Source organism: Enhydra lutris, unplaced genomic scaffold, assembly GCF_002288905.1.
Source record: "Enhydra lutris kenyoni isolate GAN:26980312 unplaced genomic scaffold, ASM228890v2 scaffoldscaffold7, whole genome shotgun sequence".
Taxonomy (NCBI): Eukaryota; Metazoa; Chordata; class Mammalia; order Carnivora; family Mustelidae; genus Enhydra; species Enhydra lutris.
In genome coordinates this window covers 1,640,316-1,712,404 of record NW_019154091.1, presented here as the reverse complement: position 1 = coordinate 1,712,404, position 72,089 = coordinate 1,640,316, and the positions used below count along the sequence as shown (strand labels likewise).

The 72,089-nt window shown below is 38.0% G+C and overlaps 1 pseudogene; it reads right to left on the bottom strand.

Moving 5' to 3' along the window:
* Positions 1-38,292: 38,292 nt before the first annotated feature.
* On the bottom strand, positions 38,293-64,813 carry LOC111142307 (annotated as a pseudogene).
* Positions 64,814-72,089: the final 7,276 nt, after the last annotated feature.

Genomic DNA, 72,089 nt, shown 5'->3' with positions numbered 1-72,089 from the left:
CTTTCTATGCTTTAAGTCTTACTCAGGTTTCTCTTCCCTAATTCTAATGTGGGGAGTATTGCTTATATCTGGTGGATAAATCTGTCCACTCCTGGGGTTCAGTCAGCAGGCTTATTTATCTCAAACTAAACTATCTCCTTCAACTTAGCCTTCATTTTTAATAAAGTACTAAACAATTTGGTTATAGGATAGCTAATTAGGAGACTGATAGATTAATTGATGAGATTGAGTAGCTAACTGGCCAACAGTTCTGGCACTCCAATTTGGGACCAAAATCTTTCCTAACAATACCTCACTGAAAAGGGTCAATTCAAAATTTTGTGGCCAGCTGGACTGGATGGTGGCAGCAGCTCCAGACTCTCTCAGCTACTTCATACCTGATGTTTCATACTGATTCAGGTATATCAGACCAGGAGAATCCTGAAGATCTGAAGACCAACCCCTCACTTCTCCATTTTTTATAGATGGGGTTACCTGAAGTTACCTTGCTTGGATTTGACCTCCCTTCCACATTCCCCTTTCCCTTGAAACTTGAGAAAGGGCAGAATAGAGAGCTGACCCCAATTTCTAATCCTGCAGGATCACGAGGCTTGCTATAACAAGATTTTTTTTTTTATTATAGTTCCCTTAGTTCTCAACTTTGTTACTTTCTCAATGTGCTTTAGAACCTAGGTGGTGAAAAGAATATTTATCGGGCCTATGAAAAGGCTACTAAGAAGATGTTGATTTTTAGTTGTGATTAAAGCCAAGCAGGTTAATCTTAACCAAAACTTGTGGTAATGTGGGCAGTTAAAGCTCATAACTACCTTAGGAAGAACATCTTGCCCAGGTTGATTAGTTGAAAGTCATGGTTTGCTCACATCTTTTCTTGAAACTGAAATGGAAGTTTATCTCTTCAGGTGGAACCCCTTCCTTGGACAAGGATATATAAGTAAGAAATCACCAATGGCAACACTGCAGTACAATGACAGGTTGAGTTTCCCAAACATAATGGCATAGAAATTCCCATGTTGAAGAGTATGAGGTAGTTACAAGAGGAGGGGCACAGTTGCTTGATGTCAGTGATTCTCAACCTTGGTGATATCGCACAGGTAAGTGTAAGCAATGTCTACAGAAAATTGAGATATAGCTCTAGGAAAGATGAGCATCCAAACTTTTAGTCCAGAGAAGGGGAAAGAGGTACAGGGGAAGAGCAGGAACTTGTTTTTGGTAAGAAATGCGTAACTGGAGGAAAGCCCCCTCACAGGATCGGCTCACCTTCCCCCCATAAACTACAACAGTAATGACAACGAAGTCACTCCTTCACCTGGTAAAACCAACCAGATGTGCAAGTTGAGCTCCAGCTTGAAGGCACAGCTTTAGCCTCTGCCATCTTAAATCCATGCCTACATTCTTGGCCCTAAGAGATGCATAAGGGAAAGGGGTATTAGCACTTTGGAATATGTTAGGGTCAATGGTCTTGCTAATGTTCAATGAGATGGCTCTAGGGCACTGCTGGGAGTCACTGCCCTGAGTGACATAGCTCTTAAAAGGTTATGGATAGACCCTAAAACTCTCAACTTCCTTAAATAATCCCATTATAAAACCATCAGTTCATGAACTTATCTAAGCCCTTTTGGGTCTGTTCATTTTTCCAGACTACATCTGACAGATTTTCTTTGCCACCTCCTGCTAAGAGTTAATTTTTTTTTTCATTTTAACTATTCTAGTAATCATGCCTCCTGAAAAGAGATTTCAACTTTAAAAACTCATCTGAATTGGAATGGAGTTTGTATGTTTTTGCAAGGTGATTTCCTTTTTTCTGTTTAAACAACTAGCACCATTTCCTTATGGATTCAATGACCATACTTAAAAGAACTTGAAGTTAAAATGAAAGCAAATTGATCTCTTTGCAAAGAAAATGGTTTTTTCTTTCCAGGTACTCGAATGCTTTTTTAAAAGAAAAGAATAGTACAGGATACCTTCTCATCTCAGAACTAAATGAGACAGCATAATTCACAAGGTATCTGCATCTAAAATACTTTTGCAAGCATAAGATAAATATATTTCACAAGACACATAAAAAAAAAAACAAAAGGAAAAGAATTTAATAAATTTTGATTATTTTAAAATTAAGAACTTTAGAGACATCATTAAGAAAGACAACCATAGAGAATGACAAAACATTTGCAATATATATAACTTATAATATCTTACACATCTAAAATATATAAAGATCTTTTTTAATTTACTAAGAAAAAGAGACCTCAAAAGAAAAATGGACAAAACCAGGTTGCCCTCACAAAAGGAGAAAATCTAAACATAAAAAAAAGTGGATAAAAAGGTGCTCAAATGGATTAGTCATCAACAAAACGGAAAATAAAACAATGATGACACATGGCTATATATCCACCTGGTGGCTGCATTCAAAACAAACAACAACAATGATAAAAATAAAAAGACCAACTTCTGAAAAGAGTGGGAACTATGTAAGTGTGAATGCAGTTGATGGGAAGGGAAGCTGGTTGGCATTCTCTAGAAAGTTGAAAGTCTGTATAGACTACATCCAAGCAGAGCAGCTCCTCATTGTTTAGTCTAGACAGACACATACAAATATGCACCAGGAACCATTTATATGGTGATATTCATATGGTATAATGTATATATAACCAAAGGTGGGAGACAGCCCAATGTCCCTCTTCAGGGGAATGGATGAATAAATTGGGGTATAATAAAATAGAATACAACACAATCACAGACAACGATGGTGAATCTTAAAAATGTAGTGTGGGTAAAACAAACTATATTCCTAAAAAATGCATGTGGGATACATAAATGTTAAAAAGTATATGAAGGAAGTGGTTACCATAAGAGCTAGAGTTACAGATGTTGTATTGTTCCATGGGATCCCTTCTTCAAGAGCCCTGTACCTTTCTTATCTGTTGAGAATAATTCTCTTTTGATGGCTTACAGCTGGGTGCCTCTCACTGGGCATTACCCTGGGCCACAGGAAACTGTAGACCGAGGGCCACATCCCAGCCTCCCTTGGGGTTGACTTAGGTCTAATGACTGGCTTGTGTGGGAATAAGAAAGTCCAGCCCACTTGTCTCAATTTAGGACAACACTGAAGGGCTAACCCATTTCAGAGACACCTGCAGGATTGGTTATGAGCTCTAGGGCAACCACACTGTGAACCAGCTTCTCCCTCTGCTCATCTTGCCTTCCTGATTTTCTTACAGGTGCATATCCTAAGAATATCCTCAGCAAACATTCTGCCTGTAACATTCCATTTTTGAGCTTTTTTCAGGAAACTCTAAAAGAGCCTTTACCAGTTATCTTTGAGAAAAAGTAAATGAGGGGAGCCATTATTGGAAAGGGACACTTTGGGACTTCCAGAATGTTCTATTTTAGAACTGGGTTGTAGTTGCACCTATGTTCTCTCTATAATAAGTCATTAAACAACAATTTAATCTTTTTGGATTTTTTTATAGTTGTCATATCTCACACTCACAAAACTAGACTAAAAGTGACTTATTTTTCATGGATGGAGGAAAAAAATTATTTCTAATATAAATAGAGTGTAATGTTTGAAAATAGTTTCTCTTTTGCTATTTCCTCCTTTTCCACAACTATTATGTGGCTGTGATACATATACCTTTCAGCCAACCACCTTGGAACTTCACATTCATCAACCACGGTATGATTGTTCTGGAGCTTTCTCTGCACCAGAGCATCTCCAACAGGTTTCTGTAGCCAGAAGTGCTGCCTCAACAGTGCCACTAAATGGAGTCAAAGACATCCAATTCCCATACATTACACATGGGGAAACTGAGGCCTACTAAAGATTGTATTACTGTGGCTCCAAGCAGGTCTGTCCCCTTCCTGTGCAATGCTTCCCTTTCCCACCCCATGGATGACAAGCTTAGCTCTGGGCCATGCTTTGCCAAAGAAATATGAAAGCATGTGACACATGTCTCCTGTGGGCAGAGGTTTTTAAGAGTCACCACGTGATTCATCATTTTTCCTCTTCCCTCTACTATGACAGAAGCAATGTCCCAGATAGATGTTGCTTATCCACCTGGGTCCTAGCACAAAGCACAGTTGAACCACAATGGACACTGCCTTCATCAGCTTAAGCTGCCACAAGAGGTACCGTAGGCTGCTGTGGCTTCAACAAGCATTTATTTCTTACGGTTCTGGAGACTAGGAAGCCCAAGTTCAAGGTCCTGGCACATTCAGTGTCTTGTGAGAGCTCTCTCCCTCAAGACAGATGGCTGTCTTCTGATTGTATCCTCACACAACAGAGAGAGAGAGAGAGAGAGACTAAGCTCTGGTCCCTTGTAAGGTCACCAAGGTTCATGGTTCAAGGTTCATGGTTCAACCCTCATGATCTCAACTAAACTTAATATTACCTCTCCAAGACCCACTTCCAAATACCATCCCACTGGAGATTAGGGCTTCAACATATGGATTTTGGGGGGGGGGCAAACATTCAGTCCATAGCAGACGCATAGCATGGACAACAACTCATTCTTGCAAACGACTGAAATTTTAGAGGTAATTGTCATCAAGGCATTAACTTAGACTGACTGATACAGAACCAGCAAGGGACCCTGAAATCCCAAACACCACATGAAAAGATCTCAGCAACAGTGCAGATTCTCATGCAATATGCTTTCCAGAAGCTGCAGTCCCTCCCTTCATTTACATGTTGAAATGCATGCACATACAAACATATAATGTGCCATCCCTGATAAAGAGACACCACTTCTAAGTTAAGCTTTCCTGGCTAATAATAATACCCAAGAAGAGAAAAATTGATATAAAATGAGAGCCACAATTTGATCTTGCTTTGAAGAGTTTGTCATAGCCCCTCTGCAAGCAAGCTGCGAAATCTCTGTTAAACCACTTTTCTTGATCCCACACCTGATAATGGTCTGTGACTGCCACATAAAGCCACAGCCTGCCTTTTTATCTGGGTCTGTCACTTAAAACAGTTGCTGGGCACAGCTGACACATCTTCCTGAATATCCAATGTTCACCACCATCACCACAACATAAAACAGCTAAGAAAAGAGAGATTTTCATCACTAGTCTTCTCAGGCAAGCTTAATAGAGTTTGAAAGAAATGTTCACGGGCTCCATTTTTAACTTGCTGAACTCTGCAAGACAGCTGGCAAAAACTTGATCAAATTGAGCCTTCCGAGGCTGCAGCTCGGTCACATCAGGCCAGCATGGGAAGGCTTTTGTTTCAGCCCCATCCAGGCCTTATCACCTCATTCTGTCACTCATACTTCTCAGTCCACCCACAAATCCTCCAGGATTTATTGCAGATGTAGCAAGCTTGCTGGAAATAATGGTACAAGCAAAGAGGCTAGTTGGCTATCGACTCCAAGCTCTGGGTAATACCAATGGGAAATTATGTGCACAAAAGGTGCGCTGGGGTGACAAATGAGGAAAGGGCTGGCCCATTGAAGATGCTGGGATTTAGGCAAAGCTGACACACTAATACCACGCCACTAGCTTTATCTGATTACATTCTGGGGCTGGGGGCTCCCCACATCCAACCTCGGGACCTCCCCCACCCACCCGCACATTTTCAAGAAAGACACAGGTTGCTTTCTTTGGTGCGCGGTGTACCATGAAATGGTAATCTCGAGAATTATTACATTTATATAAACCATGAAGCGTTTTTATGCCCCACGAGAAAACAACCTTCGGATCCACAATACATTTGTCTTTACACTGTTGACTAGAAAAAAATGTAAAAGTTTGAAGAAGGCGTTAAATTACGACTAAGGGAATTAATGCGATTTTTACCAAGAAAGAGTAACTTCCTGACCTTACCTTAGACATGTTTCCCTTAGACTCTGGTCAGACTCAATTTATGGAAACATTCAGAACAACAGCAATTCTGTTCTTCACCCACATTTTTGCCACAGAAAATGCGTGCACATTTTCTCACTTGAAGTTTTGAGCAGGACCATTTTGAGGTAGCTTCTTGCATTCATGTGTGCTATTTTTACTCAGTGTGCTCTTACCCGAAGCAGGTGGACATGCTGGGTTCCGGGCGATATAAAACGGCCTTAATGTTTGCTCCTCATTAGAAAAGTCCTCAGTCCTGGGACGCCTGGGTGGCTCAGTTGGTTAAGCAGCTGCCTTCAGCTCAGGTCATGATCCCAGGATTCTGGGATCGAGTCCCACATCGGGCTCCTTGCTCGGCAGGGAGCCTGCTTCTCCCTCTGCCTCTGCCTGTGCTCCCACGTGCTTGCTCTCTCTCTCTCTCTCTCTCTCTCTAAAACAAAAAAAAAAAAAAAGAAAAAGAAAAGTCCTCAGTCCTTTAAGTGAGGAAGAATTATCCTCATGGACAGAGTTTGTCCCTTCTTTTAATCTCCTCATTTTCATAGAAACAAAGTGAAATTCTTTTTATCTGAGTCCCTGTGGACTGTTAATGGTTCCAAGTGGTTTAGTCAAGAGGGGCGTCTGTTCCTTCCCATTTCCTTTCCACAGTGCTTTTCCTCAAATTTGGTAAAAATCAGAGTAAAATGGATAAATGACGACATTTGAGGATCATTAATGCAACTCCCTAATGTGGTTTTGGGGTGAGAGGTTACGGACAGAATGTGAAATGTTGAAATATTAAAAAATGAACTTTCTTCAGAATGTACTCAATACATCTATTTTATGGAATAACACATCTTCTATTATTTGTCATAAGATCTATTTGCCTGGGCAGCCTATTTACCTCACTAAGAAATACAAAAAGTCCTTAAAATTTCAATGGTTGGCAGTTTATTCATTCCACTCAGTGGAATAATACCCATTGTATGTCCATATAGCCATTATATGTCTTCATTGTAACATGGTCTGAGAAACATAGCAGAGAATAGAACAGACTCCTGCTTCAGTATTTAGACTATATATAATTCATTAGAAGGCCACGTATGTAAGCACCTCTCAGCAAAGTTTCTTTCTCTGGTCTCCATTCGTTAGCTTACGTCACACAGTCCTTAGGACACAGGATTAATAAAAGATGATTTGCAAGCCAGTAAAATTCTACCAGTGTCATCCATTCTTAAAATGCCCTGAACCTGACTCGTACCCACAGAGCAGCCAGAAGTGAGTCACAGAATTGGGACTGTTTTTCAAAGGAGAGGTCTCAGAGGGTAATCTTTGGAGAAACTCTCATTCCTGAAATTACCTCCCAGCAGATTGGAGGGGCTCAAACTTTCCTTGGTCCCTGATGATCCCTTTGTGTGGCTCTGCCTTGTCCTGTATGACCAGGCAACCCCACAGGGCTGGCTCAGTCCCTTCAGGCACCACATGCCCAGAGGCAGATGGATAGAAGTGTATTTTCTGTTTTTGATTTTTAGTGTTCATCCTCCAAACAGTTTCTTTCCCAATGAGATGAAATTTTGCTTTTATCAAAAAACAGCCTCCATACACATGTTTAAGGAGAAAAATTGAACAAGTGTGTTTACAGAATCCTGCCCCACTCTGTAAAAGCCACCCATTCCTGGTATCTCAGCTCTCTCTTCTGGATTTCTAAACGACATCTATTTGAAAATACCTACCAAAGGAATGTACCCTCCACCTAAAGGCTATGCTTCCCAGGCTTTCTTGCAAGTGGAATGTGGGTAATATGAATGTGCAAAAAGAATACTTTTTACTTTTCACTCTTTCTTCTTTTTTACACTTGTTAATAGCTCTATTGAGGTATAATTTCCATAGAATAAAATGATCCACTTTTGGTATTCAGTTTTTGAATTTTGATAGTTATATACACTTGTATAAACTCTACCACAATTATGATAGAGAACATTTCCATCACGCCCAAAATATCCTTCATATTTTTATGGACAACCCATTCCTTCAATCTTTGGCCCAAGAACTCTGCTTTCTATAACTATAGTTTCTCCTTTTCTAGAATTGCGTGTCAATGGGGTCATACAATATATAGTCTTTATTTATTTTTTTATTTCACATGCTGTTTTGAGATCCATCCCTGTAGTTGTGTGCATTAACAAGGTGGTGTTTTCTATTGGAAAGTGCTTCGTAGTACGGATACACCAGACTATGGACATTTGGTTGTTTCCAGGCTTTTGCTTCTATAAATAATGCTATGAAAATTTGTATACAGTCTTTGTATGGACATTTAGATAATACTTCTCTTAGATAATATTTAAGAATAAGAGTGCTGGTAAGAGCACTCTTATATCTCTGTGGAAAGAACATGTTTAACTTTATAAGAAAATTGGTAAACTCTTTCAAAAATGACTAGCATTATGTATTCTTACCAGTAATATATGTTAGTTGTGGGTGTTCACCAACACTTGGTAATATCTATCTTCTTACTCTAAACATTCTAGTGAGTACAGAATGTCCTTTATTGTAGTTTTAATTTAGCATTTTCCTGAAAACTGAGCAACTTTTCATGGGCCTATTGGTCACCCATATATCTTCTGGGGAATGTCTGTTTAATTTTTTTGCCCTTTTTTTAATTGGGACATTTGTCTTATTTGTTTTAAACAATTATTTTTATATTTTGGAGATAAGCTATGGCAGCCAGCCTCCAAGATGGCCTCCAATGTTCCTGCTTCCTTGTGTAATCCTTTCCTATGTTGTATCAGGGTTGGTCTATGAGAAGGCAGAAGTGATGGTGTGTGTTGAATTCATCTGTAGCCATCATAACAAAATACTATAGACTGAGTGACTTAAACAATAGAAATTTGTTCTCCCAAAGTTCTACAGGCTAGAAGCTTGAGATTAAGATGTCAGCATGGTCAGATTTGGGCAAGTGTTTTTATCCTGACATGTAGATGCCTGCTTTGTGGCTGTGTGTAAATAAGACCCTTTATTGGTGCATAAGTGCGAAGAGAGAGAGAGATCTTTCCTTTTGCAATAGTTTATAGCTTTAAGTGTTTAAGTAAAAGAAAAGAGTATTTGACCTGAGCTTTTTTTAAAACATAATTTCAATATCATTATTACTCACCAAATTTAAAAATTATTCCTTAATAACATCAAATAACTGGTGAGTGTTCATATTTATTGGATTGCTTTATAAGTGTGCTTTTTTTTAATAGTATATCCCTTTGCAACCATCAGTTTATTCTCTGTGTTTGTAGGTCTGATTCTACTTTTTGTTTATTTATTCATTTGTTTTGCTTTTTTTCTTAGATTCCATATGAGTGAAATCATATTGTATTTGTCTCTGTCTCTCTGATTTATTTCATTTAACATGATACCCTCTAGGGCCATCGTATTGTAGCAAATGGCAAGTGCTCACCCTTTTTAATGGCTGAGTAATATTCCATTGTGTGTATATGTGTGTGTGTACATATATGTGTATTTGTATATGTAAATATATTACACCTTCTTTATCCATTCATCTATTGATGGACACTTGGGTTGCTTCCATATCCAGGCTATTGTTAATAACACTGCAAGAAACACAGGAATGCATATGTCTTTTCAAATCAATGTTTTCATTTTCTTTGGGGAAATTGGTAGACTAAGAGTAGACTAAAGTTACACAACTAGTAAATTATAATACTTGAAGTTGGACCCATGCAGTTTGAACTAGGAGCCTACACAGTAGTCCCCCCGATCCATGGCTTTGTTTTCCACAGTATCAGTTACCTGTAGGCAGCTATGGTCTGGAAGCAAAAGATCTCCCTCTCACATATTGCCAGGTCAATAATAGCCTAATGTTATGTTATAACAACTGCAGCGTTCACCTTGATTCATCTCCTTCCATAGATATTTTATCATCTCACACCATCACAAGAATGATGAATACAGTACAATAAGATATTTTGAGACAGAGAGAGAACACATTCACATAACTTTCATTACAATATATTGTTATAATTGATCTATTTTATTATTATTATTACTGTTAATCAATTATTATTATTTAATTATTAATTATTGTTAATCTCATTATGTCTAATTTATAAATTAAACTTTATTATAGGTATGTATGTATAGTTTTTACATACATATATTAGTATTATATATATATTAGTATCTATACTAGTGCTGATGTCAACATTATATATATATTTGTCAAAATTTTATATATACATATATGTGTGTATATGTATATATATACATACTGTAGATAGCACAAAACATATATATACACACATATACATATATGTATATATACATAAGATAATGTGTGTGTGTGTGTGTATGTTTTGCACTATATACAGTTTCAGGCATCTAACATCCATCATCCCTTTGGGTTCTTGGAACGTGTACCCCACCGATGAGGGAGGCACTACTGTACTCTGAACAATTGTACCTGAGCTGCCATGACTGAATTCTTAGACTTTAGAATATTAGTTCTCCTTAAGCTCACAGAATACAAATGTAAGAATCATGTTGTATAGTCTATTGGTATATTGTTCTCTCTCTCTCTCTCTCTTTTTGCCTCTCTCTTTTCTTTTTGTCTTGTAGTGATGACTTAGGGGATATCTTTGGCACTTCATGAAGACTTGTTGAATGATATCTAACTTTGCAGGGGAGAAAAAATGGCATGTAACAATGATCTAAATATCTCCTTCCCCCTCAAGGAAACTTCCTTCTACTAATGTCTTCCATGCTATTCCTTATGTTCCACAAATAAATGAAACTACATGATAATTGTCTTTCTCTACTTGACTTATTGCACTTAGCATAATCTCCCCCAGTTCCATTCATGTTGATGCAAATGTTGGGTATTCATCCTTTCTGATGGTTGAGTAATATTCTGTTGTATATATGGACCACATCTTCTTTATTCATTCATCTGTTGAAGGACATCTCAGCTCCTTCCATGGTTTGGCTATTGTGGACATTGCTGCTATGAACATTGGGGTGCACGTGCCCTTCTTTTCAATACATCTGTATCTTTGGGGCAAATACCCAGTAGTGCAATTGCTGGGTCATAAGGTAGCTCTATTTTTAACTTTTTGAGGAATCTCCACACTGTTTTCCAATTTTAGTATATGTGCTGCCGAAGCGAGCACTGCACACTGTTTTCCAAAGAGGCTATACCAAATTGCATTCCCACCAACAGTGTAGGAGGGGATGGGTGGGCCTGGTAATGGGTATTAAGGATGGCATGTATTGCATGGAGCACTGGGTATTATATGCAAACAATGAATAATGGAACACTACATTAAAAACTAGTGATGTACTGTATGGTACCTAACATAACATAATAGATAAAATTTTAAAAACTAGAGCTACAATTTGATCCAGGAATCTCCCTTCTGGGTATGTATCTGAAGGAATCAAAATCACTGTGTTGACAAGATATCTACATCCCCATGTTCATAGCAGCATTATTCAAATTAAACAAGACATGGAAATAAGCTTACCGTCTATCAATGGATAAATGGATAAAGAAAATGTGTTATATATATATAACAGAATGTCATTCATCCATATGAAAGAAATACTGTCTTTTTGACAATATGACTGGACCTCAAAGACATTATGCCAAGTAAAATAATTTGGACAGAGCAAGACAAATATTGTGTATTTTTATTTATATGTGGAATCTAAAAAAGCTGAGTTTTGGAAATAAATATTAATTATTTCCAAATGTTAATTTGTAAATAAATATATTAATAATATACTGATTGCCAGGGGCTGGGGAGAATGGGGGAAATGTGGAGATGTTGGGTACAAACTTCCAGCTATAAGATGAATAATTTCTGGAAATCTAACATATAATAAGGTGATTAGTTAACAATACAGTATTACATACTTAAAAGTTAAGAAAGTAAATTGTAAAACTCACCACACACATAAAACAATGGTAAGCATGTGAGCTAGTGGATCTATTAGATAACCTTATTATGTGGTGAATATTTCAGAGGATAATATGTGCACTTTAAACTTATGTTATATGACAATAATGTCTCAATAAATCTGGAAAAAGAGAAAAATAAATAAAAAAATCTTCCTTTCTAAAAACTGACAAATGCAGTTTCCACTGACATCCTGCTTCATTTCAGCACTAACAGCTCAATTATCCCCCACACACAAATGTCCAGTTTATCTAGCATGTGGTGTTCTATATTTAACAAAGTAGGCCAACAAGATGTTACTCAAAAAATATATCCCGAGTAATAAGATTGCTGATGTAAAAACATACCAAAATCAAACCTGCAGGAGAGCTGATCGTCCTCAGGCAAGACATCTTATGATAGAATGTCCCCACCAACTTTGTTTGTTGTATGGAAACAAATGTCATCATCAAGGGACACCCCTGAAAACCCCAAGACCCTTGCTCTCACTGACTCTCCTGAAATGTCTGTTTACGCTTCCTGTTGTGTCTCTGTAAGGCTGGAGACTGGGGAGTTCTGTTCATGCCACCCTTCCCACCCCCCACCTCTATCACTGCCATAATCGCTTTACTCATCTCTCCAAGACAACAACTCACTGAAACTGCCAAAAAAGTTTCCCTTCTCTGTTGGTTGGGGTGGGGGAGAGTCCCTCATGTTCCCCAAGAATAACTCCACCATTCAAAGTCCTTTTCAACCAAGAATTTTTCTATACCACAAAATCAATGGCAGTTCATTTGATTCAGTAAAATGATTCTCAATAAATATTTATTGGAAGGAAGAGAATCAGTCTTTTCCTAGAACAAAAGAAGAATTTTCAGTGAAGGGAAGTTTGAAGTGGGAAAAAAATTAACATTTCCTGAGACCCTATTTGTGCCAAAACATTGTTATAAATGTTTTATTATATTAATTTTAATGCCAACACCAATTTTAATGCTAACAAATACTGACACTGATACTGATAATAATGTTGGTATCAATACTAGTACAAATACTAATACAAATACTGATATTATCTATCAGTACCAATAATAATGCAAAGACTGATAATGATACTGGTACTAATCAGGTTTTTTTCCCACATGGATGGATCTCCTCCTCCATGGATATAACACTCCTGGCCTCTTAGCCCCTTTCTTACCTATTTCTCTCCATAGAGAATAAATTTCTCGGGTTTTTTTCCCACATGGATGGATCTCCTCCTCCATGGATATAACACTCCTGGCCTCTTAGCCCCTTTCTTACCTATTTCTCTCCATAGAGAATAAATGAGTAGCTTAATGAGTGAGTAACAGCTACTGATCATTTAAAAGGCTGTAATCTCTGAAGATTTATTCTTTTCATCATTGCATCTCTCTCTATCCAAGCACTGCCCACCAAAAGCAATAATCCTGGATAAGTGTGTCTGTAGGACCCAGTATCCTTGAGGTCCTTCCTAAAGGCTTGGATTTCGAGGGCTGGTGGCACAGAAGGCAAGCCAGCCCATTTGCCTATCCTTCTCAGAGAGGAGGTAACAAAGATTATTTGTTTTTCCATGCCACATGTTATGGAATGAATTGTGTCCCACTCCAAAATCATGTTGAAGTAACCTCCAGGACCTCAGAATGTAACTATATTTGGAGACAAGGTCTTTAAAGAGGTGATTAAGTTAAATGAAGTTATTAGGGAGGCCCCTAATTCAATATGATTAGTGTCCTTATATAAGAAGAAGAAATTTGGACACAAACATGCATCCACTCAGAGGGAAGGTCATGTGAAACACAGAAAAAAGACAGCCAACTTCAAGCCAAGGAGAGAGACCTCAGGAGACACCAACTCTGCCAACATCTTTATCTTGGACTTCTAGCCTCTGGAACTGAAATACATTTCTGTTGTTGAATTAAGCCACTTAGTCTGGTACTTTGTTATGGCAGCCCTAGAAAACAAATACACCACCCACCATACCAAAGTGGTAAAAAACATGTTGAATTGCTCTCTTGATGGGCGACTTCTCCCAGTTGTGTTTAAGTTCACAGATCATGGGCTCTTGGTAATGAGCACAGACGCATTGGCATCCTGACAAAGAAACCAAGACAATTTTCTCCGTCTTGTCACCTTCCTTCTGATCTGAGCATCTGCTACATAGGCTTTGGTGACACTAGTATTTGATTCTAGAAACATGATCCTTTCTGTGGTAATAGATGCTCTTGCATTTATACTAAACAACAACAACAAACTATTCACTGTTACTTCTATTTCCCTTGGATTGAACTTATCCCCATGGCTGCAACAAAAACCCCTTAGTGGCTCTTCTGTCTAGATCACTCTTCTCCAGAACCCAGTTGTCTCGGGTTAACTATCACTTCCTCTAAGATGCCTGCTCCAACCTCCAAGATGAGATGAGGCACTTCTGTTAAACATTCTCATTGCGCCTTTCATTTTCCTTCGTGAGCATTATGACAATTGGAATTAAGTCCTTATTAAATGTGATTAGTTTTAAAATGTCTGTTTCCCTCCTGGGAAACCATAACCTTCATAACACCGTGGGCTATGCTTTCTTCTTCCACTTGTATCCCCAAGACCTACCCTAGCTCTCAGCCCATGGTAGGTCCTCAACACGTATTTGTGTAATGCATGAATAAACCAATCCTACCAGGTGAAAGATATATATCTCTAATTTCCTCTCAGATTCAAAAATTCTGGTAGGAGCAAAATTTCTGACATCTGAGGGAAGAGCTCAGTGGTGACCTCATTCAGGGTAGCCAGGTAATACATACACAGGACGCCCAGTTAAATGTGAACCTCAGATAAGCAACAAATAATGTTTTAGTCTAAGCTTGCCCCAAATATTGCAAATATTGCACAATTATTATTTGTCACTTATCTAAATTTTATATTTAACTGGGCATCTTGTGTTTTTAATGATTAAATTTACTGACCCTATGGTCAGAGGATCTTCTTAACAGGAAATTTAAATAAGCCAACAAATGAGGTGAAAATTGCAGACTCCTAGAGTATAGGAACCAGGAGGCTTACCTTAGTATCTGCCCCACCCATTCTCACATGCACATGTACTCGTGCACACACACACACACACACACACACACACACACACCCCTGTGGTGCCCAGTACAGTGCTTGACCCAGAGGCACCAATAATCGATTGTTGACCTGAACTAAAGTTTTAAAATTACACTAAGTATCTCTATCCGCAAAAGACAGAAAAATGCTACTATAATGAATGAATAACAGAATAAGCCAATAATTACATACCCCTAAATCTGGAAGGAGGTATGGCCCACCAGTAGGAGAAATAAGCCCTCTGTGACTTATCTAAGACCTTAGAACTGACAGTGGCACATCTGGGGCTATAAGGAGTTCCCCCCAACTCCTCAGCGCTCCTTCTATATCCCACACTAAAGATATTTCTAACAAAGGCAAATCTTTCTGGCCATGAAAGTCCACACCTATGTTCTCAACCAGCTGCCTCAGCTGTGTAACCAACCATCATCCACCAAACTATTATACATATGCTTTAAAGAAATCCAAGTAAGAGCTTTTCTCTTTCTCAGGCTAGTAAAGATTACTCGTGAGATTGGATGAAACAAAATAATAAGTCCAAAATATCTAAGAGCTTTTTCATGAAACTGCCTTTCATTTGTAGACATATCAGATTATACCAAAGATCTCTTTATACATTTTTTTAAAGGGTGGTAGTTTCAATTCAATAGTTCTAGGGAGACAATCCCTTAAGCTGTGTCAAAATGCCAGTTATCCTAGATGCCACCCAGATTTGAATAATTTAGAGAGAGACAAAACACATGCAGAAAGAAGGAATCATCTCTTGAGGACGGCTGCTTTTAACGAGGCTGCTACTCCCTCCCCGTTCCTCCCCTCCCCAAACATCTTTCTCTCTCTATCAGTGGTGACAAGTGTCAATCAAACCTTCTGTGGTTGAGGAAGGGAGAGAAATGGGCAGTGAAGCTGAGGAGAGGGGAGGGGGATGAAACATGAAACATTCTCACACAATTGCTCAAGGAGGATTCCCTATCAGTGTGTGGTCTGGGGGAAAGAAGTCTTTTCCTTTTTTTTTTTTTTTTTTTTTTTTTTGCTTCTAATCTCTAACCGACTATTTACCTCTTTTTATAAACTTGAATCTCTCTGTTGCTCCACAGGCTCCAAAACAAATCGCTGGTCAGCCAGGATTAAGCTGCTTTGTTGCCAACGATTAGCAGGTTTGCTTGTAGTTTTAACATCTTCAGCAACAGCTGAATGTCAAATGATTCAGGAAATACTGGTCTTATTTTGGTCAAATCCATACAAATGTTGGCAATAAGTTGGGAGAAAATACCATATAGGAAAAAAAAAATACCACTTAGAGAGGATTCTAGAACATTCCAGAGAGACGGAATTTAACATGGACTGACTGAGAACTCCAACAACATTTGTATTTCTGTTTTTTTTTTTTTTTTAAATGAAGCAACATTTTGGAAAAATGTTATATCACAGCCAACCCCATCTCAAAGAAAAATCTATAAAACATCTACTTTAAGTCTAGACTCTAGGAAATGTTTTCTCCAAACATATTAAATATTTTGTGGTTCAATAGCCATATAGCATTCATTTATTGAAAACCTACCATGTGCTAAGTACTGTGCTGGAATAGAAATGAATAAAATCCAGTCCCAGTTTTCAAAAATCTTCTGTTGCACTCACTTACATACTCATTTCAGCATTTAGTCATTAAACAACAACAACAACAACAACAACAAAAAACAAAACAAAAAAAACCTCCCAACAAGATAATTACCTGGGACTATGCCTGTTATTTGTGCAAACTTAAATGTCAAGGACGATGCCTTCATCCTGTACCATCCCTTACTATTCTTCACACTGATCTTCCAAAAGGTAGCTGCTCATGGTCTAGGGAAAGGCACTAATCGAGAATCAGAGGCTCTTACTCTGTTTCTGATTTCATGATCATGGGCAAATCCTTTAATCAGTGGGTCCTTGACTTTCTGCATTTATTTTCCACTCATCTCCAGAAAGAGTGGAAATGTGGAAAGCCTCCTTTCATCATCCCTTCCAGTGCCAGTTCTTTGATTCTTTGACCTCGGTACAAGGAGACAAAATATCAGGGTTGGGGATCCTTACTGGATATAGTGCCCTACAGTAAAGATCTACACATTTGTAATTTATGCTGAGACTATGAAGCAGGCAAGAAAAAATGGGGATAGGCTTAAGTCTAAATCAGACCCAAGATTATATATGTTTATTTTTGAGGCAACCAATAGCTACCAGTGTCCATGAGGCTTGCAGATAGTAATAGATAATCTCATCAAGGGTTTCCAGGTAAAAATGTATAGACAGTGGGACTGGGGATGAAGGGAAGGCTCCTGCCTTGGTAGATCTTGAAATGCTAGCTATGGAAATTTTAATAGCTATAGAAATTTAAAGTACACATTTCCCTCGTAATGAGTATATTTTGCCCAAGAGAACAATTTCTCCCATCTTTGTGTAGATCTACTTCTTGCTCCACCTAGATGTATCATATAACATGGCAAATACAGCAGTAAATTTACCCTGTGTAGGATTCAAGAAGGGGGCTCCATCAAGCTCAGGAGCCTTACTTTTCCTGCTTCTCTCTTGGGAATCTTACTCCAACATTTCCCCCATCTTCTATACCTCCAAGCTCTCCCTCTCCATCAGCTTCTATTCAGTCTACAAAATTGTTCAACTCATTTATTCATTCATAAACTATAAATTCTTTTTATAAAAACATGATTCTTCTTTTTTCCATTTTTATAATTTTCCATTCTTTTCTTATTTTATTGTTCTGTCTAGAGTATCTAATATAAGATTGACTAGAAATGTTTACAGTGAGTATCTTTGTCTTATGGCACAGTTTAAAGAGAATTCCTTTACAGTTTTGAGTAAACATTTATTAGATATATTTTGCCAAGTGAAGCTTATTCTATTTTTAGTTTGCTGAGAGTTTTTTTAATAAATGTTTTAAATTTATTGATTTTTCTTTATCTGTTTACATGATGAATTAGAATAATAGATTATCTAAGGTTGATCCAAATACCTGTTTCTGGAATGAGTTCAAATTATGTAGTTCATTTCTGAATTTGCTTTGTTACTGATTTTTGAGGATTTCATCTACATTTACAAGTTGAGTTATTAATTTAATTAACTAGATTTCCCTGTGTTAGAGTTTTCTTGTCTGCTGGTATCAATCTTACATTATCTTATAAGATAAGCTGGAAAGTAAAACTTTTTTTCTTTTTTTTTAAGTTCTAAGTTGGAGTTAGCTATTTGTTGAATGTTTTCTAGAGCCCATAAAAATCATCTGGGCCTGATGTTTTCTTTGTGGGAGGGTTTTAAACAACAGATCCAATTACTTTTATTGGAATTAGACCACACTGATTTTCTATTTAATTTTTAGTCTGCATCCATTATTTGCAGTAACTTTCTAGGAATATGTTTTCAAAATTTTGGGTGCAAAGATATTTGTAGTTTTCTCTTATTATCTTTTTAAATTTCTGTTGCATTTATGGTCATGTCCCTTTTTCATTCCTAATATTATTGAGTTTTTCCTTCTCTGACTTTCTCCACTGATCCTGCCAAAGGCAAGAATATTGGTCATGTAAAAGAATTAACTTTTAGCTTTATTGATTTTCTCAGTTCTATTTTTTTTTTTTTTGCTTTTTAATTTATTTTGTTCTCATATTAAATATATTTTCTTTTTAATTTTTTGGACTTATTATGTTGTTCTTTTTGCAACTAGAGATTTGATTTGTTAACTTTTGGTCTTCCTTTTTCTAGATATAAGAATTCAATAATATAAAGTTTCCTGCTATAGCTGCATCCTGCAAGTTTTCTAAGTACCTTTTGTATTATTCACATGGTACTTACACCACAATTTTTAGTATAATTCTTTTATAAACCATAAATTATTTAGAAGTATACTCTATATTTCCAAATGTATGGGGTTTTAAACAATGATCCCTTTTTTATATCAATCTTTAATTGTGATCTTTACACACTATTTTTAAAAATTTTATGGTGTATCTTTTATGACATATAATGTGATCAATGTCTAGAACTGTTTCTCATGTGCTTAGGCACTATTACATATTTGTCTATTAGAATAATCATTCATTTTATTCTTCAGGTCTTGTCTAGCTTATAAATTTTGTCTGATTTTGGCTGCTGAGGAAATGGGAGGACTGAAGAAAGAGTACTTGGGGCTCTGATGGTGTTACATCTTCAGAAAAAAATCTGCATGGGTAAGAGGAACATATGATGCACTCTCGCCTGCCCATGCCCAGTTGGTGCACAGCACATTCCACTTACTGACTGGTGTGCTGGAAGATCACAACTTTGCATTTAATTTATTTTCTTAAAATTTCCCCCAAATCCCTCACACATTCACTATTGCTGACACATTGGACCACTTGGTTTATTTCCCTGCCATGAGTTGCCTTTTCTCCTGCTGTTCCTTCCTCTTAGGATAAAGTTCCCCAACCAACATACATATACCAAAACTTCTTGTGTTCTTGATGAACCCTTTCAGCACTTGCTCTATTTCTCAGTTATGAATTGTCCTATTTTGCATTGCATATTTTTTTGTGAACACATATTATTTCTCCTACTGGCTTATTAAGGACCTTGAGGTCTGGAACTTAATCTTCAGCATTTTTGTAACCCAACATTACCTAGGAAGGCCCAATATATAAATGCTAAAAGAATATGCAGATTTCCATGTTTAAATGCAGAAACATTCACGGCTGCAACTTCACTAATTAAAAATCACTTTGAAAGAGTCTGCCTGAACATCATAAATGTTCTGAGTTAAAACAAACTAATTTAACATCTGAATAAACTTCCATAAATACTACTGACATTTTTTACATTAATTGTTGTGTAATTCAAGACCCAGATGTTCCATTGTTGTACTAACACAACTTGAATCAATTTGACTCAGTTCACACTCATGGCAAGTTTTGTGACAAGTCAAATCACATTTTGTCTTTAGCTGGATTTGTCTTCATTTTCTCCAACATGAACTGGCTCAAGGTAGAGACATCAAGAGAGGCTCAATGTGAGGGTCAAGAAAATAATTTTCTACCTGTCATTTTAGAAGTTTCGTTTATTTTTTTAATTATGTTATGTTAGTCACCATACAGTACATTATTAGTTTTTGATGTAGTGTTCCATGATTCATTGCTTGTGTATAACACCCAGTGCTCCATGCAATACGTGTCCTCCTTAATACCTATCACTGGGCTATCACCCATCCCTCCCCTCTAAAACCCCCAGTTTGTTCCCTGGCATCCAATGTCTCCCATGGTTCGTCTCCTCTGATTTCTTCCCTTTCATTTTTCCCTTCCTTCTCCTAATGTCCTCCATGCTATCCCTTATGTTCTACAAATAAGTGAAACCATATGATAATTGTCTTTCTCTGCTTGACTTATTTCACTTAGTATAATCTCCTCCAGTTCCATTCATGTTGATGCAAATATTGGGTATTCATCTTTTCTGATGGCTGAGTAATATTCCATTGTATATATGGACCACATCTTCTTATCCATTTGTCTATTGAAGGGCATCTCAACTCCTTTGAGAGTTTGGTTATTGTGAACATTGAGGTGCATGTGGTCTTTCTTTTCATTACATCTGTATCTTTGAAGTAAATACCCAGTAGTGCAATTGCTGGGTCATAGGGTAGCTCTATTTTTAATTTTTGAGGAACCTCCACACAGTTTTCCAAAGCGGCTGTACCAACGTGCATTCCCACCAACAGTGTAAGAGAGTTCCCCTTTCTCTACAACCTCTCCAATATTTGTTGTCTCCTGCCTTTTCAATTTTTGCCATTCTAACTTGTGTAAGGTGATATCTCAATGTAGTTTTGATTTGAATTTCCCTGATGGCTAATTATAGTACTTGTCTAATAGTGTTGACATGAGCATTAAGAGAGTTCATTTATGCAAATCTTCTAGAACAATGCCTTTCTCGTATGGTAGGTATTGATTTTCTATCACGTTAGTATTGTTCTTGGAGATCCAAATACAACCGTATCTTCATTTAAATGGTGAATCCATGTGTTTCTCAAATAAAACAATGTAGAAAATCTAACTTAAAAAATATATATGTCATAACTTCGGAGTGACTTCTTTAAGATTCTTGCCAATTCTGGTGGTGTCTGATGTTGACAAAATAGTTCAGAAATGTTCCTGATTGCCCTAGAAATAGAGTAGGAAACCATTCTCAGTCAAATTCAAGACAATTTCTGTGGGGGTCCCCACCTCCCAGTTGCCATTGCTGAAATGCTCTGAGATAATATTTAAGGAACTCTTGTATTTCCCAAGTGTTTCATTGTTTCTTTTTTATTGTAACATGTTCATTTGATTTAAACATTTTAATTAACCATATTTTTCAACATTTCAGTCATCAATTTTGAGTTGAGTAAGTATTCCAACTCCACATCTGGTTTTGACCTTTTATGTCAAATGCTATGTTAATACTGGGATTCTAAATGTGCATTGAGATAATATGTTACTAGGTCAAACATGGCCAAATGAGCAAACTTTTTGAAGTGTAACTTGAAGCCTTATTTGCTTATCAGCTTTAAAAATTAAGCCACTTCTAAAAACACTTACCTTGGACTCAGTGAGTTGTTGATTCGTCCCATTGGACTTACTGGTTTTTATCACCTGAAAGTGTCTTTTTCAATAATGGCTGAAATGTAGGTTTGCACTTGGATAGCATTTGTGATTATCTCAGTTCACTAAACTGCAAACCTGATTATTCTTCCAATTAAAACAGCAGTGGTTGCCTATTTCTCAGCAAGACATATGGAGCCACAACAGGGTCTTGAATGACCAAGATTTCATTTCTTTCTCAGAATATTTTATACGATTCAGTAATCAGTAAAATTGGTTCTTCTACAATGGGCCTCCTCTGTCATTAGTGAGAATTAGCAAAGTTCTATTGCCCTAAAAAAAAATAATAATAAAGTGGTCTATTACTGTGAATGAACCTGCTTTGTGTGTGTGTGTGTGTGTGTGTGTGTGAAGACTTCTTTTAATTTTGAGGAGGGCTTTCATGCTTTTGTGTTGTGAATTAAATAACCATTTCATGAGGTTTATCTTTGTCTGGGAAGGAAGAAAATCAATCTTTCATTAAATCTGTGAGACCAGAAATTGTGCTTACCAAAAGGACTATAGACCAGGCAGATCCAGCAGAGTGTCAAATATAGGGTGTCCAGGGAAGTATTACTCCTCACCCAATGCCCACACACTGCAGCATGTACATTAATATTTTCTTTTAAGGAAGTGCCATTTTTCTTTTAAGTTTTACACAGATACACAGATGTCAATGCTCCTAAAGTAGTTTGGTGGCTTGTGGGTCTGGATATGTTGGAAGTTAAACTTGCATGCTCTGAAATGTAACACATGCAGCCTGTGCAAGGAGAAATCATACAGGCTGTAGAATTGTTATAAAGGAACCCCTTATCATCCAAGTGAGCTGTTGTTTCCTGGTGAGCTTGAACTTCCAGTATCAATTCCTCTACAATGGGGTGTGTGTGTGTGTGTGTGTGTGTGTGTGTGTGTGTCTGTGTGCAGGGACATGTTGTGATTGTGGATGGAGATGAAGAGGGGACCAGCAAACCAAACTGAGATGTTGGCATAGTAACAAGAGCATCAGCCCTGGGATTAGTTCAAATTCCAGCTTTATCACTTACCCACCATACTACCTTGGGCAAGTTCACTAGCTGAAACTTGGTTCCTTATGTATAAAGTGGGGATCATACTTAATCAGTTGATAGTTGGAAGGATTCTTGATAATGTATGTAGTTTATCCCATAGTAGGTGTATCAGTTAGTTTTCACTGCATAACAAACCAACCCAAACTCTGTGGCATAAAACAGAAGTTATTTAGTTTGCTTATGGTTCTGAAATATGGCAGTTTAGACTGGGCTCAGCTGGGCCATTCTGGTCCTGGCTGGACCGCTCCATGCATCTCTCAACAGCTCTGCATCTGCCATTTTTCATGGTTCCTCCTTGTGTTTTCTCATCCTGTGCTAGTTAGTGGACACTTGTTCCTTTGGTGGAACCTGAGATCCAAGAGAACAGAAGTGCAGAAAGCCTTTTGAGAACTGAGCTTTAATTGGCCAGTGCTACTTCTGCCATGTTCTGTTGGCCAAAGCAAGTCACAAGGAAGGCCTGAATTCAAAGAAAAAGGAAATAAATTCTGTCTCTTAAATGATCTGTGAAGTCATATTGCAAAAGGCATAGATACAGAGAAGCCATTTACTGATGTCACCAGTGTAAAAAATATACTACAATATGGACAGAGAGACAAATATAGAGAGACAAATCTACCTCCTGGAGTAGAGTAAGCCCCTACTGGTTTTTGTAAATAAAAATCTATGGGAACACAGCCATACCCATTTGTGGACATATTGCCTATGCTTCTTCCACTACCATAACACAGATGAGTAGCAGCAATGCTGATGCTATAGCCTGCAAAGTCCAAGATACTTACACTTTGGTTCATTATGGAAGAAGTCTGCTCCAGATCTTTACTTCCCCAAAACTGCTGTATGCAGATTTGGTATCACCTGAGAGCTTATTGGAAATACGAATTTCAGGTCTTCTGTTTCAGAATATGCAAAAAGGTCCATCTGGTAACACACACTAAAGTTTGAACAGTGCTGGACTAGATAGCAGTTAGGTGGTCTGGGCACAATCTGAGGGGTGTAAGGGCCCCAATGATCACCCCTGAAGAGACAGGTCCTGACCATAAGGCCCAGCAGCTATTGTTCATTGGGAGTCAGCCTGTCTGCTGTGCCAATTCTAGGACCTCTGTCTTTCTTTGGCAGAGAACATGTCCTCGGCATAGGGATACAGAAGGGAATAGAGGTTCCATAAGTGCAAAGTGGTGACAATGAGGCTATGGGATGCCCCAGGGAGACCAGCTGGTCAGGACAGATCTCTGATTTCTGAGGAACCAGGGAGTAGTCAGGACCCTGGTCTGAATCACGGTGGCAGAAGCCAACTATAAGCTGGGTGGAGTCTCAAAGAGTAATGAGAAGCAGGCAATTCAGGAACCCACCCTAGCACTGCAGACTTTTGAGTGTGGCTATCAGCTGAGACCCATAGTGCAACTGAGACTGTGCCACTGTGCCTGTGCTTGGCAGTGATGTGGAGTCCCTGCTCAGGTTGTCTCCTTGGGATTGCAGTCTTTTAAACCCTCAAGAATATATGAATGGCAATAAATGCATGTGAAACGTTTCTACAAGGCTATAAATAGGCATCCATAAAACTAGAATAAAACAGAACCTTCCTTGTGGATTTCTTGTAAGTATTGAGTTAACTCATATTAAGACTTAAAGTATTGCCTAAAACCTACAAAACACTCAAGAAATGCTGTCTGTTGTTATAATCATTTTCTTATTTTTTTTCATCACCATCATCATCATTATCATCATCAGGACAAGTACCTAAAACTCATCAGGGTTTTAAACAACTGCTCTAGCTTCAGTCCTTGATTGCCTCTCACCTTCCTCCCATCTCTCACTTGTCTCCTCTTTGCACATCCCTCTCAGAAAGACTTTCTCTTTTTACACATCAGCTTCCTCCTCCTCTGCTACTTGTGTTTTCTGGGTTCTGACAACCTTGAATTACAAATATCCTTGGCTTGCCATGCTAAACTCACATGCACCTTCTCTTTGTCAGCTGGAAAATTCTCTTCAAGTTTCCTGTCATAAAAGAGTCGGGGATTGGTCCATCTCATTCTGCACTGGCCAGAGGTGGTTAGATAGACAGCCTATGACTCCCCTTGGGTCAGTTGTCCATCCCTGGTTCAGTCAGCTATGTTTGGGTGATGGTGGGTGGCTTTCCTTGGAAAGGGGTGTCAGGGGGAGAGACACTGAGGCTTGGTCTGGGGGTTGGGGAACAAGACCCTGAGGATGTAGATGGCAAAAACTGTTGCTTTACTGTCAGGGTGAAGGTAAAAGCTAGAGATAAAGTGTGCCTGAATTTCCACCAGGAGGCTGGTGGAATTTCCAGCTTGGAAGAACTGTGGAAAGAAATCAGGATAAATAAGGAAAAGGAGATATAACCAATAAACACAACTCTGAAAACTAGACATTCAATGCACAGTTAGGGATCTTCCCTCATATACACAGACCCTTATTGAGAACTTCATATTCGGAGTTATCAAACACCACTGAGCATTTACTATGTAGCATGTTACTTGTAATAATAAATATTAGTATTAATATTACAAAAATCAACATTTACTGGGTGTTGCCATGTGCCAGGTAGTAAGATAAGGCCTTAACATGCATTTCTTACTTAGACCTCACAACAAATCTGGGTCAGATAGGGAGACCCTCAAACTGCCACACAGCCTATATGACCCAGACATCAAAAAGTCTTAGCAGATGCCAGCTAGACACAAGAGATGGGTTTAACATCAACTTTAGATGTGGTTTGTATTATTATCACCATTAGTAAATGAAGAAACCAAGACACAAAAGGAAGAACACATGCTGGCAAATTATAGTGCTGGGTATTTGAACCTAAGGCATATAACTCCAGAGTTCTGATATCCTTACCTACAAAATTAGAGCTGTGAAGAGTCATACTTATTCCTCAGTTACTTGGAATTGAAGTAATGGTACCTGCTCACCACAATATTAGTTGGATTATGTATAGACCTATAGCTGGAGTTTTTATTTATGCAAGGACAATGGGTTTCATGTCCCAGGATAACAGGATAACAGAAATGCTAATCAATTCCTGCTTCAAGATTGGTCCAAACGATGGACTTCAGTCCAATCCTTCCAGCCTTTCCTAAGTGTTCCCACTCTGCTCCATATACAGAATTAAAGGCATGTATTCCTTGATATAAGCAATATTTTGTATGTACCTTTATCAAAGCATTTCCTACATTGCATTGAACTGAAGTATATGTACACTTCCCCAAGAAATGAGCTCCTAGGTGTCAAGTACTGGGGTTCTTTTGACTTTGTGTTCCAAGTTTTAATATAACATTCAGGACATAGTAGATGCTCTACACATCTTGGTGAATGGATGAAAGAATGAATGACTGATATAACAAATTTCTCATGGTAGAAATCTATGTTCTTATATCATTCAGCCACTATGAAAAGACATTCAGATAATGTCACTAAAAGAAATACAAATATCTAATAAAATTTGCATTACATTTATTTATGATTTGTGCATTATATATTATTAAATTCTATTACACCTTTAGGGAAAAATGATCAAATTTATTGACAAAGAAGATTATAAAAATCATTGATATCAAAATATGCCATGACATTGTTTTAAAATCTCTGTGAAAAACATAGCTGTTTCATTTAAAAAAATTTTTTAAGTGTTACTTCCTCCTTCCCCTGTCCCTGCCTTTCCCATTCCCTACCCCATAACATCACGCAGCACTAAGATGCCACTTCATTTATTTAGATTCCATTTTAGTGGATTAGTCATTTACCTAATGGAGCTGGTCTCTCTCGTACAGAAAGCAAACATATTGAAAAGTAAATACAACTGAACAGATCAAATAACTATGTCCGGTGGCTGCACCTGCCATTCAGACCACTTTCCATGGGCAATTTGAAAAATATCTGGCAAATTTCTGTATTTACCTTCTGAAGGTGAAGTAGAAAGAGTGCTGGAACAAGAGTTAGGAAATCTGGGTCACAGCCAGAGCCTTGATCTTAAGAACAGTGTGACTGTTGGTTGGTCACTTTCCTCTCCGGGTCTCGTCTTCCTGGTCTTTAAATGGAGGGTTGAACCAAATTCCCTCTGAAAATCTTTCCCATCTTAAAATTCTACATTCATTCATTTAATAAATATTCGCTCAAGACCCACTCTGAGTAAGACACTCTGTAGGGCATTGCTGGAGATATGGAGTTGCAAGACCACATGGCTTCTGCTGTGTCTCAGGGCTTGAAACTAACAGGAGCACAGATAAAATAGGATTGAAAACAAGCTTGATGAAATAAGTCAATCAGAGAAAGACAATTATCATATGATCTCTCAGATACGAGGAATTTGAAAGGCAAGGCAGGGGTTCATGGGGGAAGGAAGGGGAAAATGAAGTAAGATGGGACTGGGGAAGGAGACAAACCATAAGAGACTTTTAATCTCAGGAAACAAACTGAGGGTTGCTTGAGTGGAGGGGGCTGGGAGGGATAGGGTGCCTGCGTGACGGACATTGGGGAGGGTATATACTATGGTGAGTGCTGTGAATTGTGGAAGACTGATGATTCACAGACCTGTACCCTTGAAACAAATAATACCTTATATGTTAAAAAAAAAAAAGCAAGCTTGAAATTTGAGTTAAATTCATTTGTTTTAAAGCTATCTATTAGTCTATGTTATAAATTTTCAAAGCATGGTCTTCCTTATTAATCCTATGGGTTTATAACTATTCACTCATTTAATTAAACATTTGCTGAATCCTAATTAATCTAGAAAGTTCCTCTAAGGACAAATGAAAATGAAAGCTGTAAGTGAGAGAAACACTTTGCCGTGATGGATGTATCTTTTTCTCTTTCTTCTCTTTCATTTGGCTCATGGCATTTAACTATTATTTCAAGTCTTAGAACATGAATCACAGATTCTCTAACTTCTTTCCTCCAATAAACCAACAAAGGAACTAATTGTTAACCTTCTCTTCCTGAGCTTTCCAAAGTCAGCCCTGGAACCTGGCTCTGAGACCCACCTGTTCTGACATGGGAAAATGTGAGGACACTGGAGATTGGATTTGTGTTTCACCTAAATTTATTTTCTTCCATTTGCAGTATGAAGCATTTCTCCAGACTTAACTTTGGTCTTAATTTTTAAAACAGTAACTCTTGTATCAATAGCTAAGTTGTGTTTTCTATACCAATATAACCATGGCAATAACTTTTTTATAGTATTAGTTTGTATAAAAAAGTTCATCCTGTGATATATTATTTTTAATATATTGCCATACTTTAGTCTGTCTAAAAAAAATGTTGTTTATGACAGTTTCCAAATTACTTCTCCTTACTGCTAAAAAAATCTTAAAAGGTCACTAAACACCAAAATTCTAATTTCCGAGAAGTCTTTTTATCCCACTAACCATCTGCAATAAAGTAAGTATCAGATGTGTACCGACAAGATATTGCCACCCTAACATTTGGAATAGAAATATATGGCAATCAATTTCAGCTAAGTGATTAAACACCATTTTCAAGAAATAAAAAGAAATATTTCAGTAGCTACTAGGGGAAAAATATAAGAAAATCCACATGTATACAAAAACTATGTTTGTGATGATTCATTCTCCAAAAAGATTCAAAATAAAATTATATTGAATATTAAATTTTCCTGATACATTGAAAGGAAGTTTATTAATATAGATTTTACTTAAATCCAATTTTAGTGGCACTTACCTATTATGGTAATTATGATCTTCAGTATTATTATATTATAATACTCTTATTTTACTACTTGTCATTTACTGTCATTTAATCATAATTAACTCGCTGGATTTCTGTGGGAAATCACTGAGTATCTGAATGGTAAGGAAAACCCTACTATATAATGTATTTGAAATCATAATGGGAAAACAAAATTTTGAAAAAGGCAAGTAGTTGGCAAATGTCCCCAAGCTGTACGTGTTGCAATCTCTGCAAAAATGTTCACAATAACCTTTTTATAGTCATTAAAATAATTTCAATTAAATATTCAAGAAATAATGCTTTGTTTTATTCAGTGTCCTACCATTTGCATTTTTAAAATCTGCCTGAAAGGCATATTAATATTATAATTATACACTTAATGATCTATCATGCCCTTACAAGTAGAAAATGTTTCTTTTTATTAGCAAAACTTTATCCACAATAAGCTTAACAATGTACTGACAATTATTTTTAGTTACTAGATTTAATTCTATGAAAATGCTTAGGTTTGTCCCTTTTTCCCAGTTGTAGAGAACAAAGTAAAGTTGCTTATGTTTTGTTAGAAAAATGATTGTTATTTATGGCAATGTCAGAAGAGAAAGAACATAAAATGAATGTGTTACATCAGCAGGAAAGATATACTTGAGGACACTGGTTTTCAATATTAGTTGCACATTAGAATTACCTGAGAAGCTTCTAAAAATCTTGTTGCAGAGGCTACACTCATTCTAAATAAATCAGAATCTCTGGGAGGTGTGGCCCCGGCACCAGTATCTGATAAAGCACTCAGAATGAATTCAAATGTGCAACTTAGTTGAGAACTTGGGGTTATAAGGCACACAAGAAGAAGAAAGAATCTGACCTCTGAATGCCTTCATATCTCTCATTTCCAGTAGATCACATTTCTGAGGTGACCAAATAAAACATTCAGCCACCTGAACTTCCCTGGAAGGATTCTTCCAGGGAAGAGCTATGCCCTCTGAGAAGATGGAGACCAGCTCCTCCAAGTCCCTCCACCAGCTGAATGGCTTCCCCTCTGAGATCATCTGCTTCGCATGGCTTTGTCCATGCGTAGCTTGGCTCATGCATGGATGTTTAGACAAGGGTAGTGATGGTGTCACTCCCTATACTATAGGAGTCTTCCCATGTGTTCATTCTTAGCTCCTGAAGACCTGTTCCAACAATTGCCTATCAATTTCAAGTTTATCTCTTCACCTAAGCAATGCCCGACGTTCATGAAGAAGAAAACAGAGGTGAAAAATACTTGAGTTAATATCAAGATAGAATTCTAACCAAAAATGGTACTGTAGACATACCATACTATACTATAAATACCATACTATACTGTAAATAAATAACTACACCAAAATGTCCTTTCTTGTCTTGACTCCAAGGTCACATATACAGCTTATTTTTTACTTAGACACAATGTACTTTTCACTTTCTTTTCCCACTTCACTCTCAACCCCTATTGATGCCATTAATATTCTCCATTTAATCTATAGATGTATCCAGTGTGTCAAGATACACTATCTTCAAACTAATATTCCTGCTAAATAACCAATGATAATTCCCATATACATAAACATCTTTTTGTAAAAGGTCTTTATCTGAGCTGATTTCAAAAGCAAGTCTTATTTCATCTCTTCAAAGAACATATTTAACGGTACGCAGTAAACAGAAGCAAAGAGAAAAAAGAAAAAGACTATTATTTGTATTATCCTATATCCACCAAGTATCAGAGAAAATGTAATTAATAACTGTCTGAAATGAATAGAATTTAGGTAATCTCAGAGGATTGATATAAAGAATGTATTTTTCAAAACTTGAACTCCACCCCAACAGTATAAAAAGCATCTAACGCTATTACCTTGAGATAAGAAAAATTCATTGGAAACAGACATTAGAAAACCCACCTAGTGAAGAAATTACAAGTGGTTATTTGCTATAGAACCTTAGACAAAATTATTAAGCTCCCTGAGCTCCAGTGTTTTTACCTGTATGGTGCTAGTAATTCTTGAGGGACATAATTGCTTCACAGAAGAGCGTGGCTATGGAGTCAAAAAGACGTGTCATTGAATTCCACTTCTGTTAAACACTGGCTAAGCAATTACAGACAAGTTAATTAACCTTTCTGAGCTTCACATTTTTCATGTGAAAAGAGTGAAATAATCCCTTAATGTAGACAGTTATTCAAGAGATTAATAACATGTATAAAGTGTCTTTTTAATTGCTGTGAGTACTCGAAGCACTTCATAATTGATATTGATTATTATTTCTCCTAAAGTTGGAAGCTACTGCAAAGATTAGCAATTGTAGGATCCAAAAGCTGAACAAAAATTCTTAATTTGTTCCATAAATATATATTAAGCCTTGATGCATGGAAGTCACTACGGAGAGATTAAAAAAACAAATGTATACAATATTCCTTTGTCCTCAATTAGTAATAATTTAGAACAGACATATAATGCTTAAACAAATAACTATTGGATCAAGCAGTATATTGGCAACTAAGTGCCAGCACCTGGCCAGACCAAGTGCCTTAAGACAATAGAAAACGAGATGTTTCCAGCAAGAGCAATTTAGATTCTAAAGGGAAGAAGGGACCTTTCAGTTGGACCCTGAAGCAGTTGGATGGGCCAAAAGGACATCCAGGAAGGACAAATGTGAATTAGCCAATAAATCAGCCAAAAGAATGGATAACGTTTACTTAATTTGGTCATATTTTTGACAGAACAGAAGTGATCAACAGTAATTCAATTGCTAACCAATTATTATAAGTCATCCTAAAATTGTCAACTTAATTCCAGGTTACAGATTCTGTCAAAGTAAATCCAAAATAAATTAATATTTTAAAAGTCAAAACATGGAAGCATTCTATATAACTCTAAGAAAAGTCATTTAAGAACATTGTGGCAGAAAGATGCCATGTGACTAAGGATATCAACTCGGCCTGTACCAAATGAAATTGGATTGTCAGTTTCTTTTGAGAGAACACAACTGGAAACTGAAGTGGCTTTTACTAAAGGAAGTTTCATTGGATAAACATTTGCCATACATTAATTTACCTCTTTAGCAATTAATTCTATTTTAAGAAGGCAGGATTTAAAGGATTTGGAAGAATACCAGAATATATTCAAATGATCTTATGCCATATGACTCTGTACTATATGTGATCAAACTTAATTAAACTGATTTTTTTTTAAAAAAGATGTCATTGTTTGCCTACAGTGTGGATATAACCCTTGGAACCTAAACATTCCAAATATTGGAAATGAAGTCATAAAAGTAGTTCAACCGTGCAAAGATTTAATATCTTTTTAAAGACTTAGACCTGAGAGAAAGGGATTATCCATTCATACGGTCAGAGTAAACAACCCACTTTTGGGCCCAACAGATGGAGGCTTTGAATCTGGGAAGGAGAAAGCAGAGAAGAATAAAAATGCAGAGCTTAAAACAACCATTTAAAGTATGTTTTACAAAACCTTCTTCCCTACTCAGTGTGAGCCTCCAGGCTCATCCTTACAGGTATAAGGAAACACAAAAATCCTCTAGGTCTGAAATTTCTGAGTCTATGGCATTTATTCATCAGTAGGAAGGCTTGATTTTAATATGCATAGTTAATTTTATAAAAACTACATTAAGTAAAGTTATCATATTTTGTTTTCTCTACTTGCAATAATTTATTTCAGTTCCTTTAATATTTATCTTGATAATACTATGCCTTGCAAGACACAAAATTTTTATGATCTTTACCAATGGTAAAAATAAATATTTGATAAGAAATTTCAAGCCTGGAAATTCTTAACTTGGTCAAATGAAGGTCTCTTTCTCACTGGAACAAACACCATTTTCTCAATAACAAAAACAAACAAACAAAACTATTATCAGTAGTCTCATCATGTTAATATTTTGAGTTAACATTTAATCAACTGATACTGAGAAAATGTACTAGAAATGCACATGTAACACATAAAACACAAGCTAAGATAGCTAAGTAAGTGCCTTGAGGTTTCTGCAGTTTTGCTTGAAAATTTCAATAGAGCAAAAACAAAGATTTCATTTTTTCCCTGACACTGTAAAATAATTTTGTTCCTATCTAAAATGTTATTCATTTTATGTCAAGAAATATTTTAAAAAGATTTATTTGTTTGTTTGTTTGTTTGAGAGGCATGTGTGGGGTGGGGAGATGGGGCGGAAGGAGAGAATCTTGACTGCTCCCTATGCAGGGAGCCTCTACAAGGGCTTGATCTCCCAACCCTGAAATCATGACCTGAGCCAAAACCAAGAGTTGGACACTTAATCGATTAAGCCACCCAGATGCCCCTCAAAGAAATTTTATGTTATAGGCATATCATTTGTGAAGTCAGTATTTCTTACACAATTCCAAAAAGTAGCTATTCATTATTCCATTTGGGATTAAGTGTTGAAATGCTGTGAGGTTGAAATGAGAAAGCAGAAGTAACATTCTCACCCTCCAGTTCCCATGACTACCCCCAGGCCAGTCTGCATTCCCTACACACACCCCAATTCTTTCCTCTTTTCTCATGAGTTCTCCACACTTTAAGATTAACCTTACCCAACAATTTTCTCTCTGGGGCTCTGTGTGATTGCCCCTAGTCCAGACGGGTAAGCTTCTTGACTACTCTGTATTTATCTCTAGTGGTTGGATTTAGCTATACAGATTGGAAACGTAAAATTTGTATTAAAATGATCATTTAGCCATAATGAGCTACTTAAGACCAGTTATAAAAGGAAAAAAAATAGCTAATAGTTCTTAAGTGTTCCTTGTGTGCCAGGCTCGGCTCCGTCCTATTGTGTGGATTATCATTCCAAACTCCTAACTGGTATACACTATTGTTATTCCCATCTTACAGATGAGAACACTGATGCTTGAGAGAAGCAATCTACCCTAAGGTCATGCTGCAAGTCATTCGCAGTGAGAGAGCCCCTCAATCCAAGTCTTCCTGACTTCATCTGTCTTCTTAATCACTGTGGTGTACTACCTTTCCTTAGGATTTTATTCTAAGCTCAAGACCTAATACTCCTTGGAGATGTAAATTCAAAATTTATAAGAAGCATTTATGAAAAGAAAGCAACTTCATTGTCTTTTTAAAACAATTAATTGGTTTTTCCTATCAAATGTTTAGTCATTATATAATGGATTTTTAGCATACACTACCCTTACTCATTTACATCTATGGATATCAACATGATGATATTTAACCTTCACTAGTCAACATCATGACCTGACATTACAGTAAGTCAACAATAAAGTACTTGAAATAGTTTGATTTATTTTTTTAATTTAAATTCAATTAACCAACTTATAGTACATCATTAGTTTCAGATGCAGTGTTCAATAATTTATCAGATGTGTTGCTGGAGGGGAGGTGGATGGGGGCATGGGGTAATTGGGTGATGAGAATTAAGGAGGACATGTGATGTGATGAGCATTGGGTGTTATGCACAACTAATAGTTTGATTTAAACTATCTGGCACAGTCTTCATAGCTAAATGATAATTCAAGTAAAGGCAAGACAATTATTCATTTAAGAATTCCTTGTGAACAAAGCAGTTTTTTGTTTTTTGTTTTTTTTTTAAACATTTTATTTATTTATTTGAGAGAGAGAATGAGAGAGAGCATGAGAGGGGAGAAGGTCAGAGGGAGAGGCAGACTCCCCATGGAGCTGGGAGCCGATGCAGGACTCAATCCCGGGACTCTGGCATCATGACCTGAGCTGCAGGCAGTCACTCAACCAGCTGAGCCACCCAGGCGCCCCAACAAAGCAGTTTTAATTTGAAAATTAAGTTGTCTTTCTTCCAAACTTTTTTTAAGAAAGGTATTTGTATATACATATAGGTACACATATATATGCTTCTGTAATATATATATATATATGCATAATACATATTACATATTATATAAAAAAGATTTTCTCATTCCTTTGAGAAATATAAAAATGTAAGAGTAACCTTGATAATTCCAAAGATTAAGGAAGTCATAAGGACTTGGTTTTTCTATTGTCTTGAGGCAATCTCTTTGGAGACAAATAGAAATGGAATGAGATTCTGGTCTGGTGCCCTCTAACTGTGGGCCCTTACACAAATCACATGATTCCTTTGTCTCTTCTCCATCTGAAAAACTGGTTGATTGAAAGAATTAAATGTAATTATGTATGTGAAAGTTCCTTAACAATGTTTGGTACTTGTCGACTTTTAAAAATAATTAATTCCTTTTCTCTTTCTTTTAACATTTTACATACATTTATCGAACCCCTGCTAGTGTTCTACTCATGGTTCATTCCTGGGAATACAAACACTGAAGGCAGAATGAAACCTCCAAAAGAGCCTGTGGTTTAATAAGAATGATCTGAAGACCAAGAAACACAACACAACACAACACAACCCGTGCTGCACAGAGGTGTGCACAGACTGGGGTGAGGACCCAGGTCAGAGTGAGGGCTTTCTGAAAGGATGGGTCTGAGGAGGGTGGTCCAAGCTTGGGAACAGTCCCAGAGACTAAGAGGGAGATTCTTCACTCCGTTTCTTCACTTCACTTCTCACAACAAACCTGCAAGTTACTTATAACCCTTCCCACTTTCCAGATGATGAAATAGCAGGGCCTGGAGAATGCTACCCAATGTTCACATGTATAAATACCAGAGAATAAATGGGGATGGCAATACTAGACTACCATGATTCAAAGACATGGCAAAAGAGGGCAGTTGACTAAAACTAAGTAACTGGGCCAGAATGTCACTGTAAGTGAAGCAAGAGACAAAAATCAACTCCCTTGCAGGCTGGAGTGAGTAGAGTTCTAAAGACACCAAAAGCCTTATCAGAAGTCTTTGGAGTGGTAAAAGGATAGGGAATGGCTGCAGTAGCTAAGAAAACTTCCTCACATTATCCCACATCTCTCTTTTTCCTGGTCCAACTCAATCCAGGAGAGAAGGCGGGCACTCACAAGAGGCCACTGAATAAACAGAGACTACCTAGTTTCAGTAGAGCTCCTATTAAATAAGAGAACAAACTCAAACACACAGGGTGGACAATACTACGTGATGCAAATCAGTCAGCTTTATGTTATCATACTGAAAGACTAATATTACCCATTCGTTAGGAAACAAAAGCCAGAGTGAGTGAACAAACCAGTCAACCCTTAGATTTTCTTGCCTTCCAGGAAAGAGTTACATAGGTCAACATTGACTCAGCAGGGCTGGTTGCTATTTAGAAAGAGAGCCACATTACACCCACAAGGTTTTTGTTCAATTTATGACAATGTTCCCTACAGAACATCAGTCTCTGCACAGTTAAAGTCATGATCTGGTTTGAGGTAAACAAAAATTTTTTTCCCATTTTTACAAAAATTAAATATTTCTCTCTGTGTGTGTGTGTGTGTGTGTTTAACTTTATAAAGGACTGTAATAGATTTTATTTCTAAAATGTCAGTTAAGACACTGAGATAAAAATGCAAAGAAGTTTATCAGCTCCTACAATAGAGATAGGGCTTGCCTTAAACATGGTGTGACTGGCAGTTCCAGTGATGTCACCAGGCCCTGGTTTTCCTGTCTGTTATATCTTCCGTCTTCCATGTTGGCTCCCTTCCCCTCTCATTGTTGCAAGATGGCTTAAGCGGTCCCAAACCTCATACCTCTCACCCTCACTTTCAGGAGGAAAGGCAAGTCTTTCCCTCAATACACCAGAAAATGTTCGGAGATACAACCCAGTTGGTATAGCTTTGCACTCTGCCCACCCCAGAAGAAAACAATTATTATGGACACAGCAATGCAATATGCTGATAATCCAGGGAAAGAAGAGGTGAACAATGAATACACAGTGTTCACGAAATAGAGTTCAAGTGTTCTTCAAAGGAGAAAAGGAAGAGAATAAAAGCAAATCAAACTGGTCTTCAAGAGGATGTTAGGTGAAAGGGAAAGCCACCATCCCTGTAGAGGCTGACTTATAGCCGACTTCAATAGCAAGCTTTATTTTAAAATGATGGGTCTTTTTATTTTTTCCCCACAAATGTCACTTTTTCTAATCATTTCCATCTCAGAATCCTTTACCAGATACTTCTTCTTTGCCATTCCCTTGAGTATGAGTGCACTTTCAAGACATGCCCTGGGGATTTTTTTTTATCATTGTGTATATATCCTTGCATAAATCCATACACTCCCATAGCTTCAAGCACTGTTCAAATCCATATCTCAAATTCGGATCCCCTCTTTGGTGCTCCCAAAGGACACCCTTTTCTGGGGCTCTTAAATTGCACTCAACTAATATTAAACACCTGCAATATGCCATTCACTACTTGATATGTTACGGTAACAGCAAAGCAAAAGCAGGATGTGGCTCCTGACCTCAAAGAGTACTCATTCTGACATGGAAGGTAGGCACTGAGTACTTGCAAATGTAATTATTGCTGTGACAAGAGAAGAACAGGAGGGACTGGTGCTCTCTAGATCCACACAGTGAAAATGCTTGTTGGATGCCTCCACTCGGCATTCTCCAATGTCTTCATAACTGCAAATATGGATTCACATCTTCTCCCCAAATTCCTGTTCTGTATTTGGTGTCACATTTAATGAAACCACCAACCACATAATCTCTCAGATTGCAAGCCTCAACTCTTGCCCTTCTCGTCTCTCACAGTTCACTAAATCTTACTAATTTTTCTCTCTGTATGCTAACTCTAGTTTCAGTGAACTTGACTCCTTGAATTTGATATACTCTTTCACATGCTTCTCCTAACCCCTGGAGTCATCTTCACAATTCATTCTTCCCTTCTCACTTTCTACCTCCAAGACCTGTTGCTTGAACCCCTTAACTCACTTTACTAGAAATAGGACATTAAACTATACAATATTATGGATAATAGTTTTCTCTATTTCCTGGCCATAAAAAAAGAGCATTGAGAATGTGGCAGATTATTTTTTAATACAAAATCAATAAATGAATGAGTACATGAAAGATGTCTTCCTACCATTTCCTCCACTGGATTAAAATAGTATTATTTGTAAGCACTTCACATCAGGTAAGGCCCCATCTCCACTATGAACTATGGTGATTTTATGTTGCATCAGCTTGGCGAAGCTGGAATTCCACTTCTCTGACTCTCCTTTCTATGTAGTCCTGGAGAAGAGTTGGTTAAAAAGAAACTTCTGGGAGGTTTAGAAGGCAGAAGTGAGGCAGTAGCCATGACACTCTTAAAGGTCATTGTGGCTAGATGTGGCAAAATTCAGTCGCATGGGTATCAGCAAATTCCAGTTTGTTCCCACTGCTTGATTTGCAGACCAAAAGCAAACCTAAGCCTGTCAGAAGGAACCTGGTTTCGAACTCACAGAACAGTGTCCACAGAGGCAAAAGACTTCTACACCAACCCCTTTCACACCCTTACTCCGGAAACTGAGAGTACCGAGCTTCCAGTTTTCTTCAAGTTCCAAATAGTCCATTGGTACCTGTGTCTCATGATGAGTGATGGGTACCTCTTCTCTGGTCCTCCATTTCCCCTTTAATCCCCAGCTCTTTCCATGTTGTATAAAGTCCATGCCTGCAACACATTCCTTAATCCATAATTAATAGAGTGTTCTCTATTTTTTTAACAGATGTGAAGTATTTATTTCAACAGGTGTAAAGTATTTATTGAATATTTGCTACCAAATCCTATTAAGCACATTATTTGGCAGTAAATTGCATTCAAGTTAAAACTTCAGGCATAAACACTAATATTTACAATTCACTTAAGGAATGCTATATAGTGACACATCAGGGCATAAATTCTTTTGACTTATAATTCTTAAAAAATGATACTAGCAAAAGTGATGTAAAATCCGCAGTGTGAGATTATGATTAAGCTACATTTTACAAAAATAAGATGTAAAATGGCAATAATCCCATAATATCCTGGATTTGATCCCTTCAAGAGAGACTGGTTATTTAGACAGTCAAACATGAGAATTTACAAGTAAGGCAGGTCAGTACTCAACTGAGAAGTGCATCTCTTAACATGTTCAACTAAGAGGCCACAGTTGAGAAGATCTGAAGTATTGAGTCAGTTTGATGAATGAGTCAGCTGGCAGTTACAAACATATTTATTGCCTTGCTATCTTTAAAAGAGGTTTTCAGAGTGTCCATGAAACTTCTGGGTTACTTTACAAATTTTTTCTTTTGGTGTTCAACTGCCCTGGAGTTCTGGTACTGATATTTCTTGAAGACATTATTCACTATATCAAGTTCTTTTGTTGTGCTAATTTTATCCTTGATCATCTTCAGAAACCTTGCACTGTCAATGATCTCATGTGAGTTCTTACTAAGAATCTGTTTAGGTGCTCATGTCTTTTCATTTGGTCTTGGAATGCTGGCTTTGGGAGTCCAGTCAAATATTCTTCTATGTCATCAACTGCCATTCAAAGAAGGGACTTTGTGAATTAATGTCTACATTTTTTTTTCCTTTAACATTTTCATAATGATGTCTTGTATGAAACCTGCATTTTCTTCCCTGATTTTTTTTTTTTTTTAGATTTTATTTATTTGTCAGAGAGAGAGTCCACACAGGCAGGGGAAACGGCAGGCAGAGGAAGAACCAAGCTGCCCACTGAGCAAGGAACCCGATGCTGGGATCATGACCTGGACCAAAAGCAGACACTTAACCAATTGAGCAACCCAGGTGTCCCTTATTCCCTGTTCTGATACATGTAGTCCTTGTGCTGAGTCTGTACCCAAGGAATTTTCTTTAGTTTGCTTTATGTATCTCCTACTCTAAAGAAGGCTTCTCAAAGAAATAGGAACTTGACCATGTACTGTCATTATCTCAACGAATTTTGAACATGGCCTGCACAGTATAACATCTACTAGGACTTGAGTATGAGCACTGATAATGAGAATACTTTACATTTACAGTGTGTCAGAGTCTTTTCAATGTTTTCCCATATATCAGTTTATCTTCACAATTGCCACTAATATGTGTGCATTGCTCCCTACTGTGTACATAGCACAATACCAGACCTTTATCAGTCTCTCTGATCTTCACAGTGTAATGAAATCAAATTTTCATATATGATGAAATAAAAAATACATTTTCTTTTTTCAAAGATACTATTTGTTTGAGAAAAGGAGAGACTGAGGGCACAAGAGAGTGAGCACAAGGAGGGGGGAAGGGCAGAATGAGAGGGAGAAGCAGCTTCCCCACTGAGCAGGAAACCCTATGTGGGGCTCAATCGCAGGACGCCAAGATCATGACCTGAGCCAAAGGCAGATGCTTAATGAACTGAGTCACCCAGCTACCCCCCAAAATATACAGTTTCTTAATGGTGGCCATCAAAATGTTTTTTAGGACAAAAACTCTATGATTGGGGGGAGATATCTTGATAAACAGCTTGGAATAGAAGTTGGAATCCTGAAGGAGTGGATGTTAGCAGGAACCCAAGGAAAATGAAAATGGTCAAGAAAATGGGAGAAAAAGAGCATGATGGGGTAGAGCTTACATGCAGAAAGGTGGTCCGGCAAAACCTTAGTGATGTGACCATGAGAGATAAGCACTCTAAGGGACTCTCAGAAAGCAAGGAGAGGATCCTGACATTTTTATGCTTGAGCTCATTTTATTTGTATCGCAAGGAACAAAGAATTCCTACCTACCACATTATTTACATACAGATAGGGAAATTGAGGATAAAAGGAGGAGGAGCTTAAGCTCATAAAGCTGGACACAAGTTTGTCTGACTTGAGCTTCTACAATGGGTCTGAGGTCATAGGCGTATACTCCACCCCAGACATACTTGATTCCACATCCCCTCTTTGGGCTAAACCACTTGTGATCCCCTACAATGGGGAGAATGAATCTGAACCAAGGAAGAGTTAGCAAACCTGCTCCCAGTGTCAAAGAAGAGCCAAGAGCAAAGATGTCCCTGTGCATTCCACAGGGGAGCTTCCTCTGAAGTATTGTAAGGGGTTGACAACAACGTCTGACCTTCTCTTTCCTGTTCCAAAGCTAAAGAATGGTGTGAGCTTCCCAAATGTCAGGGAACAGGAAGGAAGGTGTCTACATGTCTTAAAAATATTTCCAGAAGATAAGAAATGTAAAGGTCCTAGAGACTCTTAGAAAGAAATAGGTCATGAGCCCAGTGCCTTTTCCAGACAAATGAATGCCTAGAGAGGAGACACAGAGAAACCTCAGCCTATAAGAATAAATGAAGTATTATGTTCCCAAAGGGAGCTGCCTCTGGCTATATTTATTGCTGAGAAATCCCTTGGGAGACCCAAGGGAACCCTCTTTGGCTTGTGAACACAGCTCAGCAAGTGTCTTGCATGTCCACCATCCCTGGTTGTATAAACTTAGATGCTTGAGGAAGTAAAATACCCATAATGAGCAACAGAAGTTATCTGTGCTGGGTGCTTACTACATACCAGGCACTGTCCTGAAAACTATCAAGCCTTATCTCATTTAATTCTCATGATCCACCTATGAGGTAGGTTAACATTATCATACGGATTCTACAAATGAATACATAGAGCATGAAAAGAGTATAAAATAACTTACAGACTGTATCACCATGCCCCTGGTCATACAGAGCATGGCAAGGTGCACTAGAATGAGTTGACTTTCCCTATCACTGAGAAGAGAGTATAATGATATCCCAGGTCTGACCTGATAGAGCAGGGCATACAGGGATAAATAAGCAATGCACAACTTCCCACTGGGAAATGTGATGGGGATGGAGGGTGAGAAACATGAGGAAGAGGTCTAGGCAATGCAGGTATATGGTGGAGCTTGGGTTTCTAATTAAGGATGGCAGCGTAGCCAAGTTCTACTCTCCAGGTAGCTGGTTTGGATGTGGGACCTGCATCTTCAATTAGAGGGGCATTGAAAAGATTCGTCTTTTGGCCAGTGGAATTGGCCAGACTGCCTACGTGCCAACCTTGGCTCTGCCACTTAGTGGCCCTGTGACCTTGAGCAACTTGGAAGAGGGGATCATAATAGCATCCCTTTTACAATATTGTGAAGATTAAATAAACTGTATTTGTGTTAGCAAGTATCCATTCAAGCCTGGCAGCTTGACACCAACATCCTGTCACCTGCTGCAGGCTGGCTGTTCTCCCCCTCCACCCTCCCTGTCCCTACACCACAGACCTAACATTCGTCAGACTCATATATGAAAAATGATTGAAAGGTACTACCTCTGAGACTGTGTTCAATGCAATTACAATTACTCTCTCTATTCCCTGGCTGGCTCCACCACACTTTAAGATCAGCTTTAGAGGGCGCCTGGGTGGCTCAGTGGGTTAAGCCGCTGCCTTCGGCTCAGGTCATGATCTCAGGGTCCTGGGATCGAGTCCCACATCGGGCTCTCTGCTCAGCAGGGAGCCTGCTTCCCTCTCTCTCTCTCTGCCTGCCTCTCTGTCTACTTGTGATCTCTCTCTGTCAAATAAATAAATAAAATCTTTAAAAAAAAAAAAAAAAAAAAAAAAAAGATCAGCTTTAGAAAAAAAGGAAGATATGTCCAGAATCAAGACCAGGGTGAAGAGAGTGAGATGCGTAGAGCTCAACAGTGAAGGAGGTACTCAAGCTCAGGACCATGCAAGTACCTATGGCATGGCTTTAAAGAGAAAAGCTGAATGGCTGGGATTTCAATACCTGAATTCCTGGTGGGTGTACAGTTTATATAGGAGTTATTCATTTTTTAGGTAAGTTGTATTCCTTGAAAGTCGTTAAAAGGAAAAAAAATAGCTTAAATACAGTAAGTGATCTTGCTAGTTAAAGGAATTAACTTGTGAATGCATTCGTAGAACCAAGAATCCATTTGCAAGTAATTTATTGTTTACCAGCAACTGTATTTTCCTTTGTCATGTTTAGTTACACTCTCCTTTTAAAAATCGCCATGTGTTATGCATGTGATATTTGTTTTCCTGATAGCAGAAGAGGTAAATTCATGTAAGGATTTCCTTGTATTTTCTTACATGCAAGAAATGCAGCCTTGAGGAAAGTAAAGTACCAAAAGGTCTCAAAGAAGTGCCATGAATTTTTCTACATTGTTGCAAATGAACTAGGTTCAAAAAAAAAAAAATCATTAAAAGATTCAACACAGTTTTGTGAACTCTACGCGAATGAATCCTGCTAGAATTTTGGCTAATTGATAATTCTCAAGGAACCATTTTTTATGTTTTTAAAATCTCTTTTTTTCTGTTTTATTAGTGTTTTCCTCAAAATACTGTGCTCTTTTTCTCCTTTAGTTTATTCTGTGGTTTTGTTTTTGTTTTTGTTTTTTAACTTCTTGAGTGGAATACTTAATTCACTAATTATTTTTCTTTTGGGCATATACATTTAAGACTACAGCTTTAGTTGTATCCCTTAAGTTTTGCAGTAAGTATTTTCATTCTCAAATTCTAAATATTTTAAACTTTCATTATATTCCATCTTTGTTTCATAGCATATTATGGGTGTTTTTAAAATTTCCAAACGTGGATTTGGAAAGAGGGATAATCTTCCTGTCCAATTATTTTTGTTTTGTGGTTGAAGAATGTGGCCTGTGAAATATTAATCCTGATATTTATTTTTCATTTGTGAACTTCTATAGATTTATATTTTATAAATTTCCATATATCTTTAAAAAACATATCCTACAATTGTTTAGTGAAGGATTCTATCTGTATATTCATTAGATCAGTTTAGATCGTCATAATAAGCATGGGATTGATATGCTAAAATTGTCTCTGTATATCGCAGATTTGCCAGTTTCTTTCAGTTTTTGCTCTATACAGTTTTAAGGATTATTTTCTTAGGGAAATACAGATTCATGATTTATATATTCCTGGTAAATTGTTTTCTATGTAATGATACTTTTTTTATTTAACTAATAATTCTTTTTATCTTAAGGTCTACTTAATTTAAATTAATATTGTTATTCCAGTTATACTTTGATTTATAAATGCATGGTGTATCTTTTTCTATCCCTTTATATTAAAATTTTTTGCATAACTAGGTCACAGGTACACCTCTTATTAAAAAATAATTGAATGGTTATTTAAAAAAACAATTGAATGTGTTACTGTATTTGTAGTTTTTGCTTTTAAAGCCCAATCTAGAGATTTGGGAAATGGTAGTGACAGTGGCAATGTAGTTTTTGAGCTTGTTTGAATCCCCCCACACACATACATCAAAGCAGTCCCAGCAATTAAATGGCAAAACCAAAGATCCATGTACAAAATTACAACAGAATTAGGCAACAATGTATCCCCTAATACAAGCAAATGGAGACAAACCACCAACAACCACAAGACACATGTGGTATTAGCATCTCTGCAGGACAAAGTACAGGGAAGCAAATAGGGTTGTGTCTAATGTTAACTAGAACCCCAAAAGAACTGATAGTTATTTACTAGGAAGCACAGTGGGCCAATTTGAAACTACCAGATGAAACCAAGAATGAATTTTTCTCTCTCTAAAACCGAGTGACTGAAAGGGTTGGAGCAGCTTAACCCTTATGAACTCTCAATCCTGAAATGGGCTTCCTTTCAATAAAGAAACCATGCTGTGGAGAAACCACTAGAAGTAGAATAAAATTGAGCAATTTAAGAGAAATTAAGATTAAAAAAGAGAGGATTCAGATCCAAGTGGAAGGAAGACAGTCAGAAAAATCTTAGGGAGCAATAAGCCATATTTTTTAACGTTACATAAAAATAACAGAAGAGGGAGCTTTGTGACATAGAAAAGCTTTCCTGAATCCTGCCTCAGTCTGAAAGGTCAGGAAAACTAGTTTCATGTAAAAATGAGCAAAAGAGAAGTATCAAAGTCAAATCCCATATAAAGTCATAAGAAATGAGGCGATAAGGAGCATAACATTTCTAGAGATGATGAAAGCCAGAAAAGTATGTCCACAAACAAATCAACGTGGAATTTACCATTTCAAAATAAGTTAAAAGACATTAAGAAAATTATATAAGATATGAAAAAAATAACATGAATCAGAATTTTTCAAGCTGAGACCTAAACTAACAGAACTCAGGAAAGAATTAAAAATAAAAGAAAATATGGTTTAAGAAATTAAGAATAAAATAGAAGGAATACTGGTGGAAAAAACACACAGCAAATGAATGAATTAAAGGAAATAGAAAATGAAAAGGTTTTTTTTTTTTTTTTAATCAGAAAAAATAAAGATACTAAAAAGGCTTCGTGAGAAAGTGACAAATACAAAGATGGACAAAGAAGATCTAACATACAGATACTAGGAGTCCCTAAAGAATAAAACCAGAGCAAAAGAATATAAAAAGTAGAAACATTTTTAATTTTTATAAAAAACCCTCCTCTGAAATTTTTTTAAAAAGTTTTAAACCCCGTATTGAAACATCATACTGCCTACCTGACATTATTGACTTAAAATGACCAATAGCAAAGAAAAATCCTAGCAAAACCAATAAACTTTAAAGAAGAAGGGAAAAAAATCCTTTGAGCATCTAGTGAAAACGACCATGTGACTTATAAAGGAAATCTATTACATTTATACCAGACTTTTAACAGCAATATTTTATTCCAAAAGAAAATCAATAGCATCATTAAGATAGATATTTAAGGGACAGAAATATGAGCAACAGTTTTCATATTCGTTGAAAATGACTTTAAAGAATACCAGACACAGAGCAGCTGTTACCAGCATGCGAGAACTAATGGAATACTCTTCCAAAAGGCCTTTCCTGGGGAATTTAGTACAGAGTAAGTTTCAAACAACCTAAATGAGTGGAGACCTAAGACTAAATAAGAGCTTGAGGGAGAGACTATGGTATGGATGCTCTGACAAAGTAGATATCATAGTGCAGATCAAAATGTGATCAGAATGGCAAGAAATATGTCACATACCAAAAACCTGGAGCAAATGGATGTTTCATGATAAAGCATTCAATTTGAAGTCATCAACAAGTTGGAGACGCCCCATCACCACTTCTATTTAACATCATACCAGGGCTCAAACCTGTACAAAAGTTTAAAGGCAAAAAAATATACAAAATAAATAGTATTAAAAAATGTTATCATTCAGACATGATGGTCCAAGAGACAAGAAACACTATTAGAACTTATAAGGATTTTTAGAGTTCTGGATATAAGATTGATGTACAAAAAATTTATGTTTCCATATATCAACAAAAATAATCAGGGAGCTTTGTGACAATAGAAAAGCTTTTCTGAATCCTGCCTCATTCTGAAAGGTCAGATAGGTACCTTTGATAATAGCATCAAAACCTATGTGATACCTATAGATATCATAAGTCAATATGTGCAAAATTTTATTGGAAAAAAATTATAAAACTTCATTTAAAGACACAGAAATTTCTTAAAATAAAAGGAAAGACACTATATTCATGGGTGGAAAGATTTAGCATTATAAACATATCAAGTTTCCTCAAATTAATCTGTTAATTTAACATAATTTTAACTCAAACCCTTCAAATTGATCCTAAAATTTGCATGAGAGATCAAACAGCCAGACAATTTCAAAAGACAAGATGGTTGTGTTGAAGTGTCAAATCGCTATATTGTACACCTGAAAGTAATATTCTACTGAAGGTTAACCATACTGGAATCTAAATAAAAACTTAAGAAAAAGAGACAAGATGGTGTCCTCACCCTACCAGACACCAAGATTAATTAGAAAGTTGTAATGATTAAAGTAAACCTATCAGCCAGCTGAATAGGTTAAAGGATCCAGAAACAGAAAGACATAAGTGAAAATTGTAACCCTGACTCCTAATTGTTTTAGTTGATTCTGTTTTAGAGTCTGTAATCCAGTATTTTGTCAGGTCTCAGATTTCACTTAATATAAAGACCCTGAACTGGAATCAGACAATAACAAAATGGGTTCTCCCTCCATTTGTTTTCTTATCTTGTTAGATATAAAATAATTTTATATTTTGAGATGTTCAGTTTTCATACACGGTTTGGGGTTTTTTTTAGACTATCCACAAAGGTAGAGTAGAAGACTTTGGCATGGAAGGCCAGAAAATTTAATTGCAATGTAGCCTTTTATCAAAGATTCATTGTGAATGACTTCACCCTTTTCTCATTTGATGATAAAATGCAATAGTATTCACAAACATGCTTTAAAAATTCTCAGGTATTCTTCTGTCTCACAGCCAAAAGTAGTAACAGTAGTAGCTGTTGGAGCCTTTATCATGATCCAGACACTGTACTGAACACTTCATATGAACTATCAGAGTTAATCCTGAACGCAACCTTGTGAGGAAAGTGCAATTATCATCCTCAGTTTATGGTTGGCACATTGAGGTTAGGAGGAATTAGGTAACTTTCCCAAGGTCAAAGTCAACTGCGTATTAAGTAATGGAATGGGATTATACCTGTGTCTGTTGAACAGCAGCACCTGGTCTCTTACTACTCTGCAGTCTCTCCATAAAATATTGCCATTGCTCTGTTCGAAATCGAACTAGTACATTTTCACCTTAACATCAGAGGAAAGGAAAACTTATATAATCTGAATAAATTAAAACCAACCAGTTACCTCTCCCAAAAAAATCTTGGTAGAACTACATCAACTTTGTTTTTTAATAAAAATTTGTAGTCGGCTGCCAAGAAATGCACAGGTGACCAGCAGGCACTTCCAAAACAAACAAACAAAAATAAAAAATAAAACAAAACAAACAAATTTTAAAAGTGTGAGAAACTTGGAGATTGTGCTGTGTCCTGAAACATGAGTAAACCCCTAATGCCCCATTTATGGAGTAGGTTTTGCATTGACACATGAAGAAGCTCTTTTAATTAACTGGATAGGAATTTAATATCTTCACATATGCAAGGCAAGTCGACTCACCCAGGCAACCAGATACACCAAGCTTTGTGTATTAGTTCTGCTCTTTTGGCTTCTGAGTGAACCTTCTAAGTCATGGGCATTAAGGCTGTCTGAAGTAAATGATTATCTATTCAACTGTTCCTTGGGAAAATTAGGATATGCTAACCAGTGGCAAAGAGTACAAGGTGACCCAGCAAATTAAAAATTAATAATAATAATAATAATAATAAACCACAAGAGCCCAAACAAAAATAGCAAGGAGATTAATTTACTGAATATCAGGTGATCCTCATTAAATGTGGGCAAAGTGATCTTCAGAGCTTTGCCAAAATATGACAAACACAATTCGGATGCCATGCAAACGTGTATCTGTTTTTGCATGGCTTTTTCAGAAACCATTTCCAAGAAGCTGAGGTAAGTTTTTCCACCTTAATATAGTGATGGATTTGAAGGCATATCTTAAGTCTCAGCAATAGGGCCCAACTCAGCTAGTTTTCATGTCCATGTTAGTAGTCTGCTGAATTCTCACCTTAACAAACTTAAGGATAGTTTTCCTAAATATAGTATATTATTTCTTCTGATATTTTCCTTCAGAAAATTTAGGAGTGTCACACTTAGGTAAACATAATACTTGCTACAAAATTTCTTAATTATATCATTTACCTCCTTAGCATTTCATTACCTCTTTATTTGATGTATCTTACCAGGGTCCATGAACTCTGTCTCTGATTATGAGAGCATATTACTCTAAGATTAATTGTCACAATTCCTATTTATTTGTAAATTATTTCCCCATCAAAATTTATATAAGATTCCTTTATTAGGATTTTTCAAAATGTATTTATCAGAGAGAGAGCGAGCACACAGCAAGGGGAGTGGCAGGCAGAGGAAGAAGCAGGCTACTTGTCATGCAGGACTCAAGCCCAGGACCCTGGGATCATGACCTGAGCCAAAGGCAAATGCTTAACCAACTGAGCTAGCCAGGCATCCTCATATATGATTCTTCATGCAAAAATTCTGCAAAGCTTTTCTGTTTATATGTATATAAAGGAAATTAGTCTTTGAATGGAAATAAATTTAAGTACTTTTTAAGAAGGTATAACTGTACTAAATTCTGTAATTTTCAGTTTTCCCCTTATTTAACAACTATTTATTGGTTCCTTACTGTGTCAAGTTTTGAAAAGGTTAAATTGCCTACAGTCTAATTTTAGTTCAGTAAAATGAAATTGGGTGTGTGAGGTAGTACATTCTAGTCTGAAAAAAGTAGACCGGGGTGCCTGGGTGGCTCAGTGGGTTAAGCCTCTGCCTTTGGCTCAGGTCGTGGTCTCAGGATCCTGGGATCAAGCCCAGCATCGGGCTCTCTGCTCAGCTTCCTCCTCTCTCTCTGCCTGCTGCTCTGCCTACTTGTGATCTCTCTCTCTCTCTCTCTCTGTCAAATAAATAAATAAAATCATTTTTAAAAAGTCTTAAAAATAGAAAGTAGACCAAACTTATAAGTGTGATTATAACCACACTGATGGGTTTGGTCTGTTTTGTTTTGTTTGTTTGTTTGTTTTATTTTAAAGATTTTTATTTATTTATTTGACAGACAGAGATCACAAGCAGGCAGAGAGGCAGGCAGAGAGAGAAGGAGGGGAAGCAGGCTCCCTGCTGAGCAGAGAGCCCAACAAGGGGCTTGATCCCAGGACCCTGGGATCATGACCTGAGCCGAAGGCAGAGGCTTTAACCCACTGAGCCACCCAGGCGCCCCTGATCTGTTTTTTAGTTATAGAATTACCATGGTTTCACTTTTCTTCTTATATTTTTTCTGCGTATCCAATTTTATAAAACAAACACATATGCATGTATAAAAGGGGAGCGAAAAGGAATATTATCTTAATAATACCTTCTATTCAAGGTACACTAAGCAGGTGGCCAAGCTGAACAGCCACCCACAAGAAAAAAATTTATTTAAGTAAAGCCATAATAGTTCTCTATTTTAAACTTTTTAATGGTCTCTTCACTGCTGGCCTGCCATGATGTCATCTTTTCCATTTGGACAGAACCGGGGGACAGGGAGACACACCCAGAGCCATAAATGCTCCAAGAAGATATTGACCTTTGACAGCCTGGTCAGGAGTTCCCCGCGAGGCTCTATGTTCCTCCTGCTCCACACACTCTCAGCCTTCTCAACCGGGCTTGCATCTGAGACCATAAGGCTAACACTGACGTGCCCTTGCATACTTATTGATGACCCCAGGACCTCCCATGTCGTCTGACTCTCACCCTTATACATCTCTGTACATCCCCTAATCTGATTCAATCTTCTTCATGACTCCAGACCCTTCCCCTGCAGCCTGGGAAAGACTGGTCAGCTGCCAAATGCCCCATATTGGCAACTTCTTCTCTGAACATCCTCCTCATTTTTGCTCTTTAACTGAAACCTGACTGTCCCCTGGAGCCATTCCTTATTAGGAATTAGGAATAGGGGCTATTTTTCATCCTCTACACCAGGCTTAGGGATGCGTTACCTGTCCTCTATGTTTCTCACTGTGGCTTGTGAAACACCGTCTGCCCTACCCCCCACACCTTCCCCCCCAAAACTGAGTTCTGGTGGAGTTCATGCCATCAGCACGTACCTTGCCTTGGAATATATTTACTTAATGCTCTGCATTGTTAGCTTCAAACCTGAGAGAGTGACGATACTTCTAGAACCCATTCCTGGAGTAAACGCGCACTTGAAGCTTCGCCTGGTTTTAGGTCATAGGGGCGGGGCAGAGGTGAAACAGTAGAATGAATTTTGTCACTGTACCACTGATCTAAAATGAAATAAATCATTGTCACAGATACTGCTGAGATGGTTAGAAGAGGAAGGGGTTTAATTCAGAGAGGACTACCCCGTTGACTGCCCTGTCCCAGAGGAATAAGAAAGGAAATGAACTACCACCATCTAATCAGCACAACCCCAATGAGACATCTAATCAGCACAAGCCCCAATGAGACAAAGAGAGGCCCCTATGGACCCTGGCACCCGCAGTCCCCAGCACAGTCCTAGCACACAATAGACCCTCTACACATCCTTATTAGCTCACTGAATAGTGGGTTTCAGCGCCACTCTACATAATTTGAACTAGTTTAGCCTATAAATTCCTGAAGTCTGACATATCCCATCCAACAATCCACAACTTTGCAGGTTATTCTATCTTTTTCTTCCAGTAGTTTACTTAAAGACTGGAATTTGTAGGACCTGTCCCAAAGAAGAATAGAAAACAGATGGACTAAAAAATGATTGTTTATTTATAAATTAAAATTAAAGTCTAAAGCTGGAGCCATAGCACACTCTGATCATATGCTGCTTTCATTTGATGAAATGATTATTTTCGGTTTCTCCTCCTCTCTTTTATGACCTGGCTACCTAGGCAAATGGGCCTAAGCAACATCACTGCTCGTTCTTTGCAAAACTTGTTTTCCTTCAGCAGATACTTATCCAGGGACTTCCATGGGGTCAGGGGCTATGCCAGGTATCAGGGATGCCACAACAAACAAGACTGATTATGTCCCTGACCTGTTTGCATTTTACCAAAGTGGCAGACAAGTGCTTCCCATATTTTGAAACTAAAATGGTAAATATTGTTTTAATAGTAATTTAAAATTAACAAAGAGACTGAGGTTTTACATCCAGTATCCTTTTGATGCTCAAAAAAGCCCCATGGGGTCAGACAGGGGACTGGTTTTACTGATGTCATTTTACAGATGACAAAGTCAAGGCATTGAACATAATGACAGTAGGGTATGCAGAAACTGAGATACACTTTGGGTAGAAGACATGGCCAATGGAGGGGCGCCTGGGTGGCTCAGTGGGTTAAAGCCTCTGCCTTCGGCTCAGGTCATGGTTCCAGGGTCCTGGGATCGAGCCCCACATCAGGCTCTCTGCTCAGCAGGGAGCCTGCTTCCTCCTCTCTCTCTCTCTGCCTGCCTCTCTGCCTACCTGTGATCTCTATCTGTCAAATAAATAAATAAAATCTTTAAAAAAAAAAAAAAAAAAAAAAAGAAGACATGGCCAATGGGAAAGGGAGAAGACAAGGGTTAGCATCTATTGGAGAAAATACAGTCCATACACACTGCCCACTAACACCCTTTGAAATTTCTTGGACAGGTTTGTGTGTTGGTGGGTTGGTTTGACTTTCACAGAACACATGCCACAGTTACAACTCTATCTACCTCCATGCCTGAACATCTTGTCTTGGAAGATCTGTTGACCAAGGCTACTTTTGATCATCTTAGACAGATATCCTCTCACTGACATTTAGTGGGAAGACTCCTTTTGGGGTGTCACCTATGAGCCTTACAAGCTGAGGACATGATGTTTGTCCAGACAAATTAGCCAACATCATCTGTGGTGGAGTTTGCACTCTTAGAGGACAGGCACTGTGTCTTCCTTCGATTACCTCCCACAAAAAGCTCCTAAAGGCACCAGACAAGTGTATTATTGAAGAGATCTTTTTAAGATCAAATCACCATAATTCAATACAAAAGTATATTTTTATTTGGAAATGATACCAAAGCTCTGAAAACTAGATATCCAAAATAGAAAGAAGAAATCTCATAAAACAAAATCCGCAGGATGGGATGTATTTATGTCTGCATCCTTTATGTTATAAGGCAGATGGCCTAGCCCTGGCCAATCCAGCTGACTGCTATTACTGAGGAGAACGTGCACGTACTGTGTTACCAGAGAAGTCCGGGATGGGAGATTTCTATTAGATTATCTAATCTGAGCAGCCCCTTTTGCAAAGTTCTTTTTCTCTATTGTTAAAGTAGCTGTATTTGTGTTCCTCTATAGTCTTTAAATTTTAAGGAAAATTTTTAAATTATAAAAAGCAAATCAAGGGAATGTCAGCTTGGTCAAGATAAGCATGCACAAAAGTGGGGGCTATGTCTTCCATTTCTTTATAGATTTGGGGTGTAAAAAACATTAGTCAGATGGAACCCAGGTTAGTCTCGAATGTTTCTTGCTTAATTTGACTGTTCAAACTTTTTAATTTCATTCTTTCTGTTCTACATCTTTAAAAAAAAAAGTAGAGTATTTTTAGATTAAAGAAATAACATATTTTGTGAGCAGGTGGGGAGCTAGAAAATTCCAGTCACCAGGTGTCACACTATCAAACAGCACACCAGGTGTAAAAAGTGGAAAAATAACCTTCTAGGGTATCTGGGGAAAATTCCAAGAAAGGCCAGACAGTAATTATCCTAACCCCTGGCAGCCATTTTACTTTGCAACTTAACTACAAAGAAAATATGACTATTAAAAAGGTATATGCTAATTAGGAATGCTTTCTAATCCAAATCCAAGGAGAAGCATATAAAGAACAGAGTAGAAGAAGCACAGGGTGCCTGTTCTCAGTGTTACCAGCTTTTTCTCACGCTATTACCAGTGGCAGTGTCCACCCATCATTCACTCACCTGTGGAAATCCTGTATATCCTTCCTGTCTCAGATAGGATGCCGTCACTCTGGAAACTTCCTCTGGTTCCAGTCAATTCAGCAACACTGTTCCAGGTAGTGAGGAGCCAGCAGCAATGAAAATAGACATTGGCCTCATATTGCTGAGCATCTAATGGAAAGAGAGACGCCCTACAGTCAACAAGCATGCATTGAGCACCTACAGTGGGCCTGGCACTATTCCAGTAACACATATTAACGTGGTAGATATCAGAGCCTAGGACTGAGAGGGAAAAAAAAAGTAGCCGTAGTGAGTGTGTGTGTGTGTTTGTCTCTATGTGTGTGAGAGAGTTTATGAAAGTTATAAGCACATAAGCAATGTCATAATTATTCATAAATGGGAGTAACACCATTAAAAATAATAAATAACCTTTTAGTCATAATTTTCAGTTTACAAAGCACTTTCACATCAGGATCGGATTTGATGCTCAAGCAAGCACCTCTGGATGGGAAGGACAGCTAGCCTCAATGGCTTCTTTTTATAGGTGACAAAGCAAAGAGTAAGTCAGTGGCATATACTTATAAACACATGAACTGGGAGGGTACAGCAAATTCAGCAAGGAGCTGCCCCCAGAGAGAGGGAGAAAGGACCAGTTCTGGGGTGGGAAAAAGGAACCAAGGTGACTTCAAGTTTGTAAACAACATTCTATTTCTTTTATTTAAATAAGATTTAAGTGGAAGGGGCAAAAAGTGAACATCGGTTAATTCCCTGTGATGAGTAAGCATTTCCTCCATGTGACACAGTCCTTCTACATTTTGAAAAACATCTTTCCAAAATATCAAAGAAATAAAATCTATGACCAAAAGGAATTAATAGCATTTTAAAAATGCTTATACTTGCCTCCGTGTTTTCACCATATATTGAAAACATTAAATGTCCTCCAGAAGTGGAGGTCCTAGCCTGCAATTAGTACCAGCAATTAGCATCTAAGAAGCTGTCCTTTCTTTTTTTTTTTTTTTCCTTTTCCATTACCTTTCCTTTGCTGTTGTCCTCTTTTCTTTTCCCCTACCTTCAGCAATTACATGATTCTGATTTTATATACCCATTAGAATAAGTTGTTTACAGGTCTTTGTCCATTCACCTAGGGGAACTTCCTGAGGGCAAAACCCCATCTCAGAAGATGGCGGAGAAGTAGCAGGCTGAGACTACTTCAGGTAGCGGGAGATCAGCTAGATAGCTTATCTAAAGATTGCAAACACCTACAAATCCAACGGGAGATCGAAGAGAAGAAGAACAGCAACTCTAGAAACAGAAAATCAACCACTTTCGGAAAGGTAGGACTGGCGGAGAAGTGAATCCAAAGCGACGGGAAGATAGACCGCGGGGGGAGGGGCCGGCTCCCGGCAAGCGGCGGAGCAACGGAGCACAAAATCGGGACTTTTTAAAGTCTGTTCCACTGAGGGACATCGCTCCAGAGGCTTAACCGGAGGGAAGCCCACGCAGGGTCAGCGTGGCCTCAGGTCCCGCAGGGTCACAGAAGGATCGGGGGTGTCTGAGTGTCGCAGAGCTTACAGGTATTAGAACAGGGAAGCCGGCTACAGAGACAGAGCCGAGGAGTAAGCTCTAAGCCCGGGGTTACCTTGAACCGGTCGCAGGCTCGGTCAGCTCGGAGCGCGGCCGGAGGCAGGGTGACGGGAGTAAATCGGCGCTGTTCTCTGAGGGCGCACTGAGGAGTGGGGCCCCGGGCTCTCGGCTCCTCCGGGCCGGAGACCGGGAGGCCGCCATTTTCATTCCCGCCCTCCGGAACTCTACGGAAAGCGCTCAGGGAACAAAAGCTCCCGAAAGCAAACCCGAGCGGATTACTCAGCCCGGCCCCTGGTAAGGGCGGTGCAACTCCGCCTGGGGCAAAGACACTTGAGAATCACTACAACAGGCCCCTCCCCCAGAAGATCATCAAGAAGCCCAGCCAGGACCAAGTTCACCTACCAAGGAGTACAGTTTCAATACCAAAGAGAGCAGCGGAATTCCAAAGGAGGAGAAAGCAAAGCACGGAACTCATGGCTTTCTCCCCATGATTCTTTAGCCTTGCAGTTAATTTAATTTTTTTTCTTTTTCTTTTTTTTTCAATTTATTTTTCTTCTTCTGCTAAATTTTTTTAACTTTTACCCTTTTCTTTTTTAACGTTTTTTAACTAGTTTATCTAATATATATATTTTTTTTTCCTTTTTATATTTTTTTCTTTATTGGTTTTCTTTTTTTAATTGTTTCTTTCTTTTTTTTTTTTCTTTTTTCTCTCTCTCTTTTTTTTTTTCCTTCTTTCTGAACCTCTTTTTATCCCCTTTCTCCCCCTCACGATTTGGGATCTCTTCTGATTTGGCTAAAGCATATTTTCCTGGGGTTGTTGCCACCCTTTTAGTATTTTACTTGCTCCTTCATCTGCTCTTATCTGGACAAAATGACAAGGCGGAAAAATTCACCACAAAAAAAAGAACAAGAGGCAGTACCAAAGGCTAGGGACCTAATCAATACAGACATTGGTAATATGTCAGATCTAGAGTTTAGAATGACGATGCTCAAGGTTCTAGCCGGGCTTGAAAAAGGAATGGAAGATATTAGAGAAACCCTCTCGGGAGATATAAAAGCCCTTTCTAGAGAAATAAAAGAACTAAAATCTAACCAAGTTGAAATCAAAAAAGCTATTAATGAGGTGCAATCAAAAATGGAGGCTCTCACTGCTAGGATAAATGAGGCAGAAGAAAGAATTAGCGATATAGAAGACCAAATGACAGAGAATAAAGAAGCTGAGCAAAAGAGGGACAAACAGCTACTGGACCATGAGGGGAGAATTCGAGAGATAAGTGACACCATAAGACGAAACAACATTAGAATAATTGGGATTCCAGAAGAAGAGGAAACAGAGAGGGGAGCAGAAGGTATATTGGAGAGAATTATTGGAGAGAATTTCCCCAATATGGCAAAGGGAACAAGCATCAAAATCCAGGAGATTCAGAGAACCCCCCTCAAAATCAATAAGAATAGGTCCACACCCCGTCACCTAATAGTAAAATTTACAAGTCTTAGTGACAAAGAGAAGATCCTGAAAGCAGCCCGGGAAAAGAAGTCTGTAATATACAATGGTAAAAATATTAGATTGGCAGCAGACTTATCCACAGAGACCTGGCAGGCCAGAAAGAGCTGGCATGATATATTCAGAGTACTAAACGAGAAAAACATGCAGCCAAGAATACTATATCCAGCTAGGCTATCATTGAAAATAGAAGGAGAGATTAAAAGCTTCCAGGACAAACAAAAACTGAAAGAATTTGCAAGTACCAAACCAGCTCTACAGGAAATATTGAAAGGGGTCCTCTAAGCAAAGAGAGACCCTAAAAGTAGTAGATCAGAAAGGAACAGACACAATATACAATAACAGTCACCTTACAGGCAATACAATGGCACTAAATTCATATCTCTCAATACTTACCCTGAATGTTAATGGGCTAAATGCCCCAATCAAAAGACACAGGGTATCAGAATGGATAAAAAAACAAAACCCATCTATATGTTGCCTACAAGAAACTCATCTTAAACCTGAAGACACCTCCAGATTTAAAGTGAGGGGGTGGAAAAGAATTTACCATGCTAATGGACATCAGAAAAAAGCAGGAGTGGCAATCCTTATATCAGATCAATTAGATTTTAAGCCAAAGACTATAGTAAGAGGTGAGGAAGGACACTATATCATACTCAAAGGAACTGTCCAACAAGAAGATCTAACAATTTTAAATATCTATGCCCCTAACATGGGAGCAGCCAACTATATAAACCAATTAATAACAAAATTAAAGAAACACATCGACAATAATACAATAATCGTAGGGGACTTTAACACTCCCCTCATTGAAATGGACAGATCATCCAAGCAAAAGATCAACAAGGAAATCAAGGCCTTAAATGACACACTGGACCAGATGGACATCACAGATATATTCAGAACATTTCATCCCAAAGCAACAGAATACACATTCTTCTCTAGTGCACATGGAACATTCTCCAGAATAGATCATATTCTCGGTCCTAAATCAGGTCTCAACCGTTATCAAAAGATTGGAATCATTCCCTGCATATTTTCAGACCACAATGCTCTGAAGCTAGAACTCAATCACAAGAGGAAATTTGGAAAGAACCCAAATACATGGAGACTAAACAGCATCCTTCTAAAGAATGAATGGGTCAACCAGGAAATTAAAGAAGAATTGAAAAAATTCATGGAAACAAATGATAATGAAAACACAATGGTTCAAAATCTGTGGGACACAACAAAGGCAGTCCTGAGAGGAAAATATATAGCGGTACAAGCCTTTCTCAAGAAACAAGAAAGGTCTCAGGTACACAACCTAACCCTACACCTAAAAGAGCTAGAGAAAGAACAAGAAAGAAACCCTAAACCCAGCAGGAGAAGAGAAATCATAAAGATCAGAGCAGAAATCAATGAAATAGAAACCAAAAAAACAATAGAACAAATCAACGAAACTAGGAGCTGGTTCTTTGAAAGAATTAATAAGATCGATAAACCCCTGGCCAGACTTATCAAAAAGAAAAGAGAAAGGACCCAAATAAATAAAATCATGAATGAAAGAGGAGATATCACAACAAACACCAAAGAAATACAGACAATTATAAGAACATACTATGAGCAACTCTACGCCAACAAATTTGACAATCTGGAAGAAATGGATGCATTCCTAGAGACATATAAACTACCACAACTGAACCAGGAAGAAATAGAAAGCCTGAACAGACCCATAACCAGTAAGGAGATTGAAACAGTCATCAAAAATCTCCAAACAAACAAAAGCCCAGGGCCAGATGGCTTCCCGGGGGAATTCTACCAAACATTTAAAGAAGAACTAATTCCTATTCTCCTGAAACTGTTCCAAAAAATAGAAATGGAAGGAAAACTTCCAAACTCATTTTATGAGGCCAGCATCACCTTGATCCCAAAACCAGACAAGGATCCCATCAAAAAAGAGAACTACAGACCAATATCCTTGATGAACACAGATGCAAAAATTCTCGCCAAAATACTAGCCAATAGGATTCAAGAGTACATTAAAAGGATTATTCACCACGACCAAGTGGGATTTATTCCAGGGCTGCAAGGTTGGTTCAACATCCGCAAATCAATCAATGTGATACAACACATTAATAAAAGAAAGAACAAGAACCATATGATACTCTCCATAGATGCTGAAAAAGCATTTGACAAAGTACAGCATCCCTTCCTGATCAAAACTCTTCAAAGTGTAGGGATAGAGGGCACATACCTCAATATTATCAAAGCCATCTATGAAAAACCCACCGCAAATATCATTCTCAATGGAGAAAAACTGAAAGCTTTTCCGCTAAGGTCAGGAACAAGGCAGGGATGTCCATTATCACCACTGCTATTCAACATAGTACTAGAAGTCCTAGCCTCAGCAATCAGACAACAAAAGGAAAGTAAAGGCATCCAAATTGGCAAAGAAGAAGTCAAACTATCACTCTTCGCAGATGATATGATACTATATGTGGAAAACCCAAAAGACTCCACTCCAAAACTGCTAGAACTTGTACAGGAATTCAGTAAAGTGTCAGGATATAAAATCAATGCCCAGAAATCAGTTGCATTTCTCTACACCAACAACAAGACAGAAGAAAGAGAAATTAAGGAGTCCATCCCATTTACAATTGCACCCAAAACTATAAGATACCTAGGAATAAATCTAACCAAAGAGACTAAGAATCTATACACAGAAAACTATAAAGTACTCATGAAAGAAATTGAGGAAGACACAAAGAAATGGAAAAATGTTCCATGCTCCTGGATTGGAAGAATAAATATTGTGAAAATGTCTATGCTACCTAAAGCAATCTACACATTTAATGCAATTCCTATCAAAGTACCATCCATTTTTTTCAAAGAAATGGAACAAAGAATCCTAAAATTTATATGGAACCAGAAAAGACCTCGAATAGCCAAAGCAATATTGAAGAAGAAAGCCAAAGTTGGTGGCATCACAATTCCAGACTTCAAGCTCTATTACAAAGCTGTCATCATCAAGACAGGATGGTACTGGCACAAAAACAGACACATAGATCAATGGAACAGAATAGAGAGCCCAGAAATAGACCCTCAACTCTATGGTCAACTCATCTTCGACAAAGCAGGAAAGAATATCCAATGGAAAAAAGACAGCCTCTTCAACAAATGGTGTTGGGAAAATTGGACAGCCACATGCAGAAAAATGAAATTGGATCATTTCCTTACACCACACACGAAAATAGACTCAAAATGGATGAAGGATCTCAATGTGAGAAAGGAATCCATCAAAATCCTTGAGGAGAACACAGGCAGCAACCTCTTCGACCTCAGCCGCAGCAACATCTTCCTAGGAACATCGCCAAAGGCAAGGGAAGCAAGGGCAAAAATGAACTATTGGGATTTTATCAAGATCAAAAGCTTTTGCACAGCAAAGGAAACAGTTAACAAAACCAAAAGACAACTGACAGAATGGGAGAAGATATTTGCAAATGACATATCGGATAAAGGGCTAGTGTCCAAAATCTATAAAGAACTTAGCAAACTCAACACCCAAAGAACAAATAATCCAATCAAGAAATGGGCAGAGGACATGAACAGACATTTCTGCAAAGAAGACATCCAGATGGCCAACAGACACATGAAAAAGTGCTCCACATCACTCGGCATCAGGGAAATACAAATCAAAACCACAATGAGATATCACCTCACACCAGTCAGAATGGCTAAAATTAACAAGTCAGGAAATGACAGATGCTGGCGAGGATGCGGAGAAAGGGGAACCCTCCTACACTGTTGGTGGGAATGCAAGCTGGTGCAACCACTCTGGAAAACAGCATGGAGGTTCCTCAAAATGTTGAAAATAGAACTACCCTATGACCCAGCAATTGCACTGCTGGGTATTTACCCTAAAGATACAAACGTAGTGATCCGAAGGGGCACGTGCACCCGAATGTTTATAGCAGCAATGTCTACAATAGCCAAACTATGGAAAGAACCTAGATGTCCATCAACAGACGAATGGATAAAGAAGATGTGGTATATATACACAATGGAATACTATGCAGCCATCAAAAGAAATGAAATCTTGCCTTTTGCGACGACATGGATGGAACTAGAGGGTATCATGCTTAGCGAAATAAGTCAATCGGAGAAAGACAACTATCATATGATCTCCCTGATATGAGGGAGAGGAGATGCAACATGGGGGGTTAAGGGGGTAGGAGAAGAGTAAATGAAACAAGATGGGATTGGGAGGGAGACAAACCATAAGTGACTCTTAATCTCACAAAACAAACTGAGGGTTAATGGGGGGAGGGGGGATGGGGGGGTGGGATTATGGACATTGGGGAGGGTATGTGCTATGGTGAGTGCTGTGAAGTGTGTAAACCTGGCGATTCACAGACCTGTACCCCTGGGGATAAAAAGATATGTTTATGAAAAATAAAATTAAAAAAAATAATAAAAAAAAAATAAAAAAATAAAAAACCCCATCTCAGGCACTCTCCTATATGCAGGGCCTGGCACCATGCCTCCTTAATAGGAATGTAATAAATGTTTGTCGCAAAATACACACAACACAAATGGGAACTTAATTCTAAATGGTATTAACAAAGCCTGTTTCATTTTTTTTTTTCCTCTTAGTGGCCTGCTCTTTCATTAGGATTCAGGAATAAAAAAGGGGAAGAGTGATTAAAACACACACACCATCACCATCACCACCACCACCACCACCACCACTCAGGATCAAGGTCACCATGTCTTTTAAGTGTGGCTGTCTGATTTACAAGTCCTCCTAAACTTGTAAGCAAGATTTGGTTGCATTATACTTGGAGAAAAATGAAGACTTAGTATTGATTTTTCTCCCCATATCCAAAGAGAGTGCAGGTGTTTAAGCATTTATGAAATTGATTGACTCCCCTCCAGCAACCGGTTGATAATAAGTTTAAGCTTCGGAGTGAGGTTGTAAAAGGTTTGATTATATTAACAATACTAATAGCCATGGGTTCATAAATCTTAAGAGAAAGGATGCATATGTCACATAAAATGCATGAAAAAGTTGTTCTTTTATCATGGATAAGTCACTATTGTGTGGAGACCTAGTTGATCAGCTATTCCATTATTTGAATAAGTATCTGATGTCTTGTTTTCTTTCAAGAAGGCAGGTGCAGGATGAAGCAGGAAGCCTGCCAAGAAAGATGATAAATTACCATTTGGTGCCTGCGACCAGAGCCCTATGATTGCAGCCTGCCAGGAATTAAGAGGGAAAGTAACCAGAAACTAGGAGGGAAATGACTTCTGACTACAACTTCAGAGGTGTTTACTTTTTGTCTTCATTATCTTTGTGGTATTTCAAGGGTCACTGTTAGTTTTGTAACCTTGTAAAATGAAGTACTGTTTTAAAACAATTATGCACTACCTCAAAATATGATGTTATACACCTGCCAAAGCCAAATAAAAAATCAGAGTTGAGTAAGAACTGGTCAGTGAAAGCAAATAAATGTCCAGAGTAGACAAATGACAAGGTAAAGCAAAGGTGAAGTGTGGCTGGAGCTTCATTTGAGAGGGAACACCTGGGCTGAACTCTGGGGAAGCACTCTGGTCTGGTTGCCCAAGCCAACCGCATTGAATAGGGCCATACTCATCGTGTGTTTCATTCCCCAAAACTCAGAAGAAAAGAATGGCAATGGTAGCAATTGTAGTCATGGTTTTGTGAATCAGTCTGTCATTTAACATCTGTCTGCCCACAGGTTATCCTATGCCAAGTTTATACATCAGCTTTTATTATTCATGCAATGACTATTGGAATCACCACTGGCCATGGATGTTGTTAATTTATTAAATTCAACAAGGATTGATGGCGCACCCAAAAAGTGCCTGGCACTCAGCTGGGTGTTGGAGAAAGACAGAAGACCCAGACTGTCCCCTGAAGACTTAGTCTGGTGGGGGAGAGAAAAATTCAATGCAGAATGCTTAGCATGGTGGTAATAGTACAAGGAGTGCTCTGGGAGAGCATGGAAGTTGTACCTTGGGAGCCAGGTGGGCTCAGGAAGGGTTCCTAAGAGTGGTGACGTTCAGATGTCTCCTGGCCAAGGGTGGAGGAAGGGAAGTCCTCTACGTACAAAGGAAAGAATGGGCCAGATATATAAATATGAATAGCATAACCCTTTTTGGCATCTCGGCTTTATGTCTGGATCTCAGGATGAAAGTGCGGATGGTCAGATATGAATGAGAGGTTCTCAGGGTTTAACAGCAAAGGATTCTGGATTTCAGTGTGAGGATTTTGGGAACTGATGCTGAAATTAATGAGAAGTCCCTAAAGGATTTGAGTAGAGGAACCATGTGATCCATAAATATTTGGCAACACATATTTATAATACAACATGGCAGGCACTCTGATAGAAACATGATTTAAGGTACTATGAAGATACAGAAAAGCAGCTCTTACTCGGGGATGGAGAGAAGGAAGTGAAAAAGTCACATTTACGATGGGTTTCAGAATATCTGTAGGAGTACACCAGACACAAGGAATGGAAAGCATTTCTACTAGATTGGGCAGGGCGGGGTGGAGGGAGGGGAGAGACACTGAGAGAGAGGACAGAGGGAAGGGAGGAAGGGAGAAGGGAAGGAAGGAGAAAAGAAAAAAATTCTACAGAGCTGTGAAAAACTAAAGAAACCTCAGATTGGATTTTGATTATTCGTTTCCTTTTTCAATTTTACATTTAGATCTGAAACATGAAAAGAAAATCGCAATTATGTCAGATTGATACATAAAAGGAGTGAAAAACTGAAACCTCTTGCTATTCTTTAATTACAGCAATAGCTAAGTGAGATAATTTTGACAGTTTCCTAGAGTAGGGTAGGAAAGAATGATGAAATAAAGGACAAAAGCAAGAACCCGGAAATGTGAATTGTGTTCTTTTCTCTGATTGGGACAAAGCAGTAATTCTGGAACTGTTTGGATTGTTTTGTTTTGTTTTGTTTTGTTTTTTTCTCAGCTCTAAAATAGCCAAAGGGCACCGTGCTGTGTGTCACAAAGAGCTGTGCGATTTTTGCAAGCCCCTGTGGCCTCCTCTGTAGACAGGGACAGGGGCTTGAAGGTGTCCTGTTTACACTCTAAGTTGGAAATCACTTGTTACCAGATTGAGTACAAGAGCTTAACCGCAACAACTAGACAAGCCACTTCGAAATAGTTGTCCTTGGGAAGATACAATGTTCAGATGCGATTTTCAGAGAGAGGTGAGATTAAATCCACTCTGCATGCCTGTCTGTGACTGTGTCAAACACTGGCTCTAGAGAGTGGCTTTGAGTCAGAGGGAGAGCAGGAAGGTGCATCGCAGAGGAGCAAACTCCATTTGCTGTGATCCTGAGTCTGCCTCCGTGCTACTCGTGTGACTCAGCAAGACACTCTTTTTGAGCCTTAGTTTACTTATCAGTAAAATGGAGACAATGAGGCCTTTTTTTTTTTTTTTATGGGAAGATAAACAAGACAGTGTACAGCGAATGCTCAGAACTATGACTAGCGCTTCAAGACTGTGGGGTAAATGCAAACTCGGGGTGGGTGACAGGAAGCCTGGATTGTTAAAACCAGAATGAGTAAGAACAGGGACACCAGCCATTGGAGGAGTCAATCATCATGTTGAGAGCCTTGGGTCATTATTTCAAAAACAAACACAAACCCTAATGTGGCCACATTGCTATGACTAACGGCCCCCTCACAACAGAAGTTTGGCTCCATCACCAGCTCTGTAATGCTGGGCACATCCCTGAACTCTCCCGGCATATTTTCTCATCTATGAAATGAAAAGTACGGATTCTCTAATTTCATGAGTGTACATCTGTCAAGTTTATTAATACACAAGACCAAGTGATGAAAGACCCAGCAGGTGAGATTAGAGTGGTGGTGTAAACGAGCATGACTAAATGAAGCATGATGTTAGATGGCGTCATGGAAGAACCTCGGGTAGGCAGAGGAACACACTGTCCTAAGCCATCATGATGACCGTGACTATGTTATTTCTAGTTCTTTAGCATTGACTCAACAGTGTTGACCTTAAAGAGACAGTTAGGCAATCTGCTGAGTTGATAAGAGAATGACAAAAACACTGAGTGCCTACTGTGTGCCAAGCACTGTATGAAATTACTGCACACTCACCACGGGATGATGGGCCGAGGATTATGGCAATTTCACACCTTGATCAAGGGCACACAGCTCAGCAGTGATGGCACCAGGATCTCCTCCAAGGCCTAGGCACCCAGTCATTAAGTCAAGATACCCCTCATGGGAAACTGGTTTGAAAACTGGATTTAATTTCCTACTTTTCCAATAAAGAGCACCCTTGTTTTCTAACCTATGACCTCCGACACCTGCCACAGGGATGGCAGTGGTTTCTTTTTCCTGCAGAATGTAAGCTTTATAGAAAGTAATGTAAGATCAAAACGAGATAGAGCTGTAGACTTTGAATCATTGAAAGTCTATTTAGAGAGAATTTAGAGACTGGTCCATCTGAACCCTTCCTCTCACCCAGGAGAAAACAGGCCCAGGTAGGTGGGCCATACAGCTGGCTAGAGGCCACGGCAGGACCTCTCAGTCCTCTGACTCGTGTGTGACCTGCTTTTCTCTGTCTCTTGACTGTCATCCAAGCATGCTTTCTGCTCAGTACTTGTCAGGCTCTCTGCTTCCAATAAATCGCAAGTTCATTATCTTCGCACATGAAGTCTAGTTTGCTCATTTGTTCCAGCTTATTTTTATATTACCTTTTAAGCAAGTGTGTTCCCTGTTAGACACTAATAGAAGAGTATTTTTAATACAGGTTGTTTTCCTCCTTAAATCTCAACACCTGCTGATGTTTCGCTGTCAGGATATTAGTCACTCTTTCTGTGCTGGCCTGACTCAGTATCAGACCATCTGGATACTCAAATTCACGTTTCCAGCCTGGATCCACCAGCGACCCATGAGGTGAAGGCTTTGGCCAGGGTTCAGCTTGATAAGGAAAAGAGCATGGCCTTCTTTTTCCACTAGGGTCACTAAGGTTAAAAAAAAAAAAAGTTAATAACGAAAGAATGTGTTGCATGTACATAATTAATTTCTAATTGAAATGATACATAACATGTTGGTGGCCATAATGATTTTTTTAATCATTATTTTAAAAATGAACACATCATTAAATAGTGTCCTTCCCCCACTGCTGTAAAGGCAAGCAGGCCACTCTTACTGCAAGAGGACACTCCCTGGCTCCGTCATTTTAGCTCCGCCTCCTCCGTCACCTTGAGCACCTCATTGAACTCTCCTGGCACATTTTCTCATTGAGGAAATGAACGGTCTGGGCCATTTAATTCCTAATCCCATGCTGAAAATCTGTCAAGTTTATTAAAATGCAGGATGCAATGTCTAAAAGTCGAAGGAGTAATAAGGAGATGGTATGGGAATAGGACAAGCAATCTAAGAAATCAGAAACGGGGAAAGGAAAAAGAGGAGAAGGGGGAGGAGGGAAAGGCAGGAGGGAGGGGCAGGAAGGGGAAGAAGAGAAGCCCCAGCCTCTTGCCGGATTACTGAATAGGTCTGAGGCAGCATTGACATATTTGCAGTTTCAAAATAACACACTTATGGAATGTCTCCAGATACTGGCTCTTTTAACTAGGAAGTTCAAGTCCAAGAAGGGAAAACAGAATTGTAGGTATTCAATGTGCTGTCCAGGGTCCAGAAAAGTCCTCCCGAGTGTTCCTATGCCCACCCCTGCTTCCACATCTTCTTTCCTTTCTGGGTTCACAAGAGGGTATTAACAAGGACATAGGGACAGAAATCATTCTCCATGCTTTACTATGCATTCATTTAAGCCTCGCAAGAACCCAAGGTTGTAGGTACTGTTAATAATTCTGTTTTACAGATTGGGAATTTGAGACACAGAGAGGTTAAGTAGTATATACAAGGCCACACAGCTGTCATGTGGCAAAGCAGAATTCAAGCTCAGTTCAGCTGCAATGTCTGTGCTCCAAATGTCTCCTTGGCTGTCTGGAGTCAGATATTCCTATGTCTCCACATATGAGATGGCCGACCTTGGGTATATCTTTAAAACAACCAAGCCATTGGGAATGTACTAAATGACACTGAATTATACACTTTACAAATGGTAAAAATAATAAATTTCATACTGTATGTATTTATCACAATAAAAAAGGTGTTAATTCTCTCTCTTTCAAAAAAATGAAAAAAAGTAAATAAACCAAACCTCATCTTTAATTTGAGAACCATAAAACCTGTTTCTCTGGGTTACTGTGGTTATTAAGTATGTATGATACTCAGTATAAATGAAAGGCTTAATTTTTTTTCTCTTTCCCTTGGAAGTCTCAAGTTAGTTCTCTCCATTTTGCAGCCTACAGAGCTGTAACGCTTCTTATGGGTAATCCCTTGTTCATTCTCCTTTTTCATTGTGGCTGATCTGGGAACCTGATTTATCATACATTGATTCATCTGGGCATAGAAATAGGTACTTATTTTTCCTGGGGTTTGTGAGTGTGTGTGTGTGTGTGTGTGTGTGCCTGCACGTACACACTGTGGGAAACCATATTTTCATATGTACTGAATAAATGGATTCTTCTCAAATTTTAGCATTTGCTGCCTGAAAAAAAAAATCAGAAATACTGTTTTTTCAAATTTAATAAGCAGAAGTTTCCAGCTGTTATTCTTTCGATCTAGCCAAATACTCCACTCAATTTGGAATTAGTTTCCTTTAGTTTCCAGAGTCCTGACTGATATGCCAGAATTGAACTCTCTTTCTTCCTGATATCTTAACTACTTGGTACTATCCACATTTAGAACATTTTAGAGTTTTCTTTTGCGACAATAGAGATAAATTTTGGAGGAAAAAAATCATTCTTTTTCATCATCTATGGTTTATTTAAAAAACTTAAAGTAAATGCCTTACCTAAGTTCAGTTGAATTTTAATCCTTAAACACCAACTCTGTGTTTTTTTTTAAAAGATTTTATTTACTTATTTGACAGACAGAGATCACAAGTAGGCAGAGAGGAAGGCAGAGAGAGAGAGGGGAAAAGTAGGCTCCCTGCAGAGCAGAAAGCCCAATGTGGGGCTCTATCCCAGGACCCTGGGATCACGACCCGAGCCGAAGGCAGAGGCTTTAACCCACTGAGCCACCTAGGAGCCCCCCAACTCTGTATTTTTATTGGCATATCCTACATCTCCACTTTCCTATGGCTGACCCCTTGAAAAGAAAAACCTTATTTCTGGGGATAATTCATCTACAAGCATTAGGGATAATAATTTTATTGAAAATAAATTTTTGTGAAAATTGAAAATAATTTAATTAACAAAGAAAACAAATTGATAGAATTAGGAAAAAAGGATATAATAGTTACCTTTCATGCCATAAATGAATATTGTGAATAACCATACATCAATAATTTTTAAACCTATATTAAACACATCAGTTTTTGGGAAAAAATGTAAAAAAGCCAATATTGACACAAGAAGAAACAGAAACCTTGAATGCACCATCTATTAAAAACAATGAAAGTATATGCAGAAGGTCTTTTCTCTTCCTTCCAAAATAAAGCCCTATCTCAGATAACTTTATGCCAAACTTTATTTTTTTATTGAAGTATAGTTGACACAAAATATTATATTAGTTTTAGGTGTACAACATATAATTTGATTATTATATACATTACAAAATGCTTATTATGGTAAGTGTAGTCACCATCTGTCACCAGACAACATTATTACAATATTATCGATTATATTCCCTGTGCTGTACTTTTCATCCCTGTGACTTATTTATTTTAGAACTGGAAGTTTATACCTCTCATTTCCCTCTTAATCTTTAAAAGAACCAGTAATCTTGATCTTAGATAAATTCTTCTAGAGCACAGGAAAATAAGGAAAGCAGCCTAATTCATTTTATGAGGCTATGAGTTATACCAAAACACAGTAAGGATATATAAGGAAAAAAAAAAACTTACAAACTCAGTTCATAGAATAGACCCAAAAATCCCAAATAATATATTGGCTAGATAAGCCCAATCCAATATTTTAAAATGTATCATAGTCAAGTAGCACGTTTTTTCCCCAAAAAGCAAAATAGATCTTTTTTTTTTTAAAGATTTTTAAATTTTATTTATTTGACAGACAGAGATCACAAGTAGGCAGAGAGGCAGGCAGAGACAGAGAGAGGGGGAAGCAGGCTCTTCACTGAGCAGAGAGCCCAATGCAGGGCTCAATCCCAGGACCCTGGGATTTAACCCACTGAGCCACCCAAGCACCCCAAAATAGATATTTTTTAAATGCCGTTTAATTCATGTTAATGAACCGAAGGGGAAATTACATGTTCACCTCAACAGATACTGGAAAAACTTTAATGACTATCAATATCAACATCAATTTTTTTTTTAAATTAAAACAACAAATAGGAAAGAACTTCTGTAGCCTGGAAAGAAGCTACTTTCCTACCAAAGACATAAAGCAAGAATTACACGTAATTAAAAAAATTTTTTTTCACTCCTTTCCTTTAATGTTAGAAAAAGAAAGTATGACTTCTCTTTTCATTGTTATTACTCGTAGCATTTGTGGAAGATCATAATACCCTTTCTAATTATTCCCTGTCTTCTCTACCAGGCTCATTTCTAGTGAGCTGTATCCTGGGATCCTTCCCTTAGCAGAGTGGACTTCCTACTCCATTGTCACCAAGTTTGGCCAGGCCACATCCAAAAAGAAGCTTTAAGAGTGGGGCACCTGGGTGACTCAGTGGGTTAAAGCCTCTGCCTTCGGCTCGGGTCATGATCCCAGGGTCCTGGGATCAAGTCCCGTATCGGGCTCTCTGCTCCGCGGGGAGCCAGCTTCCTCTCTCTCTCTGCCTGCCTCTCTGCCTACTTGTGATTTCTCTCTGTCAAATAAATAAAATCTTTAAAAAAAAAAAAAAGAAGAAGCTTTAAGAGTTACTTCAGCCATTGCTCCTTTCCTTTTTCCAGTAGAAGTCTCTTCCTTTCTCTCTCTCTCTCTCTCTCTTTCTCTTTTTTAAAGATTTTATTTACCTATTTGAGAGAGAAAGAGCACCAACAGGGCAGAGGCAGAAGGAGAAGCAGACTTCCTGTCGAGCAGGGAGCCTGACGTGGGGCTTGATACCAGGACCTCAAGATCATGACCTGAGCCAAAGGCAGATGCTTAACTGAGTCACCCAGGAGCCCCTAGAAGGCTATTTCTGATAGGAGCTGCTTCTTCCACTTGAGTCACTGAAGAAGGGAGACAGAGTTGCAGCCAACTGCAACCAACTTGCTACTGAAGGGTAAATAAGATCAAGAAGTCAAACCTGGGACGCCTGGGTGGCTCAGTGGGTTAAAGCCTCTGCCTTTGGCTCCGGTCATGATCCCAGGGTCCTGGGATCGAGCCCCTCGTCTGGCTCTCTGCTCAGCGGGGAACCTGCTTCCCCCTCTCTCTCTGCCTGCCTCTCTGCCTGCTGGTGATCTTTGTCTGTCAAATAAATAAATAAAATCTTAAATAAATAAATAAGAAATCAATCTTGATTTTGTAAATCTCGAGATATGGGAATGTTATCATGTCATAACTTAATTAAAGCTGACCAATACAGTCCTAAAGGAGTGTTTCAACATGAAACATCTTCTAAATTAGATATAAGGAGTGAAAGAGAAAAGACAAAATTTTCATGACGATTTACAATAAAAACCCAAGAAATGCAAAAAAAACTATTAGAACAATAACATTCAAGGAGTTTCCTGAATACAAAAATCAGCCAAAGCATCAATAACTTAAATCAGCAAAAATTTGCAAACAATACTCATCTCTCAAAGAAATGGACCCTAATTCCTTATCTCTTATGTTTGGGCTGCCCATAGTGACTTCCTTCCAAAGAGGACCATAAAAAGGGAATATAAAGAATGACTTTACAGGGAAGGAACCCAACAACTACCACCTCAGCTGAGTGATCAAGGTTAACATCAAGACTAAGTCATGTTGGGACTTCTATTATCTTCTTCACAAAACCCACAACCCCAGCCTAATCATAAGGCAAACATCAGTCAAATCCTAATTGAGGGAAATTCTATGAAATGCCTAACCAGTTTGTCAAAGTCATCAAAAATAGAGTCTAATAAGTTGTCACGGCCAACAGGAACCCTAAGGAGGAATCACCACTAAATGTAGTTGGTATCCTGGAGAGAATCCTGGAAGAGAAAAAATGGCTCTGGGTAAAAATTAAGGGGATCTGGATAAAGTGCAGACTTTAGCTAATAATGATATATTAATTTCAGTGTATTACTTGTATGAAACACGCCAGACTAATGTAAGATGCCAATGATAGGAAAAACTGGGTGTTCTGTACTATCTGCTTAACTTTTCTGGAAATCCATAACTATTCTAAAACATAAAGTTTATTTTTTAAATGTTAATAGCAATAACCAACTAGCAAATGTAATAGGAAATAAAATACCACTTGCAACAGCAACAAACTGTAATCTGAGATAGACGTTTTCTAATTTTTAAATTTTAGGACCCATTTACACACTGGGAAGTTACTGCAGACCCTAACACTAACAATGATAAATTTAAATTAAATATTAAGAATTATAATAAAGTTATTACATATAACATGAGTAATATTATTAAATGAAAAATAGCTGTGTTTCCAAAAAATTAGTAAGAATGGCATTGGAATTTTTGGAAATCTCTAACATTTGGCTAATTGTCAATTCTGCTTCTGTATTCAGTCTATTATATCACATGTCATTTAGCTTCTGGAAAATGAGACTAAAAAATAAATAACTTCTTAATATAATTCTGAAAATTATTTTGATCTTGCAGGCTCCTTGAGAGGGTCTCAGGGATCCCTAGGAGCTTCTGGACCGCACTTGAGTACCACTGATAAATAAGCACATCTGACCCTGAATAGGACAATTTTTAACTCTATTAAGGGATACAACAAAGATCTGAATAAATTGGAAAATAAATCATTTTCATGGATATGTTGACAACATTTTTTAAAGTAAATTTCTTTCTCAAAATTGCTCAATGTACCAAAAAAAGTTGCAATCAAAATTCCAGCAAGATTTTTTTTTCTTGGGCAGAGGTGGTGAGAGAATTTAACAAATCATTCAAAAATTAAAATGTTAAAATATAAATAACAATTTTTTTCAGGAGAGCAAAAATATCTTATAGGACCACTTAGTTTTATGAAAAACTATTAATTTGTATGTTAAAGTACTCTGTTCTCATCTTCAGAATATAGTTCTAAGGAGTCGTGAAACTAAGGGTAAATTACAAAAACATTGGCTGAAGTGTTGCTATAGAAAAAATGTATTAAATTGCAGTGTCAGTACCACTAGCCTTCGTCTCCAAAGGCAGAAAATTGTACATTGGGAGCTGGAATTCTCTAGGGCAATACCAGTGGGATGGGTAATATAAAATGGTTTTCCAGTTTAGACATTTTTTTCTTTGAAAATGTCATCTAATATTAGAGAAAGGACATCAGGACATGACTCTGATTTCCTCGTACTTCTGACTCAAACAAAGCTGTAAAGCCTAGTCACATCCCTCAGTTGAGGGCTTGGCTCTAAGCAGTAGAGCTTGGAGAGGCCCGCACAGCTTAACCAAGCATCCCATCAACTGCAACCAACAAAGGGGGGATTCTCATCAGAATTCTAGAAGGCTTGCACTGGATCAGTAATGGTTAACTGGCAAGGCCCTTCTTTAGCTGTGCCATGGATCCTTCCAAAGTGTACCCACCCTCTGCACACATGGGAAAAATGGTCTTTCAGGAAGTTGGTTCTATTCTTCTTCTGATTTGGTATCAGCAAATGAGGAAATGGCTTTCCTCCCGACCACCAGAGCCAGCTCCCACTTTGGAGACTCCCTCCGACTTTGATGAACATCACCACTTGTCCAAGATTTGACTTGAATTCAGTGTTACCTTTCACCAGGAGTCTTAAAATGTATCAACACCGTATCAACTCATTTATGTAACATACTTAAGGTCGTGTTTGTTGAAAAACCAAATATATTTCTATGCAAGATCCTTTTTCAAGAGCAAGCTACTACTTATAATTACACTAATAAATCTCATAACCATAATTTTTGTCTTTTATATTTACCAGGAAAGAAGAAAAAGTTAGGCCAAACCATTTTCATTTTACTTTTCGTTTTCATAGATTTGAATTTGAAAGCCATCTGGTCAGGTGCTGAATATCACATATCACCCAGACATTCATGCAGGCCATCTGTGCTACTTCTTGATTCTATGTGCTATTACTTGGTTCTATTCACATTTAAGGAGAAAGGTAATGTTTTCTTTCCATACCAGTCTGTTTCAGGTACCTATCACCTTCCTTGACATGTAGTAGCTGCTCAATAAATGTTTTGTGAATGACAGAATGAATGAACAAGCTTGTAAATAGTTTGTCTTCTTTCAGTTCCAGAAAACCAAGATGGAGAGAGAATAAGTAACTTGCAAGTATTTTCAAATGCAATACATATTTTGTTAAAAGTCCATTCTAATT